This window comes from Thermobia domestica, chromosome 1 (genome assembly GCF_964235325.1).
Source record: "Thermobia domestica chromosome 1, izTheDome1.hap1.1, whole genome shotgun sequence".
Lineage (NCBI taxonomy): Eukaryota > Metazoa > Arthropoda > Insecta > Zygentoma > Lepismatidae > Thermobia > Thermobia domestica.
In genome coordinates, this window is record NC_137454.1 from 147233810 (window position 1) to 147305898 (window position 72089).

General features: G+C 35.6%; 1 protein-coding gene across 1 annotated transcript; it reads left to right on the forward strand.

Moving 5' to 3' along the window:
* The first annotated feature begins 8697 nt into the window (after positions 1–8697).
* LOC145689891 (ribosomal protein S6 kinase alpha-1-like) lies at positions 8698–51205 on the forward strand. Its single transcript, XM_081764201.1, has 4 exons — positions 8698–8768; positions 11343–12113; positions 37097–38035; positions 50200–51205. The coding sequence occupies exons 2-4, from the start codon at positions 11357–11359 to the stop codon at positions 51114–51116; spliced, it is 2613 nt and encodes an 870-aa protein (XP_081620327.1). The 5' UTR covers positions 8698–8768; positions 11343–11356; the 3' UTR covers positions 51117–51205.
* Positions 51206–72089: the final 20884 nt, after the last annotated feature.

Below are 72089 nucleotides of genomic sequence, written 5' to 3' on the forward strand. Positions count from 1 at the left end.
TCGAGTTCAAGGTCATTTGAAGGTCAAATCGAGAGGGAACGTTACAAAAATCTGAACAAAAAGTACGTAAATATTTTTGAGATGCTGGGTCCGATTATATCATTATCTAGACCCGACAAGGTCATTGCAGTGTCATTTCAAGCTCATACTTGAAAAACCGTCCAAAAAATCTGAAGAAGTTGTAGGTGGGTGGATAGATCAGTGGCGGATGTAGAAGATAAAAACAGGGAACAGCCAGAACCCAGACTATGATAGGTATATCATAAGTTTACTAGAAACTTTCAAAATTATATAAATAATAGCTTTATTTATTTTTGTCACTTAAAAATGGGGGTCCTAGGCCCCCGGCTCCGGGCTAGATCCGCCACTGGTTTAGGGTAGTTGATTACGAATCCGAGGTCGGTGCTAATCCAATTTACCAGTAATACTGTCCATTTACTTTTCCAGTCAGTCATTTACAGTGTCTTCTTCTTCAATAAAGATTTGTTCTGCGTCTCACATCTCATCATTCTTGAACTTCAACCTCCAGTATTTCACCTTCAGTTCCACCATCTTATATGTATTCCAGTTAACCTCGACTAGGGTATTTGATTTTTTTGTTGATGTCGAGCCCATCCTAAAAATCATAGGACACTGGCTTCATGTGCACAGCCTAATTTCCTAGCACCGGACTTACAAGTGAAATAAGACCCTAATATCGGACCATCTTCTACTTCTATGGTCGGCAATTCGTCATCATTATTGCAAAGCGTATCCAAAGTTGATATCGAGTAGCCTTTCTAAATCTTGAAAAGATTCTAAAACGTAACAATCCTGGCCAGTGTGCTAATTAAACTTCCGAACGAGAGGGGGATGTTTGTACAATGTCGGTATACAGTATATACAACAGGGAAATATTTATCCCAGGTAAAGGATGATATGTTATTTCTGTGATACGAACCGGGGATATTATTTTACGAGAGCGGGATTTCCCTCCCATCGCCCAGGTAATTCGAACACTGATCCTGGCTCACCCTAAAATCCGATCTATGATTTTTTTTTTTTTAGATTTTTCAAATGGTTTCTCGAGTTTGACCTTGAAATGACCTTGTAGGGTCAAGGAAATGATATGATCGAATCCAGCGTCTCAAAAACATTTACGTATTTTTTGTTCAGATTTTTGTGACGTTCCCTCTCGATTTGACCTTCAAGTGACCTTGAACCCGACGTGATGGAGGTTAACTGACTTCGGATTCGGAATCAGTGACCCCAAAAACCATAGTATACCCTAGTGGAACTCGTTCATACTTCATAGATAAAATGACGACTTAATTATTATTTGACGTTTACGATGGAGCATATGCCCTTAAGTTACCATAATAATCAGTGGATATCCCAAAAACGTGATGTTTTCTGGATTTGTGCAATTGCGACTTTTCATCAGGAGACCAAAATACACAACATACTAAAATATCAGCCAAATTAACGGAAACCGTATTTCCATAAGCTCTGAGCGGGGTCCTCTGGCAATACGCTGCCAAATAATGCTTGTCTTGCAAGTGAAAAAATCATTTTATCAATACGTAGCCCAGTATAAACGTCGTGTTAGCAAGGTTATTGATGTACTGCATCATGAGAATTAAACGAGTGCATCACTCATAGAAATTCAATAGGTGTTTGTTGACCATTATACCAACTTATGCTGCTCCTAACTCAAGTTACCTGGAATACATAAATATGTCTCTGCCTTAGATGCCCAACAGACAGTACTTAACTGCGCCCAAAACCCAAACAGAAATTCTTACTACCCTTTGTACTTGTAACAGTGTCTCTAGTTCTGGAAATGAGAGATTAACGTATGCCTTCTATCAATTGTATTGGGATATACAAGGATATAGGAGAAAATTCTCTCCTCGTATAATGAAGTACATGCAACTCCTAACTTTCTCCAAAATGAATCTAATTTCATATTTCATCCTGTATCTACTAGTACTAAGTATGTTACGCAACGGCCAATATCGTTGCTCAACACAGATATCAAGTTGTTTAATAAAATCTTAGTGCGACGTCTGCAAACTTTATTTCCAGACAAAATTAGTTCCTGTCGTTTTCACTGAGACACGCGATGTTGTCGGATATTTTGCTTTGCTTAAAAAAAAACTGCCTTTTCTTTGTCCGTTGATTTTGAAAATGCGACTGATCGTCTATTTCATGAATTCATATTTGCTGTACTCCATACGTATAACCTTCCGGAAACCTTTCTCCACTAACTTGCGTATATATATAGGCGGATCACTACTCGGCTATACTTTAATGGATTTCTGAGACATTTCCCTTCAGAGAAGATGTAACAAGACTGTCCCATGTCAATGTTTTATTTGGCATCGTATTTGAACCTCTATCATGTAAATTATCTCTATGTAAACAACCACGATTGCATAACCTACAAACTATCGGAGTCACAGTATTTGCAGATAATGTTACAATTAGCTATACCACCATCCAGCAATTTAAACATGTTGCATCGATCTTGAACAATTCTGTGCCATAAGCGATTAAGTCCTAAATTTCCATAAAAACAAAATTGTTACCTTTTCATGAGGGGCAAATCAATGGCCTACCCCTCCCTTTCTTTCAACTGAAATAGTTGATCAAGTGAAAATCTTAGGTATACACTTTTCCCAACATGATAATATAAACTATGAACTTATTAGGATCCCTTAATCAATAATTTGCGTTTTCTAAGCCTTGCTTACAAACTGCGCAAACTAAGCTTAATAAAACTTATCCGATATGCAAACATTTAATTATATGCAAAATTGTGTTATTATGCTCAAGTCTATTCTATCTCTGATTTGTATTTACACACAATTAATTCTGTAAGAGATTGGTTTATCTGAGTTGGCCACTACTTTCGTACTTTACAACCATAATGTTCTTACCTTAGTTACTACTTGCCGGAGATTAAATTTAATCTCAGTCAGTGCTAAATGTACTACCTTCTTTTTAACCAATAATTACTCTGTACAAACAATTTCAGGATAATTTCACACTAACACATCACATCTTCCGTGCTGGACTACTTCATTCCCTGCTACCAACTTCTCAAATATGGGTTACCTCAAACAAGCACCTATATATATCCAACACTACCTTCAAGATTGGTCTTACGTCCCTTTCACGGAGTGTACACAATGTTAATATATCAAACTGCTTACTAGATTCTTGCATGCATGCCTGTGTAGTACAATCTTTTCCAATATCCACCAAAAATTTCTAGCAAAATCTGGCTATTGATCCGGCGGAAAGCTAAGCTGTGGGTTCCTCATTTGCTGTCCGATGAAAACAAGCAACAACAGTTCAACTTCTGCTTGACGTTGCTGTCGCGCCATAATACAGCCTCGTTCCTACACTAAATCTTGACGTGTGATGAAAAATGAATCATGTATGATAAGCGGAAGAGGACACATCATTGATTGGCTTTTAGTTCGATCTCATTCATCGCTAAACCGGACATTCGCCGAAAGAAGATAATCCTGTGTACTTGGTGGACCAGCGCTGGCATAATTGACTATGAATATCTAGAAAGCGGAAAAACCATAACAGTCGAGAGCTACTCGTCAAAATTACCAAGAGTTTCAACTGCACTGCTCCAGAATCAGCCAGCACTAGTCAACAGAAGAGGAGTTCACCGTTTCAAATTTATGTTTTAAGACGAAAGAGGCATTTTCTATTATTTATTCCTCTACATTAAAAGCAATGCTGTCTATTTGTGATCACATCACGGAAAAATAGCTGAAAAGTTTGGAATTAATTTTGAATATTTTTATTATCTACCTCCAGCTAAGTTTCAATCACTATTTTGGTTAATGGACGTATTCTAAAGGGGTATGGAATTCAAAATTAATGAGATAAATGTAGTATCTCAAGTTAGGATGATAAAAAGAAATCTGTATTTTATTTCTTCATTACAACTAGGAGGATAAGTTGTTTAAAAAATTGCGGTTTTAAAGTGGTGGAAATTGCAATTTCGATGTTTTTTCGTAATCACGGAAAATGGCTTCCCTGTTTGAAATAAATCTAGGAACATAGGTCATACCTGAAAGTTTCTATCATCTCACTTTGATTAACGGATATGTCCCAATGGGATAAAAGAATTCAAAATATATTTCAAAAATAGAGAGTCTTATAGGTTTTTATAATTACACGTTCATTGAAATGTGTATCCTAAGAGGGAAAGGAATTCAAATATTTCCCATAAACCAATTATCACCTACAAAAGGGACATTTTACCTAGTTTCCTTATAAACTTTTAGAAACATAAGTGTGACTGTTACATAATAAGTAGATGTATTATTTATCATTTCATTTATAAGACAAGATATGATGTGTGTGAATATATATGTAATAACTTTAATACATTTTCTACTTTAAGTTTCATGTAATATATTTTTCAATCAATAAAATATTTTTAAAAATCATTAAGCAAATATAACTACAAAGTATAACAGAAGCCACAAAAACGTTTTTCGTCTTTCATGCAGACACTCTTTGTGATTTAGGATTTTTAACAACTAAATCTACAGCACCTTGTTATGTCTTCCCTCATTACAACTTAAAGCAATCAAACCTAGAAAGTAATCGAGTTCGTTGATTCCTGACGTAGATATTCTTTGGCATTAAACAGTTGCTTATTGTTGTTGGTTACGTCGTAAAGCAATTTCTGTCTTTTCCTTCAGCTTGTTTCCAAAAATATTACAGATTGTTGAGATTGTTTGAACCAACGCTCTCGGGTTTTATTATCTTCGCAATTTCACGCAACTTATTATTCGATTATGTTAACACTGACGTGAGTGTTTTTCTTTCCTTGCTAGTTCATGAAGTAAGAGCAGAGTGAAGTGTGCACTTCGCGTTTTCTAAAACAACTTTCGAAGGTTTGCCCCATATATTATGATAATTTATACGATTATGATTATGCAAATTTATGTTATGATATTGTTATTAAAATACTACAGCGTTGTGTAGATAATTTCATGGCAAAAAGGATGTTAAAGAATTTATGAAAGGATGTTTCAATGTTAAGTTTGATTACAAGTTTTGAAATTATATTTTGGATTCATACAGGAACAGCAATTGCATTAAGTTGTGCAACATAAAGAAAATATTATGTAGATACATCAGTCTGAGACAATTAAACAAACAAATATTTCTGTTAAGTTATATATGAATGCATCTGTGGAGTTTAATTTAACATTGGTCTCCATCAGAAAAACAAACGAACGAAAGGCAAAGTTGCAAAATTTCTTATTTGTTTTTATCGGCATGTGGGATCGTTGTTGAGTGCAAAATGATGTAAATATACATAAGCTACCGAAATTATGATAGAAAATGCTATTACGATAATCTCATCTGTCCTTCAGCCGTCGGATACTATTAATTCAACATGCGTAAGACTTATTTTAACATAATGAAACATCTGCAATACACATTCATTTAAAATTTCCGGTTTGATTTGATTTTTTGTGTTTAACGTCCGACTAAACTCAAAAAATCAAATCAAATCGATTATTTTAAACATATCTCTTCCTGGCAAAATATATAATTGCCATGAAGTTTAACTTAAAATAGTTTTTGATCTAATTTAAAAACAGAGAAGTATTTTTGTTTAATTTAACGTCCCACGATAACGCACCTAGGCTAAAGGAGACGATGATAATGAGATGGATGATAATATGAGGAAAGTAGGAGGAAACGAGAGAACTCCAAGGACACCCACCGTGATCGTGTTTGTCCATCCCAACGTATAGGTATACTATGCACCAGAGATTGAAATAACGAGCACTAAAATCATTATTTTTAATAAAGATTCATAATTTTAAAAATCATTCTTGTCGTATTTGAATACTAATTACACAGTTATTTGCTGAAGGACTGTACAGAGAATACATTCCAAGATCTGTATCTGTTTCCCGAAACAAAAATATTGCTTTAACGAGCGTAGCTTTAAAAAGGAAAAGAAACAAAATTAACTCGCCTTTAGCGCAGCAAAATTTATTCAGGTTGAGGCCTATTTTGTGCAGTTTATAATACTAACATTACAAGAAAATGTCATTTTACTTTGTTTATTGAAATCTCCAATTCTTTTAGAAACAAAGACCAGTTCCCTTTCAACCTCCATGCAATAGATGAGTCGGATGAATCACATGTTAAACCAGAAAATGGCAGAATATTTTCAAATATTCTTACCCTTGCCTTGCTGATTTCGATGGATTTTTTATATATATTTATCCTTTGTTTGCAAATCAAGGAAGGTAATATGACAATATATACCCACACAATACCAACCATACAACTCACAGACTCCTTTGATCTTCTACTAGAATATTAATGGTAGCTATTATAATCGTAGTTTCCCGAACTTTTAAAATTAACATAAGAATATCTACTGTACAAATCTAAAAGCAATTTCTCCCTTTATTATAATGCGTTTATTCTAACCGTAATTTCTTAGGTTTTCCAGGAAATCATTTCTTTTGTATATTAGTATTCCTTTTAAAGGTAACTATCTTAAGCGTAGTTTTTCTCAGTGTTCTATATATCATGATAATAGGTAGCATACATGACGGAAACCAATTTCCCCTTTTAAAAGTATTATTTTAAAGCTAGAGATCATAAAAACTTAATTTTTCAAGTTTCCACAGTAAGTAAATAATACCTAGCATTCAAGCCTCAAATTATTTTTTTCTTTCCTTCATTTTTTTTATCAGAGTCGCCATATTTGATGTTATGCCCTACACGATACATAAAACCAACAATTATCCATATGAATTTCCTGTATATTCTATGCTCCTTATTAAATTGCTGATCTTAACTTACACAATGTTCTATTTTAATCACAGTTCACTTGAAGTTTCCCTTTATTATAAATATTCATTGTTTGCGTGAGTTGTTTGAAGTTATTCCATTTATTCCAATCTACAGAGCAGCTATCCTCCGTTAACAGTTAATGTGCGCGGCTTTGCCAAGCGAGATTCGAATTTATTTTTCATTTTGAGATTCATATCCTTCAAATCCCAACGTTTAGCTACGTCTCCCCCCAAAAATTGTATGTTCACCTATTTGTAAACTGTATGATGCAATCTACGATTTATGATACCTCCTCCTATCCCTATCTTATGTTCCATTACTCATAAGAACATAAAATAAATTAAGGTTCACTTTTACATTTAGTAAGTCTATAAAAGATGAAAGAACTATTCAACCAGTAATTCGTTTCTTGCATTAAATTTTAAGTCCATTAATGGTATGTATATTCAATGTTAATTTTCCATAGCATAAATAGTTAACTAAAGTCTTTTTATTAGCTTACAACTTTTATTTTAAAGGTAAATATTAAAGTGAGTTACTTCTATAATTTGCCTAAATAAACTTCAAATTATGAATTAAATAAACAAATCTTATGTGTTTAAGATTCTCGGTTCATTCCCAACAAGCAAGTTTTCTGTTAAACAAACAACATGTTCTTCCTAAGTTTTTCCTATCATAGATCTCTCCTTTAATCACGATTCCCAGTAAGTCAGCTTGTTCCTAAACAAACTCCATGTGTTTTTCCTATTATAAACTTCCTGCTTTAGCCATCGTTCCCAGTAATTAAATTTTCTAAGTTTTTCCTATCATAAAGTCCCTGCTTCAATCACGGTTTCCAATATGTATACTTTTTCCTAAACAATCACCGTGCGTTTTTCCTAAGCTCTTTTGCTATCGTACAATCTCTGATTAAAAACATACATACACAATTCCTCAAATAGTCTGAAATATTCTAATAAAAACAATCATCTCATTGATCTCAAAGATTTTCCAAATGTTCATTATATTTCATATGATAATTCCCTATAAGTTTCCATACTGTATATATATATATATATATATATATATATATATATATATATATATATATATATATATATATCGAGAGAGAGAGAGAGAGAGAGAGTCCGTCGAAAAAGGGGGGACGATGTATGTACACACCCAGGGATACGTAGGGTGTGTCCAAAAATCTTTTCAGTCTTCGATCTTCATCTCTGAGTGTTTTAGAATGTTCTACCAACTATCCTATGTATTCTATAACTATCCTATCCTATAACTATCCTATGTTTTCGATTTTAAGTAATTTTTCTTTGATATACGAAAAGAGGTCAGCCAATGTAAGCCATGTACTTACATGGGCATCAATATACATATATAATCGTGCCCTGAGGGCATGCCACATCTAATTTACTTTAGGATATTTTCTTGTCTATCTCTGCACATTTCAGCCCATGTTTTGTCAAGAACATGTATGTTTCTATCTACCCGAAGGTTGAAGAGGCAACGTCAAAGGCTGTGTTCTCTGAATTTTAATTTTCCTTTGTTTTTTGGAGTTATTTTAAAAAGAAGCCAAAGTGAAGTGAATTCTATCTGAATAAACTCCGAGGAATTTAAGGTATATTATTAGAATTAAAAAACCATAAAGATCTATGATATAATTTGAAACTGTAGTGTGTAAAATAATAGCCATAAATGTTTATTTTAATGTACAGGTACAGTTATTTGAAAGTGTTAATTAAATTCACAGTACATTAATCGATTATTGTTATATGAATCTTATTTAATATTTGGTTAAAATCAATAAGAAGAGCTCACTTTAGAATCTTGTTCCAACAATTACCAAATTTGTCATGTATATCCATAGTTAAATCTAAAAAGTTCTATTTGTTACGGTCATTTTTGTTCCCTATTATGAAACCACAGTAAGTGTGTTATCATCTTTTACTACATTTTTTCGATTTTAAGTAATTTTTCTATCTAAAATTATTTTCACATAGCTGTAGCATAATCTATTTCGACGATTACTTGCTTCAGGTACAACGTGTCAATTTTGTCGCTGTCGAACCCGGGATCGCTAATACAAAGGAATGTGGATTTAGTCATTTAATAATTAATCAGGAAATCCTCACAAACGACTGTAGCAGCTGATGGAAGTCTAAACTCTATTCAAGGCCAGATAGATTTCCACTTTTCTGAATTCGTTTGAATCAGTGAGTCTGTACTACATTTCGAATAAATTTCTGGCACCTCGGGTTAGTGGTCTGACCAGGACACAGTGATAAGTATGGCTCTGTTTTCCATGTTTTGGTGCTTCTGTCTTGCATCAAGGTCTTTTCAATGAGACGAAATCTGTCACGATAGTTTGCTTAAGTCCACCCATCTTCCATCATTGATTCTTGAAGAGACGGACTCATCTCAAACAGGGAACTACTTCCTGTGGTTAGAACCCGGAAATGGAACCGAAAACCAAGGCTATATAGGGAGGTAAGTTGTCATTGAAGTAGGACGACCTCGACCTCCCTCTACCGTCGACAAGCGAAGCAATCATGTAAATCTTAGCTAACTTCGAGCTTCGCAGTGATGTACACATTTGGAATTTGAACTTAGAATTATTTTCATGTCATCGGATTTCAAAACTGAACTTATTTTCTAGCGCGTGTATTAACTTTCTGTCTTCTTAGTTTCTAGCATGTGTATTGACTTATACAAACAGTAACAGACCATCGAATGAGTATTCGTTTAATGACAGATGTAAGCAAAATGCACACTCTTCCATATTGGTAGATGGAAAAACGTCATCAATTACTGGTTATCCTTTGTATAATTATCTACCAACCGATTATTGCCAGTTTATTTCTACAGAAACAGTTAATTCCGTATTCTGAAAAATCTGTTTCTTCAATAATCTTCTGATCTAACAAGCTTTTGATCAAATTAATAAATATTTTCTGCTTTTGTTTAGAAATTGGAAACCGGATTTTCACGAAAAGGCTTATTTTCTTTTAAATAAATTTTATGTTCAGAACCAGTTATCACATCCGGATGAACTCCTCTTTAGCAATGAACTCAACAATATCGGCATCATAGTGTACCCAATCGTTAGATTATCTACAATTGAAATTTTCTTTCTCCAAATTATTTGGATTCACAGTCGACGCTGAATACAAACTAGCACTAATATTGAGCTTATTACTAACACTTTTAGACTGTTCACTAACATTAGGTAAAGTCTGGTTCGATCCCAGGCCAAGATAATGTGTGGTGAATAATATTTGTGTTCGTGGATTTTCTCCAGATTCTCCTGTTCCTTTTTACGATATTATTCCACCAATTGTTTTATTATCATTAAATTTCATTACTCATCCGTCTCCTTTGGCCTAAAGAGAATAATAGTTGACTTTAAACCAAAAATTTCATTTCATTTTGGGTGGATATATTCTCCTTGTTGAGATGTAAATCATTCCTATTACTCAGATAATAGATTCCAATAACTTATTATTATTATTATTATTATTATTATTATTATTAGTAGTAGTAGTAGTAGTAGTAGTAGTAGTAGTAGTAGGTATGGGCAATATTTTGCGTTCTTCCTTCCGCACTTTTCGTGTTAAAATTTGTCTCAACTCGAAGTCTCGCACAAAAATCGAACGTCTCCTATGGGCATCTTAGGAAAACACCTTCATACCTTTTTCTTCTATTCTTTATCAAACATCTAAAAACTCTTAAACACGTTAATTATTTTAGATGAAAAGGCCAAATACCAAATGTTATGTCTCTAACCGATATATGGACATCTTATTATAATAATTGCAATCCCACCCTTTTCTCTTCTCATACTTTTCTTCCCTCCCAGGTCAAATATTATATAAAATACGAAAAAACTTATATAAATGAAAAGTCTGTTCACCAAATTTCATGTCTGTTACCTTCAGAGGTTCCCTAATATGAGCATTTTAATATGATAGTTGCCACCCTTATTTCTCCATTCCTTACCGAATTTTCCAAAATCTTGCCTTAGTGGTACCTTACGTCACAAATTCTATGGAGGTTCAAATTTCAAGTTTCTAGCTTAAGCGGTTTGACCTTGGCGAGGCGAGTCATTCGAAACTTCCTTCATATTGAGATTGTTTCCGAACGTTTTAATTGAAATTCTAAACATTTAATTTTAAATGAAAATGATGCAAATGGCAACCAATTAAACTGTAAGCTCATATTTTATACAGTATCAGAGCTGGAAAAGTACGTTAAATTTCAAACGCTGAACAGAATTTATTTGAAAAGTTCTGTAATTTATCCTCATGCATCTTGTCCTCGAAAAACAAGAGGTCATCAAATGTGGTTCTTCAAAATATATAAAGTGATGAGCAGTTGTATTTCGTATGATTCACTGTATCTCAATTGTCATTTTTCGTATGTAACAGTTAACATAATCAGTGTATTCTTTGTATTAATACAACTGAAGTTAACAGTTCTCATGTTTTTTTTAACACATTTAGCAAAATTGAGAGACATGAACGCCGGAAGAAAAAAGAAGTGGTTAAATCTTGGGTGGTTAAAGAAACTGAGAAAACGAAGTAATGTTTTATCAGAAGATGGTCCTTCGTCATCGTATCAGGCAGAAGAAGCAGAAGGGCCTTTGCCGACAGAAAAAACATGGAATAATATTTCTTCCACTTCAATATCGAAGAAAGATGAAAGCCATGGGATCAAAGTCGACTTTAAAAGTCCTTTTGTATCGTCATTTGTTTCTCGTGCCAACGGTATGTTTCTGCCTGTTGCAAAATCTGTTACTTTCAAAGAAACCGCTGAAAACCCAAAAGAGACAGATCGTATTACTAATACTGTTAGTTACGATCAACAGAATGAATTTGGCATAAGGACTTCTGAAAGTACAACAGACAGCATTGTAATTCCATCCTCAGAAGGACACTTAGCAGAGTCTTCTAGTTTTATTGCTGATGATGAAGCTATGGATGAAATAGAAACATATTCCACATCAATTATTGATGAAAAATTGCAATTAGAATGTGATGCAACGCAGACTAACGCAAATGATAATATAAAAGATAAACAAACAAACAAAAATAAGAAACGTTGGCCAATTAAAAAGATACGCCAAGATTTTTTCAAGGACATATTTGGACGGAAAAAGGCAGTGGAGAAGAGTGAAACTCAACAAAATATTCGGAAAACAGGTTCTGTAACAAATCTTGCATGTATGAAATCAAGCTGCATGATTGCTGGATTTCCATCCTTGGATTCAATAGGTAAGCATCCCATTAATATTTAATTCAAAATGCATAGATTATAATTACGTATGGTAGCAAACCGATTATGATTACGTACTAGGTTATTTATAATGATTTATCTCCATGACTCATCCGAAGTTTTTAAAACATCTATTTAAATCACATCTCATCTTTGTTGGAAAATAAATTACATCTATTATTCGGATAGTAGATTTCGATAACTTATCTTTTTGCTATTCGAAGCTTTTTATTGATTCCAAAGATTTGGAAATGGGTTCTGTAATGATGGGAAATGACACATACCGGTACTTATTCTTCATTTGAGTTGTCCTTGAAATGATTTTCACTGACAGCTAATGCAGAATTTATGAACAAACCTTAACCTTGAAATCAAATAGAAAAAGGTTTGTAACCAGTGATGGAACATAAGTAGGCCATGGTCTATCCTGGCAAACCTAAAGGCCCATCCTGGAAAACATCCATCGGGTAGAAAAGATTGTGATAGTGCAAAGAAACTATGAACAATGCTGCATGAAAATCGAATAGTTCTCTATAAAAATTATCCTGGAATATTTTCTCTAATCAAAGAAGATATTATATTTACCTTTCACTCTTGACATATTTAAGCTCATGCATTGAAGGTGATTGGGAAGACAGTGCTAAATAAAATATGCACTACATTGTATCAAAGTAAGACAAACGTACACACACACACACACACACACACACATATATATATATATATATATATATATATATATATATATATATATATATATATATATATATATATATATATATATATATATATATATATTAGGGTGGTCCATAAATATCAATTTTCAGATTGGGCTGGTCTCACCCCCTAAAATGGTTGCATATGGGACTAAATTAAGCCAGGAGAAAAATTAGCTTCATTGAATAATATTAAATGGTGCCCCAAGCGACCTAAAATTTTGATTCCGATTACAGTACATAGTATATGGGAAAAATCTGGAATAAACTCATGTAATTTAGAAACGGCTGAAGGTAATGCAAAGATACCCTGTATAACAGAAATAGACAAAAAAACATATCTAATTTTGTATAGTACTGCCATTGCGGCCATCTTGAAATCTGCCATCTTGGATTCAGGTCAAAATTTTTAAATAGAAAGAGGGTCATGTGACATATCGTTTTGAGGTATCGTTTTACCAGAAGCACAAATCTGGCACTATTTTAAAGATAGCTTTAGTCATGGAAGAATTATTACCTGTGAAAAGATTTCTCCTTTTCAGATTAATAATTCTTACACGACTAAAAGCAAAGACAAGAGTTTGGCGTGAAAAGAACGAAAGGGATATGCATGGCTTCAAACGAAAGAGGAACGCGAAAGAAAATGCAATTCTGAAAATGATTTGTTTGAACTTTATATTCCAAAAGACGTGGAGCAGTTCAAGTAATGAAGAGGAAAATCCAGTTGAGAATGTTAGAGAAAATGTAAATACGAATGCGTATGTGCCCGGACCGTCCAAGAGATGTAAAAGGGGGAAAAACTAATTTTACTACTCAAAGACTGGTGTTGCTCTTAATCGATAAAAGACACTCATAGAGCAGCAATACATATTCTGACAGCGACGGCAGAGGCATTAGGCCATAATGTAGAGGAACTAGCAATAAATGGGTCTTCCATTCACCGATGCTGAGAGAAAACCTGTAGTGAAGTTGCACAGAACTACAAGAAACAATTTCAGAGTGCATCAAGTGCGTTACTTGCGCATTGGAACGGAAATCTACTGCTGAATTTGACTGGCAGAGAGACTGCCGGCAGGTTATCAATAATTATTACAGGAGATGGTCATCAGTGGCTAATTCGTGTTCACATTTTGTCGTCATCAAGAGAAGAACATATTGGTTCTACTATAGTACATTCGCTTGAAGAATGGAACTTGGTAAAGTTCGTGCAGGCAGTTTATTGTGATACTACTCCTTGCAATATGGATCTTGTCAACGGTGCTTGCATTTTGCTAGAGCAGTAGCTCCAAAATAACCTTATATACCTTCCTTGTAGCACCACATTTATGAATTAGTTTTAAAATGTGTATTTGATAACTGTTGTGTTTCGTTTGCATCTGGACCGGACGCTCTCCTATTGAAGTTTTTTCAGAACGAGTGGTCCAGAATAGATTGCACTAACTTTATTCCAGGAATTGATGATGATGTAACAAACAATATTTCCGATGTAAGAAATGAAGTGTTGAAGTTTGCTATCAAACTTGTGAAGCAGGACATTGCAGAGAAGATTACAGGGAATTTTTAGAACTAACCATCATATTCTTGGGTGGCATATCTCCTTGAGGAGTTTTCTTTCGTTTGCCTGGAGCAATTCACCATGTAAGGTGGATGGGAAAAGCAAGCTACTATTTAAAATATTTCTCTTTCGCCAACAATTTCGTTTAACGAAGCAAATAGTCTTCGGAGAGTATGCACTTTCTGATCCGACTATATGTTCACAGTTGGCTTAAGTGTGATCAAACATCCCATTCACCATTACAAGATCTACAATTTTTAAAAAAATTGTAAAGTTAAAGACAAATAGGTGCTGAATTATCTGAAGTGGCTCTTTCTAAATTTTCACGCCGACTCTGGTACTTGACGAAGGAACACGTAGCATTGGGGTTTTTTGATGATGCAGTTACCAAAATGGAAAAGCAAAAAATGGTTGAAAGAATTAAAACTATAAGGGGAAACTGTGAAGCAGCAAAGAGGCTTGACGCAAGAGATGATACCATAAAAATTCTTGTGAAAAGAGAAATCAGTGATTTTGTTACAACAAACAAATTTTCCTCTAGAGATTTAAAATACCCAAAGGGTTTCTTAAGTGAGATCCGACTTCATGGCCAAATAACAATGACTATCTTCAAGGAAAGACAATAGTTTAATTCATCCACGTAACAAACGGTGTGCAGAAAGGGGAGTGTAACTAATAGAAGATTACAACGTTCTTACGAAAAATGAGGAGCACAAACAGTTTCTTTTGCAGATAATAAAGGCCCACAGACAATCTTTTCCTATACGACAAAGTGAACTATGTAGCAAATAAGATTCATAACTTACCAAGAAGATACTACATAAATAAGGGATATTTCAATTTCTTCCAAGTTTTAATTTTTCTTTTTCCTCATAATCGTCTATGAATCATCTTGATGGAAAAAACTTATCTGTAGTTCAAAGTGAAACAAGCAGTTTGTTTCAGTTTATGTAAAAGACTTCCAAAATTCTTACATATCTGTGTTCTATAACTGCAATAAAATAACATTACATGAAGCATTTTGATTTTCACACAAAATAACTCTTACATGAATATAGGTAACTTGAAAATAATACCAGATTTGTGCATCTTGTGAAATGCTACCTCAAAAAGATATGTGACATGACCCTCTTCCTATTTAAAAATTTTGACCTGAATTCAAGATGGCGGACTTCAAGACGGCCGCCATGATAAGGTATACAAGATTAGGTTGGTCTCGTCTTCTAGTTCCATTATCCAAGATATCTTTTCATTCCCTTGAGCCGTTTCTAAATTACGAGAGTTTATTCCGGTTTTTCCCCATACACTATGTATTGTAAACGCATTCAAAATTTTAGGTCGTTTGGGGCACCATTTAAAATTATTCAATGGATCTAATTTTTCTCCTGGCTTAATTTGGTTCCATATGAAACCATTTTAGGGGGTGAGTCCAAAGAAATTCCTAAATTTATTTTTCCCCATATAAATTTGGACCACCCTAATATATATATATATATATATATATATATATATATATATATATATATATATATATATATATATGGTTAGAGCAGCGTTTCCCAACCTTTTTCAACTTGCGGCACATTACGGGTGTTACTTGAATTCTCGCGGCACACTTATAGATATTATTTGTAAATATAAAACACAGTGGCATTTTTCTGTGATTATTGATCTTCTCACAGAGAAGAAAGCTCGAACACTGGTTTTCCCCCGTGGTAAATCATTATGCTTATTTTTCATTCTAATTTAAAAATAGAAAACAACTGCAATGAAATATTGGACTCAAGCTTTTAAAAATATGCTTTCTTTTTAAAAACTATCCAACCTTTTACTAAGAAGGAAGATTACTAAATAACGAACGAACAAACAAATCTCATTTACTTTTAAAACACAAATGTAGGTAATTTGTCGAAAGGATTAAATGATATTTTAAATTTTCAAGTTACGAAATAGTCTGCAGCAACAAATAAGCAATAATGGTCATAACAATGACAACAAATACTTTTTCAACATTAGAGATGTACAGAACAGTAACACGGTATGAAACTTAAAATTATAGATTCATAGTAGAGGTTCATAGTAATGTGAAATACAAATATATATTTTTCCCTACGTTTTACAATTTGATTCCTCTAAAAATTAATAATTTTATTTCGATTCCTCGCGGCACACCAGCGGCTCATTCACGGCACACCAATGTGCCGCGGCACACCGGTTGGGAAACGCTGGGTTAGAGGATAGTCCATACGAAGTTTCATTAAAAAAACTGTTAAATTTTACAAGAGCTGTCTTGGAAAATACACATACTCAATGCCGGGATTGAATCGAATGGTACAAGTCGGTTCAATTGTATCGATTATTTTATAATATTCGGCAAGGGGGACATTTTTATACATGCAGTGCTTTTTATCCTCTACTTATTAATCATCTAACATTAACCAATTACGAAGGGAGAAAGTTAATAATTGCCAAAAGTCGTCAATTACAGCATAGGGGTACATTTTTTACGCACGAGTGTACAACTAACAGAGATTGTCACCTTTGGGTCGTGTAAGAAAAAGCAAAGCTAAAAGAGGCTCCTAACGAGTAGAGTGAATAATTTTCTGGACTTCTCTCTCTCCATACGCGCGCGCGTGAGAGAGAGAGAAGTCCAGAAAATGTACTCACTGTTTGTAATTATATAATTTCTAAACATAAAGACTTACACTTACTAAGATAATGCTTAGTGTAGTGTAAGATATTAAACACTACACTACGTGTTGTGGCGGGGCTGGCAATTTATGCCTTGCATGGTTTTTGGTGATGGAACTAGCCAGTACAGCAGAAGACAGTCCAGTAGCAATAATGGCTGAGGTTCGCTTATCGTTTGTTGAACGCAACACTCTACTGAAATGGTACTGGAAGTACGAGAACATTCACGAGGTATAAACGCATTGACAGAGAGAGTTTGGAACACAGACACCAACACGTCGAACAATTGCGCGCATTCATGATAAATACGAAGCGACGGAACAGTTAAAGATGTGCACAAAAAAATAAGTCGGGTGTCCAGTGCTTCGGTGTTGCAACTTTTCACCCGATCAGCGCAAAAGTAAGTGAATCAGGGAGCATGGGAAAGTGAGATGATCTGGTGGTATGACGCATTCTGAAGAGGGCAAAGTGGACAATGGAAATTACAAGATTGCTACACGCAATTAATGAGGATGACCCCAGATCGAAGGATAGAGTACTGGGAATGGTTTCAGCACATGGTTGGCAAGGATGAGGAATTTGGAAGTTTGTGTGGACTGACGAGGCGCAATTCAAACTTAACAGTATGGTGAACCGCCACAATTGTGTCTACTGGACTCCTGAAAATCTTCACGCTTATATGGACAAAGCAGTGAATCTACCGAGGGTTGCTGTGTGGTGTGGTCTACAAGTGAGTCATACGATCAGGGAGTAATCTACACCCCTCCAACACCCCCTTAACACCCCTCCAAATTTCTTTACATACACCCCTGGATGGAAAAGGAATACTCCCCAAATCCAATTGTATCAATCAGTATCATATAGGTTATTTATTACATCAAGTTAAAAAAAGGTTTAGCGTTTAGGAAGGAAGGCAATATTCTTATTTATTTATTTCACTTCAAAATACGAAGCGACCTCTTTCTCATGTATGGCTTCGAGAACCACATGACCTCATTGTTTCAGGAGGTGTTTCGATTGAAACAATTGACAAAACAGACCGCTGATACCTACCCTTCTGGGCTCCGCGGTCGTTTCTGAGAATTGATGGACAGATGCAGATGACTGAAATTGGCAACGTCTTGAGCGGTCATTCACCCACCTCCTCCTCAATAAGGAAAAATGTGACAATATAGTAATAAGCCTATACCAGATTCAGTTGATAAGTGCTACTCTGCAACAGGCTCGCAACCAGAGGGGAGCTAGGGAAGGCCTGGCCCTCCCTAAATTTTTCATGTTCCCTCCAGACCTCAATACAAAATGCATAATTTAGATATTTGTAAGAGAATTTTTAATGACTTGGCACCTCCTAACATATTCATTCTCGCCCCCCCCCCCAAAGCTCTGTGCCTGGTTTCGAGCCTGCTCTGCAAGTGGTGTATTAACGGACGGACGTTAGAAGGGTGTAGTCAAAACGTTTTTAGAAATGAAGAGATCGGTCGAATTAAGAATTATATATATATTTTAGACTGAGTCTAGTGATATGCAGGAACGCATTTGGCACTAGCTTAATTTTTTGTAAAGTATATTTTTATTCACGTAAATTTATTGAGTGGAACAGGGTTCATAGCGAGTCACTTTTTTCAAATTTGTCACTAAAAGTTACTTTTTTGAGAGATAAAGTGACTTTTTCGTGTGAATTATGTTTTACATTGGCAGTTTTCTAAGAAAAATATAAAAAAACAAATGGAAAAAGGCAGAAAGTTGTTACTCATTACTCTTCTGAAAGCTTCAGTAGGCCTACTTGCTGCCACATGTGAAACCATCGCCGGCTACGATCCCTTAGCGCCTTACCATATCCCTCTCGTAACATGAGATTTAGCGTACAGGGCATAGTTGACCTTTCGGCCGTTGTGGCGCTACTAACGTGCACTAAACAGAAGGACAGGTTGTCTGTTCACGTAAGTCTGAGTGGATTTAGACAAGTGTAGTGTGGTCAGGATTGCCAAATAAAAATAGTCTAAATAAGGGATGGGTTGACGAGTTTCAATGAGTATTAACGGGAAGGTTTTAATAATCATGATCTAGTGGTAGAAAATGAACCATGCATCACATAAAAAAGTAATCATTTTAGACTGAAAGAAATACAAAAGTATAAACTAATACAAAGAGTTAATATAGATCTAAGAAAAAATAGGTAAATCTTACTTTTAAAACATTGGATTTACGTCATCTAAACTATTTCAAAAATCCTACTTCACGCTTGACTTAACTGTATTTCTAATCTTTTTCAAGTTTGGATTTTTCTTTAGGCTGTCGAAAAACTCAGCTGTCATCAACTGGACAGAAACACATATTTCTGTGTCAGTCCATTTCAAATTCATATGTGCGAAAACTTAATAATTTGACGGTGCGATCCTTAGGCAAAAGGAGACGACTTTAAATAAATTTGGCAACTCGAAGCTTTTCTGAAATAGCATTTGTCATTTACCGGCCACACTCATGACGACTCATTAAAAATTGCGGGCTTTAAAGTCGTTGTCTGAGGTAAATTTGTCATTTGGGCAAAATATGGGACTTTTGCTGCCCCGTATCGAAGCTCCCCGGGACGCGAGACAAAATCACAAAATGAGGGACTGTCTCTTAAAATCCGGGACATTTGGGAACCCTGAGTGTGGTGTTTTACGTGATTTTTCTCCTTGCTAAAAGAAAAAGTCACGTGGCGTGTGTAGGCACTATAATTGCATAATACTTGCAGTACCTTTATGTGGTAAAATTAACAACACAAAAATGTTTTTTTTTTTATTGTTTTAATTATGGTATATTGTTATGGTATGTATTTTGTCTGGGAGCAACGATATATTGTTAGCAGAGCCATTGTATATACAATAAATCGAATTTTGAAAACTGGATTACAATCGCTGCCTTCCACTGCAAATTCTACTACTATTTCAAAGGAAAATATTCCCGATCACTTTCCTGATTCTGAAGCATATATTTCCATACCAGATACAGTTACATAATTGTTAACTGGTCTTCATACTGATCCTAGTAAGTGTTGTTTTTTGCTTGTGTAATTAATTTTATTTATTTATGTTTCTGATTAGTAATGGGATCTATGCGTAGGTTAGTACTTTTCTTAAAAAAAAAAAAGAAAAAAAGAAAAGAAAAGAAAAAAAACAGACATAAAACCTTTAACTTATGTCCAAGAGTGCCGATTTCTGTGTAACTTTGGGGGAGCCCTATGGGAGATACGCTTTAGTAGAACAGGGAAAGGAATTACCATGTACTGTAGAAATTGAAGAACCTACTTCAACTTAGCATTCCCCCCCCCCCTTAGGGGAGCCAATTTCAACTTCGAGGGGCCCGGCCTACAAACTTCCCAAAATTGATGCCCTTGCTAATGGGATAGAAGAAGAACCCAGAGCCTATATTTCAGATACTATCCCAGTATTTGGTGTGCCAGTGGTAACCCCAAATTTCCCTAATATTTATCTACAATAGATAAAATGATTTTATTTATTTTGTGAAATGTCGTAGTAATATATTAGTAGAGTCCTATTTACATCTTGCTAAAACAGATAATAATAATATACAAAGATCCCATGTTTTAGGAAGATATTTATGTTTTTCTGACAATCTACCATATGAAACCTACTAATATGATAATGCCAGGAAAAAAATATAACCATTTTGCACTAGGAGAAAAATAGTCACATTCATTAAAGTGTAAACTAAAAGTGAAATTCAGTTAAATCATAACGCAAATGAAATCCAATCCTTAACAATTCAGTCTGTACACACTATATGCACAATAAGAAATAAGTCAACTCATAACATGTTTAAGAAATTAGTCAATTCATAACATTTTAGCCTATTGTTTACTACTATTGTCACAATTTGTATAGTACTTTAATGTTCCCATTTATGGTTTTCTTTTCAGACATTTTATTAGGAACAGTGAAATTAGCTTCTACTGCTTTCTTAGGAAGTTTTGTAGATCGGAAAATTATTCAAAGTATAGATTGTGCCTCATGTCACAAACTTATCAGTCAGGACAAATGCAATTCCGCGCTTATGAACTTGATATATAAACAAGACAGTAGAAACGTAATGCGCTATCCTACAAAAGAACTAGTATGGGTGATTCACGTTGTTGAAAAGGCCCATCGGTTTGTGAACATCCGAATTTCGGAAACTCTTTCCGCCTATATTGTTTCCTTTCTGCAACACGTTTAGTATTTGCAGTGCCTCTTTTCGGACAATCATTCATTCAAATTAAATGTAAAAAATTGCGATGTAATAGTTCCAGTGTTGCTGAAGAACATAGCAGATGTTAAAACAGGATGTTTTGAACATGCAAAATTTCTAAATGCCAAGCCATTATCTGGGGAAGTATTTCGTTTGTAATTTGTAAAGGATTTCTTCCCGGTGTGTTTGTATTATCTTTTATTCTTAATTAATCGATACTAATTGTATTCAATTTTAAAAACAGTTTAGTTTTTTTGATACTATGTGAGGGGGGGGGAGGAACTTTTACTGTTATAGCTAGCTATTTCATTTCCCTGCTACACAGAGAAAATATTGGTGCACGTAACTAGCGCCACAGCGGCTCCTATAGGAACTAGGCCATGTTCGCTTCTCTGAGCTATTTGGGAAGGCGCTAAGAGATCGTAGCCGGCGATGTGTGAAACAGTCAGCTTTATTCTCACTTCAGCTTTTATTCTTTCTAAAGCACAGTGGACGGTTGGTGGGTGCTTAAGCTCTCAAGGTGGGGTTGAGAATTATTCTGTGTCTATTCTTTCTTCTATAATAATAGTCTTTTAGTTTTCTCTATAATAATAGTAATAGTTAACGCTCCGCTCAACGGTGTGTGTGTGTGTGTGTGTTTGTGTGGTTCATCATGTTCGTCTTGTGTTATGTTTCTTGTATGTTCTTCTTCAGAGTAGGTGATGAATTTGAATATTTCACGTTTTTGAGAACTCTTAATGTTAAGTTAAATATAATGTCTGGGATGAAGAAATTCGGAAATAGGCCAGAACTGGTTCCACTTACTCAGAAGCTTTTTACATCTACTAAATCTGCTTACCGTAACTACAAAGCATACCTTGAAAACCTAAGAAAGGAGGAAGCTCAAAAAGAAGAAGTAAAGAAGAAACAAAACAACAAACAAAGAGAGAGGTGATGGAGAAATTGACAAAGGAAAAAAGGGTCATGATGAGATTTTGGTCATTTTTTCGTGTGCTTTTGGCCATTTTTGGTCACTTTTCAACTATTTACAAGAGGCCAAAGACCACTATGAGCCCTGGGATTATTAAAATTAGGGTATATTAAAGAAGACAAAGCAGAAAGATACAAAATATTTGTAAATTGAAAAACTGGATTTCTTGAAAACAACTAAATCAATGAATAATTTTCTTATGAAATATATTCAGAGCGAATAACGTACCCAGGAAGGGGCAGGAACGGAGATTAAGAGATCAAATAATATTACAACAATTAACGTTAACAACAGGGTTAGGATATTAAAATAATGAAATTGGAACTATGTACAGTATTAATTACTAAACGAATGTGATTTCAGCATGGGACGAGGGAATTTTTTCCCAATTAATATTTTGGAAAAAATCACCCACTAAAACTTGCTGGGGGTGAATAAATTGAAATAATAGCAGAATTTTGCAAAATAATTACAATAATTCGTATATAGTCAATTCACATGTAATTACGGGGGAAAATAGTTTACGTTAATTCCTAATACAGTGAAATCTCTCTTAACGGGCATCTCTCAATAGTGGACATTTTCATAAGAGGACCAACTTTCTTATTCTTCCATGCCATAAATACGTGTGGTGTGGTGTTATGAGAAAGAACCCTTCCTATTAGGGATACCTCTCATTTACGGAGAAATAATCGGTTCCACCGATGTCCATTTTGAGAGGTTTCACTGTATTACTTAGTTTATTAATAATAATAAATGCCCAAATGTGTGAATTACTTTATTGAACCTACCACTCCAAAGAGCTGATATTATTGTTAGTAGTAGTATTGCAATAGTATAACAAAATATACTGTTTTCTTGTTTGAGTTTGTTTAAAAATTATATCACTATTCTGAGAGCACACCCCCTCTTTTATTTTGAACACCCCCCCCAAGTAAAAATTTCTGGCGTACTTACTGCATACGATTGTCTCTCCTCCAAATGTACCGTAACTAGTGAGACGTATCTTGATATGCTTCAGACAAGGATTTTGCCTGCCACTCAAAACCTATATGAAAATGAACTCTTGTACGTGCAACAAGACAGAGTTCCACCTCACTACTATCGAAATGTCGGGTTATTCCTCTATAAAACTCTACCGGACGATGGGTTGGTCGAAGAGGAGCTGCTGAGTACCCACCTCGGTCTCCTGATTTGATACTTTTAAACTTCTACCTCTGGGGGACCGCAAAGAATGACGAGTATTGATTTAAAAAAAAAAAAAAAAAACAATGAACGAGCTACGTGAAAAATCGTAGAGCATGTGATGTCATTACGTCAGATACACTAACAGCCGTAGTTCGGTGTGCATTTCGGCGCCATATATGTTGTATAGATGCTGCTGATGCTCAACCACATTTCAAACACATATCAACCTTCCCTCAGTGTCAAAAATTATACGTCTAAGAAGAACCAATACAAACTTTCAGTATACTAACTCCCTTCTGTCATCCTCTTGATCCTGAACCTCTAAAGTCAAATTTGTTTTCTCGGGTATCGAACGTGTTTTGCTTATTGCATACGAAAAATGTCATATAGAACAATATCATGGTGATGGGGCAAACTGTTTAGCCCTGTATCTCAGTTACATGAGTTACACGTTATTTGCCTACATAAATAAATTCTTCGTTTCTGAATTAACAGATTTTACACGTAAATTTTCCAATAAATAAATAAATAAAGTGGTACTCCATTCTTGTTCTGCACTTTTATCTAATTAAATTATATGATGAGCGAACTGTGAAGATCTCTCTTCGACGCAAGTGTTATATTAATAAGCCGGGAACTAACTGCTTAAATATCTTTCCTTTCCTCTTTCAAAATTAATAAAATCACTTATTGTGTTCTGCCTTGTCATTTATTTATTATAAATATTATTATTTTCCAAGTATATAGTGAATATTTTAGAGGATAACTGGGAAAGGATATCACAAAGTTTGTCCTCTAAAAGTTGCATGACATTTAATGTCCTTTCGAACGATTCCAACAGTTATACCACTTTCTATTTCAAATTTTGAAGTTGCCCCTGTTGAAGGTCTTCACGAGACGCCACTGGTCTCGCTACTATTCTTATTGCATTCTACACATACGATTTTGTAATTCAATTTTTTATTTGAAGGCTCTACGTGCAGTATTAGCTGCGATATAGGCCTGGTACGTTCTTATTGAATCACACTATATATATATAATTGAAGAGTTCGGGGGAAAACAATGATAACACTCATATGAGCGTCGAAAGAGTTCAAGTTTGAAACAACAGCATAGGGCCTATTCAGTATGCTTTTTTTTTTAAAAAAAAATCGTGAATTCTTTAGCAATTCAGCTCACATCAGTGTTATTATTGTTTTCTGTAACCCTGTAATCAACTCACGCGATTTTAAAATTAGAGTTATCGTTGTTTCACCCCGAACTTTTCAATCGATTCTGTAAATAAAGTTTTCAGTCAAAATCAAGTGAAAAAATATTTCACTTGCTTATCCTTGGAACGCCAATGTCGGTTCCAAATGATCTAGATCGGCAGAAATATTGTAATATTTATTTATTTATTTTGTATATTACTATTAGACACACGCCTGAAATTCCATGATTTGTTCTTTCATGTTTCCAGATATTTCTTTTAAAGTTATAAGTTTTATTTTTTAAAGTTACAATCCTTATTTTGGAAAGCAAAATATTGATAACAATGCTTTTAGTTTTGGGTTTCCTCTGTTGTGTCATCGTTTTCACCGCGCAAAAATCAAGACAAATGATCGAAAAATGAAAATAGAGAAAGTGCATCCTGTTTGACAAGGCTTGTTATAAAATACAAGTAAAAAGATGTGTAGGCAGATAAGATTGTCTCATTTGTGACAGCAGCCAGTCTTGTCTTCCGCAACCCTTTCTTCTTCCGAAGCATATGATCAGATTGTCAACTAACATAACTTCGAAGATATACACTCTCCACATTATTAGATGAACATTCTTTTCTCATTTCGTAACTTGTTATTCTCTTCTACCAACTTTTTGAAGATCAGTGAGGAACAATGGTGTGAATGAATCAGGGGAGATTGTATCTGCAACTTCACGAGCAGGAAAAGAAACTTTGGCGATTCTCCAATACCTGAATTTGTGTTTATTTTTATATTACTTCCAGCGTTGTCACATTTATTTTTAAAATGTAATATTAATGAACTATAAGAGCTAGATTAAAAATAAAAAGTGAACATGTAATATTGGGGTAGGTTAACACCTGGAGAAAGTTTGAACTGCATAAGACAAATAGTTTTCATAATATTTTGGAAAGAAGTTCACCATGTTATTATATAGGGATTAATGATCTCAGCTCAAAACGTTAGACACGGCCTTAATTAAGGAAGGTGAGAATGCAGTGCCAGAGTAGGTAGTGCTAGTGACAATTCCACATAGATAGATCACAAAAAAAAATTATTACAGTAGATCACTGAATGAAGAAGTTTGGCCACCCTTGGTATATAATACTGTATACAGGCACGTAGCCAAGGGGTGGATCCGGGGAGTCCGGACCCCCCTTCGGATCCAGAAATTGAAAATATCAAGGAAAGATGAAACAAAAAAGAAACGAGAAAAAGATGAATCAGCGTCAAAAATATAAAGCTACAGCAACGTTTGGTTATTCTTTCTTATGAGGAACTTTGCATGAAGGAAATGGGGGAAGGGGGTCAAGTTGAAACTTAATATTATTGTAAAGAAGCTTTCCGAATTCCATCTATCTCCATGCTAATCCTATGGACTACAAATGATCCTATGGATCGATAAACCGGTTCGAAAAGATAGACTGACAGGTAAAACTTAAGGAACGCCCAGAATCACCAATAATATGAGCCATTTTGAATTTTGCGGCAACTCTAATCCATTTTATAGGATGTCTTTACTCCCGAAAGAGATCTCGTTGCTATCCTTGACGGCATTAAACGAAGATAAGAAAAAGAGGAACCGAGTTCGAATGACCTCGGAAGACTATATCTTTTAAAATACTTTTTTATATTCTTTTACTCAAGATTTCTTCTTAGTTTTTTTATTAAAATACTTACAAACATATCCTCATTTTATTTTCCTAACAAACCAATATGGGTATGTTGCCAGTAAAATAATTGAGATTGATCAATCCCCTGGTGTGTAACCACTGTATTTTAAGTCACGCTCCCCGTATTACGAAATCCTGGCTAAACGAATGAATATATGTTGCCAGTAAAATAGTTCAGAACGATCGAGTCCCTGGTGTGATAACCACAGTATTTCGTCACGGATCCCCCCCCCCCCGTATTGCGAAATCTTGGCAACGTGCCTACTGTATATATACTAAAAACTTGGAATAAGTGTACCGGTAAAAATCAAAATAAATTAATAAATGACAATTTTCATTTTATTTGTTCTTAATCCTTACAAGAATCTCAATGTTAAATCATTGTTATAACAAGAGTGAAGTGTTGGAATTCCAAAACTGACTTACAAATACTATTGATTGAACATGATTAGAAACATAGCGGAAATAGCAAGTCAAGCTCTATTTTCCGTCACTGTTTAACCTAACTCTTCTTGGTCAAGTGCCAAAAATGAGAATGGTATTAAATTGTAAATAACTCGCAAAATGTAATTGTAATAATTGTAAATCAATGAAAATAGCAGTATAATTTGTTAATCAAAGTTGTTTGTAGGCTCAAATTAAAGAGCAAGAAATTTAGTTTTTTTCGTATGCATGCTAACACATATAAATTTTCTTGTTCCCACTTGGCAGCAACAGTTGGCCTAACAAAGATAGCGAATCCTTACAAGAAGGCATTTTGTGTTTCGCAGTCTGCTTGTTGTAAATTGGTTATCACAGTTCAACGTGCGCTTCGTAGGAAATTTAATCGTAATCCCCCAAACGTCAACAGCTTTCGATGGCATAATCAGTTTTAAACGACCGGCTGTCTGTGTCAGAGTAAAAGTACGGAACGACCAAGAGTGTGTGAGGAGATTGTTGAGCGTATTATGGAGGCTTTCTTACGAAGTCCTAGAAAGTGTTAGAAAGGCCAGTCGTGAACTTGCAATGCAAGTGATGACAGTATGGAAGGTCTTAAGAAGACGCTTACATATGCGTCCCTGATTACAAATGATATAGGCTTTACATCCTGCTGACTACGCTGTGCTCTCCAACTTCTCAATTAAAATATTGCAGTAGGAAAAGAATGACTTTCTTGATGAAGTTGTGCTCAGTAATGAATCAATATTTCGTCTTAGTTGTAAGGTTAATACGCACAATGTCAGAATCCAAGGATCTGAAAATCCTCATGAACTCTTACAATGTGAATAAGACTCCCCAAATGTTAGCGTGTTCTGCGCTGTTTTCCGATGAAAAGTTACGGGCCGTACTTTTTCGCTGAAGATAACGTAACTGAAATGATTTAATTGGATATGCTCCGAGAATGATAAGATGAACAAATAACTTCCTTTGACAAAAAAAAAAAGGCGCACCTACACATTGGTATCACTGACGAGACTATACGAGATTGGTTGAACGATGTTATCATTGACAGCTGGATTGGCTGTCGTGGATCCCATGGCAGGGCTTATCTTTAGTGACTTCCAAGATCACCAGATCTCACCCTATATGACTTCTCCTTTGGGGTTTTGTAAAGGACCAAGTGAACATGCCTCCACTGCCTTCTAACTTGTTTGAGTTGAGAGGAGCTGTTGCTACCGTTACTCCAAACTTACTTATTGAAATATTGGAGGAACTAGCCTACTGGTTAGATGTATGTCGTGTAAAAAACGGGGCTCACACTGAACACTTGTAGCAAACTAAAATTGTTACTCCTTCACTTAACAGGAATTTTATTATCGCTAGTTAAAGTTAGTGTAGTTAAAGACCTTTAAACAGCTATATTCATTTATGTACACCCTGTATATTCCTTTGTTTTTATGTAATATAGCAATATTTTTATTACTGATTTCCAACCTGGAGTCATGAAGAGAGAAAAAGGGGGCGCAAATTAATGAGAAGAATAAACCGTGGAATTATGAATAAAGCACTACTTGTAATGAAATTTATAAACTTCACAAACACTACATGTTTGACATTTTGCCTTTCCTATTCCTGCTCAAGATTTCAGCATTATTGAAAACTAGCTAATGTAAATTAAAATCTATATTATAAAAGAGAACGTACAAAACCTTTGTTCCCTCATCACGCTAATACGGCTGAACCAATTTCTTTTATTTTTGGGGGGTTATTAGGATTTGGACCCTAGATGGTTTTTATCATATCACTTTAATTTTTAATTACCAGTGTCTTGAGATAATTGACCATTCAAGTGTCCATACGTACAAATCCTTTGTTATTAGTTCATCATAGGTATAAAAATAAACGTATTTATATGCAACCCGCATGACCGTGTCACTCGGCGGGTTAACATAAATGACAGGCGTTTTAATGTTAACATTTACTGCAATTTGAAAGCGAAAAAGTAAAAATTATCTAAGTAACAAAGTTTATTGCGTTCCGGGGTGACCGCAGCGAAGCGGGTCACTCGGCGGGTTAACATAAATGACAGGCGCTATAATGTTAACATTTACTGCAATTTGAAAGCGAAAAAGTAAAAATTATCTAAGTAACAAAGTTTATTGCGTTCCGGGGTGACCGCAGCGAAGCGGGGTGAACGCTGCTAGTAATTTTATAAAATCATCAAAATAAGTACAATATGCTGTTTCAGTGTACTAACGGACTTAAACTCATCAATAAGACTAATTTATTATTATTATTATTATTATTATTATTATTATTATTATTATTATTATTATTATTACTATTATTATTATTATTATTATTATTATTATTATTACTGAAGATTTCAGAATTCATTGCTGATTCTGAAATCTCAAAAGGACTCAGACAAAAAGCACTATGACCGAGAAGTGAGAAAGAAAAGGACGGAAATATGCAAGGTTTACGAAGGAAGATGCTAAGGAAAAAAGGTTGGGATAATCTCTGAAATAGAATAACGGAACAAAGCATAGAATCAAAATCTCATAATTATTCGAGCAGTCTTGGGAAGTAACGTATCGCAAGTAAAGCCTGCTATACAGTACGAGATCAATCCTAAGAAATATCTTAAAATTTATCTTCGGAAAAATGTTTTCACATATCTTGTAGGAAATTCTACACTTTTTGTGCCATACACGTGAAGAGTTTTCCTATCTGACCGAATGACGTTTATCAACATTGTGAAATAGTTCTATTTAATAAAAGTACAAACGAAGAATTACTATGCTAACCACACTGCACATACCACTGATATTAATACCAGGCTCTATATTGTTAAATTGGATACCTCTAAATAAAAAGAAAAAGAAAAAAGCATAAAAGTCAGAGGGTTCTAGTATACTTTTGGCGCATCACATTTTAGAAGATTTACAAGTAAAATTTAATACTTTGCATGGAAAGACATATTTATAAGGAACAAATTTCTGCAAGCAACAGAATTAACCCGTTAAGGACCAAGTATATACATTTTTAAAAATGTTTCGAATTTTTTCAATTTCCCTTCTAAGTACCGATAAGCTCATGCAATTTCACAGAATTTCTAAGAAGTAAGAGGAAACGGGGGCATCTGGGGCCCGTCCTCATTTGATGACAGTGTGTTTATATGATATACCTTTATATAATTTTTTAGCGTAGTCCTTCATTGATCATTTCTAACAAAACACTTAGGTTTCTACATTTCTTCAAATGAAACGTAAGTTCGTTTTCGGAAACCTTATGCTATTTTAACCTCTTTGGTTCTTTTTTGAACATTTTAAATATATAAAAAAACCTGAAAAGTCAGTACATTTTATGAAATCATAGGTTAAATACACTGTCCTCATTTCAGGACAGTGGGATCAAACGGGTTAAATACAAAGTAATACACCTGTATTTTATGTTTACAACTGTAGGGTCACTAGTGTAAAATCATTATAAATGTTTTAACGACGGATAAAATAGGTGAGAGACAATGTTTAGCAGAAAGGGTCAAGCTATTTTTTCTAAGAAATGTTACAATTTCGGTAGTTTCTATTCACATTAGTTTAGCTTAAGTTGGTTCACGTTAGTTATGGTTATATTACGTTAGATTATATTAGTATATGGGACCAGCACAATTTTCAAAAAGTGATAGCATTTTGCTTACTTCTATTAATATTAGGTTAGTTTAAGTTAGTTAATTTCATAAGGTTAGATTTGGTTAGGTTGTGTTAGGTCTAAGTACTTGCATCTTCCATTTCTCCTGTAAATTTTGCATGTTTTGCCTACTTCTGGACCCCTTCTGCGAAATATTTACCTAAGTGAGTGCATATGAAAGATGACCGGTGATACTATTTTCTACCACCGGTGTATTTCTGCATAGTTTAGAGAAGCTATAATTTATGTTTTCAAGTGCAGCGCTACTACCACGATACCATGACAAGTGCTATTCAAACTCGTATCATTGCCAAAACTCACTCGTTTTCACTACATTCACTGACGCGCCTGTTTCCTTCGCTTGCACCACCTGGCTGAGGCTCGGCCTCCCGCTTCGCCCTGCCTGACTCGGTCAGATAGCATTCGTACTTTCCAGAGGCCACCTAGCACAACCTGGTTTGCGTTTTTTGCACTATAGTTTTTATGCTATATATCCGGCCGCCGTATTTGTACGCAAATCGTAAAAGAATTGTAGTTTACCAACAATTGCTTTTGATGGTCCCCTTGAGGGATTTTATCTATGCTATGTGAGATATTTTCATGTCGGTCAACGCAAATCATTTAGGAGACATTGACAAATTATAATTTTTCAACAATCATTTCGAGTGGCACACCTAAAGTATACCTGCACGATCAGAAAATACCTCATCAGTTGTGTTTTCACTTTCTCTCACCTGATGTCGCTTAAATCGAAATGCTACGTATTTCTTTCCGAAATAGAGCATGCTCTAAACAAGAGAAATCTCATAGGATCGTTCAGAACACAGGAAATGACATGCGATCTGATGCCATACACGTTGAGATTTTGACTCTAGGACAAGTCGTAAAAGATTTCCTAGGATCTATCCTATAATGTATAGTTAGCCTAACGCGTGACATTTTAAGTACCGTTTCCTAGTTACACTATAGAAAGAAGCAGGCGCGTCAGCGAAGGTAGTGAAAACGAGTGGGTTTTGGGATTGATAGGAGTTTGAATAGCACTGTTCATGGTATCACGCTAATAGCGCTCCCCTTGTAAACATAAATTACAGCTTCTGTAAACTGTGCAGAAATACGCCGGTGGTGGAAAATAGTGTCATCGATCATATTTCATATGCACTCACTTAGGTAAACATATTACAGAAGAGGTCCAGAAGTACAAAAAAATATAAAAATTACAGGAGAAATGGAAGATGCAAGTACTTAGACCTAACACAATCTAACCAAATGTAACCTAATGAGACTAAACTAATTTAAACCAACCTAATATTAATAGAAATAAGCGAAATTCTATCATTTTTTTGAAAATTGTGCTGGACCCCTATACTAATATAATTAACCTAACCTAACCTAACCTAACCGTAGCCAACTTGAACTAACCTAAACTAAACTAATGTGAACACAAACTACCGAAATTGTAAAATTTCTTAGAAAAAATAGTTGGATCCCTTCTGCTAAATATTGTCCCTCCTTCGTAAAACACTTATAATGATTTTACACTAGTAACCCTACACTTTTAAACTTAAAATACATGTGTATTAGTTAATTCTATTGCTTGCAGAAATTTGGTCTTTATAAATATGTCTTTTCATGCAAAGTACTGAATTTTGCCTGTAAATCTTCTAAAATGTGGCTGCGCCAAATGTACACCAGCACTTTTCTGATTTTTTTCCTTTTTAAGAGGTATCCAATTTAACAATTTAGCGCCTGGTATTAATATCAGCATATCGTAGTTAGCATAGGAATTCATTAATTTTGTACTTTTAATAAATAGAACCCTTTCATAATATTGAAAAACATCATTCGATCAGACAAGAAAACTCTTCACGTGCATGGCACAAAAGGATAGGATTTCCTACGAGGTATGTCGTAACATTTTTCCGAAGATAAATCCTAAGATATTTCCTTGGATTTATCTCTTAGTGTACAGCAAGTCTAACACGTTATTTTTTTCCAAAGTAACTGCAACGGTAACGCGTTACAAATTTTTAAGTACCGTACCTAGTTTGCGTACTTTTTTCGCGTTACATTTCGGATGAGTAACTACAATACACGTATATTTTTTCGGAAACAAATATTTCTTTCCTGTAAGTGAATTTTTCAGAATGGAACAATGGGGCATGAACTACGTATGTCAGAAAGGATGTTATAAAATAGAGGATCTGCCCTTATGTATCCTATTAAATCAATTAAGCCAATAAACAACCGAGCACACTTGATTGGCTACTATCGTTTCCGCCACCGTCTGATTGGCTACTTTTGTTTCCGCCATGATTGTTGGCTCAAAACATTGCGATCTTATTGGGCGGAGTGGGCAGAGTAGAGATGGCGAAACTGTGTCGTATGGATTCAAGATTTTGTTGTAAGGGCAGATCCTTTATTTTATAACATCCTTGTATATCAGTGACTGATAGTCACGGACACATAGAGGAATAGATAAGATCTTAGTGCCACTTGCTGTTTTTGGAAGATGAGAACCAGGGGTGGACTGACCATAGTGGTGTTGTAGAGCTTTTCACAGGGGCCGGTAGATCTAAAAGACTTTCAGACAGTATAGTAAGACCAAATCAAAAAATGTAGGCTATATCTGTAAAATGTTGTAAAAATGTATGCCTATTGAACAGTCAAAATAATTAATTTCTTAATTCCCAATTAAAAAAATGGATTCCTTTCCTGAGGTAATATGCCTCCACTTTCAAAATACAACAATGTTGTTTATTTTGCATAACGCTCAGGCAAGGGCTGAAATGTCAAAAATAAAGAAAAAAAGAATCATGTATCTATACCGATATTTTATCTTAAGTCAGTGGAAAGAAAGTAAACGTGGAATGGAAACGATGAAGCCCTTAGAACATAGAGTTTCGGAGAAGAGCGACTCGGAAAAAACAGTCGTTTATAAATTTGTGTACAAGTTTCTTTTGCAAGCGTTACCGAAATGTTCAGCGTAGATTTTGGATTAACATTGTGAAGATTGCAGTTACAAGAAAGAAGATAGGTATTTTCTTGTATAATTAAAAAGAAAAAAGCATCATCCGGTGCGTTTAAATATTTTTCATCATTCAAAATACTGGGAGTAGACTCCAGACGAAATTGTGTTTCGTAATCCAAAACAGAAGCACGTGTGATGTTATGCACATATCCTGAATTTTGTGATGGCAGAAACTACCAGTGCCACTCTCCAATGTGCAACTCTATTTGAACTTTTAAGTGGTGTTGAAGTTTATATATATATACGAGATTCTTACTCACGAAAACGCAAATGAAGGGGCTGAGCATTGAAAACGACTAAACCTCATTGGAGAAACAAGATGGTGTGCAAAGGGTAGCGCTCTGAAGAAAGTTTTCGGATCAAAGGCCAACAAGGAATCACTCTCTTTATTACTCTGTTTGTAACCCTTAAAACAATCTAATGCCACCAGACACTACACGAAAAGCAGCATCACATAAAGAGTCCCTACTCAAATTTGAAAATATTTTGACGGCGTTTACATTTTTGTACATTTTTGACCGCACATGAACTCTGTCTAAATATTTACAAACAAATAGTTTGGATATAATGAAAACATTCACCATGGTAAAAGTAACTTCCAAAAAGTTACAGGAACTTAGAGAATGTTTTGAAACAATCAAGGATGAAGTGAAAGAATTCATTGAATGCGTAAATATAAATTAGTTGAAGAAGATGATCTAATCATTGCTGTTACTACTACTCTTCCACATAAAAGACGAAGGAAAATAAAAATGATGCCTGGAGATTAGCATCTGATGAACTTGTATCCGATCCAGAAGACACCTATAAATATCAAGTTTTGATGTTATTCTAGACACAGTAAACACAAGCTTGTCAAAACGATTTGATATGAACAATATTGCTTTCTTTGCTGACCTAGCTAATCTTGATCCAAAATGTTTCCAAGGTATTAGAAGCAGAGGACTTCAACTACCTGTACTTGAACATTTAGCTAAGACATTGGCATATTTTAAGTCGCATATCACAGCAGATCGATTAAGAACGGAACTGACCAGTTTAGCTAAGCATTAGGAGAGGCTGAAACAGTCCTCTTTAGATGAGTATGATGTAATGGAATTAGAGGAGGAAGTTGAAACCACACATATCTCTCCAGATGACTTCACCCTGAAGAAAAAGTGTATTCGTTCATGTCAGGACTGTTGTGTTTCTTGGTACAGACTTTTATGTATGTATAATCTTTTGACAGGAACTTATTTTAACATAGTATTTGCCTACAATTACATGCTCATACTTTCTTTTACACAGGTAGCATGTGAGAGAAGCTTTCCTGTGTTAAAGTTCATAAAAGACAGACTGAGAACGACTCTATCACAGGATAAGTTGGAATCCTTTATGCTTATGTCAGTGGTGTGCAAATATTTCAATATATTGATGTAGATGTATTCATAGATAGTGTTGCACAGAAACGTGATATCCCAAAAATTTACTCATAACTTGAAAATGTAATCTGAAAGATATGTACGTATGTATCAATGTTTGACTGTAGCTATATGCTCATATTTATAATTCACTTCACAACTTCATAAAACTTGCTAAACTACAGAACAGCCAGCCAACTCCCAAAATTTTGTTTTGTGTGAAGTTGAAAATAAAACGCTAAGTACACAAAAATCTTTCTCTTAAAACAGTAGAATACCTATACTATTGTGACGATTGTGTGCTAAAGGGACATTGAGAATATTAAGCACAAAGTAGACCTATCTCGAATTTAATATAGTTTCATTTACAAGAGCGTATATTCCTTCATTTATAAGGGACCAATTTAAAAATATAAAATTATAAAAATTAATATTGGAAAACAAAAAATAGGGGCTACTTTTTTTTGAAAGGGACCGGTTGGTGGAATTGTTCCACAGTGAAATTTTCATCTCAGTCCACCCCTGATGAGGACAGCCTCAGAGAAATCACGTGTACGAGATTGCAAGCACCTGGATTTGTCACAGTTTGTCGTAGCCATTTTTCTAACGCATACAGATGGGCACGAGTCGAGCTAAAACTCGACTTGACTCGAATTCAAGTCGAGAGCTCCTCCGTGGCTAAGCGGTTAGCGTACGCGCCTTTGGCGTGGGAGACCCGGGTTCGATTCCCGGCGGGAGCTCATGTGGTTCGGATTCCACGTTAATCAGTAGGCCCACGTCTCATATAGCCTCGCTGCTGAACGGGACGTTAAACACAACAACAACAATTCAAGTCGAGTTTCGACTTGAGTTGAAGATAGTTTTCTTGGGTCGAGTTCCGAGCCGATTTACTGTTTCTGACTTCGAGTTTCGAGTCGAGTCGAGTTTGATAAATGACTCGCTCCTTCAGCTCGTTTTAACTCGTTTTGAAATCAGCCTAATTACACTGGAGAACCAAAGTCATGAGAAGTGTAAGCAGTAATATGAAATGCTTTTAGTGTTGCTCACTAGAGGGGACACTACTCACATCTCGTCTCGTCTCGATAACGAGACCACAATATATTTTTATAACGAGTTCAGTTCGGCTCGACTCAACTGAGCCGATGGCTCGAGCCGGCTCGCTTGGGGTGGACCATAGGTTCGAGCCGGCTTGGTTGCTATGAGCCATCTGCTCGGTTCGGCTCAAAGTTGGCTCGGCTTACTTTTCGGTTCGGCTCGATAGTGAATGAGCTGCGAGCCAAGCTGCTAGAATCTTTGACATTCTAAACCCGGGCCGAGCAGTTTTGAACATATCTGTCCAGCGCCCTATAACTTACAACAATGTTTAGCATTAGCTCGAGCCCGAATACTCAAAACCTAGACCCTCAACCCAAATTCAGAAGCTCATGAACAATGTCCTTGTGTTCTAGACTTCACGGCTACCGAGGTTGACAATCAACTTTTTTTTTTTTTTTTTTTTTTTTTTTTTTTTTTTTTTTTTAGTATTCAGATACATACCATCTATCTAGGATATTTGGAGAGATTACTTGAAACTACACACAGGGTTTGGCTCGATTTAACTCGTCTCGACTCGAAACTTGACCCGAATTTGAGTCAAGTTGGAGGAAATTTTTCGAGCCGAGCTCAAAATTGTCTGTTTCGAGTCGAGCGAGTTCGCAACAACTCACTCGTGCCCATTCCTACGAGTAACTCAGTATGGCATCTTAGTGTTACATTCGTCTTTCTCATGAGACAAAATTTTACAATATGAAAATGTTCATATAGCTATCAAGTAAGAATTTGTTCTTTCATCTACATAAAGCGATTCAGAACGTGTAATAATAATAATAATAATAATAATAATAATAATAATAATAATAATAATAATAATAATAATAATAATAATAATAATAATACGGAAAATTCAAGTAATAAGATTTTTTCACATATTCAAAGTTTCGGACCTTAAGTAACACGTTACATTTTGAGGAAAAGTACAGTAACTTGTAATGCGTTACATATTTACAAATAACTTACCCAACATTGTATTCGAGTATGTTGTCGTATTTAATGTACCACATGGTTTTCTAGGGTAGTTTTAGTTGTTACCCGGGAAAATTGCCATGTTTTGATTCAGCACCTCAGGTATGCTATATTGTTACTGTTATTATTATTTTCAGGGAGTGAATCTTTCTCGAAACAAACGCTGGAAGAAGTTTCAAGTGAGATTAGTATATATTCTTCAGAAGATGAATTAAAAGTCAACGTATTTCCATTTGGGATGGACTACTATTGGACAGGAGAATCAATTAAATCAGACATCCGAATAATTAGGCATATACCAACTAGTAAGGAGTATTGTGTTCAGATAGTCCCATTCAAACTTCCTTGTTACCGACAGGTTGTTCTTCATGAAATTGCAGTGTTACAAAAAGTAAAAGGTTGTCGAAATGTTTTGCAAATCATTCAATCAACGGAAGTCGACTTCACAATGTATATAATGTTTGACATTTGGAAAGGAACAACGCTGTGGGAGCGATGTAAGAATAAAGGTATGCACATAGAAGAATCAGAAGCAAGATTCGTTGTAAAAGAGATCAGTTTAGCTCTCATAGACATGCACAAACGTGGAGTGATTCATGGAGATATAAAGCCACAGAATATTCTCTGCAATGAAGATGAACATATTACTCGAGTTGTGTTATGCAATTTTGGTGCGTCGGTGTTCAGTAAACAACAGTTGCAGTTCATGATGGGTGCTCCAGCGTACCAAGCTCCAGAACTGATCAAACATCGTAATGACAATGAAATAGTATTTACTGAAGCCACAGACAGTTGGGCGCTAGGTGTAACTTTATATTGTATTCTCTCCGGAGTTTTGCCCTTCCGAGGAGACTGTGGTAGAGCTAACTGTTACAAGAAGAAAGAGCCCAAGAGATGCGGATCTTGTTTGGAAAATCTCTTTGAAAACATTGAAACCAATGAATGGAGTATGAAAGGTGAAGTGTGGAACAATATTTCCACGTCTTGCAAGTCATTTTTATGTCGATTACTTGAAGAAGATCCTAAAAATAGAATGACTCCTGACCAAATCAGACATCATCCATGGATGAATATAAGTAAGTTATTGTTATTATTTATTTTAATTCTTACTTTTAGGACTCTCGCTCGAAGTTTCAATCTGTCTTCAACGAGAAAAAGTCTTCAATGCGAATACATTAGACTTGCAAGCTGTTTGCTTATTAGATAGTAATAATCCGATAGTGAATGATTGTCATAAAATAAACTCGTTGTATTTTATAAAAATATAATAAACGTTCCTAAAGGCCTTTCTTGGTTACAAAATTGTACAAAATTGTATTACTGACAGCATTTTAGGTAAACGTGTATGCGGTTTTCGACATTGCACAACTAGATCCAAATTTATTTGCCCGATATCTACGTCGATGGCAAAAATAATACCTCTTTCCTACATATACATCGTACAAATAACTTTGAAACAATGAACCCAATAAGTACAATTTTCGCTGACCCATTCTTATCTGAATGTTATGCATACAAACAGGTTCTAGCCAGTCTAAGCGAGCTACTAAATCAATATAAGGCGTTGAGTAATCAGTTGCTTTCTCCTCTTGTTCAAGAGGACATAAATACCTATCTAGAAAGTATCGGATTTTTAACTGGGAAAGATACAACTATGCATCTGATGTATGAAATTAAACAGCCTTCTGTGTACTAGATACATATCTTCCAGTAGCATCACCGTTGTACTACTGGATTTCTACAGCGTGTGTTTGGAAATGAAAAATAGCTGTTGTTCTTAATGTCTAAACTGACTCAAACCCTTTTCCTTTCACAGATGAAACAGAAAAAAAGAGCTATGTCAGATGAGTATAAAGAGAGTCTGACAGAATTCAGGAATATTATGTTTATCCATGAAACTTGAATCAAATATGAAGAATGAGCGGAAGCATTATCGTGGATGCAGCTGCTAAGCCTTTGCTTTTTATAGCACCATGAGAAAGACGAAAAGCTTTTGTCCTTGCAATCTCATCCACCATCCTACCGGAAGTCAAGATCTACTCAACTCTGGGTTTGCAGCTCCTTCTGCGGAATTATGTTTCCACTGTTACGGCGTAGTTGACTTTCGAGTCGTACCCGTATACTTAAAACTCACAAGTGATTGCATACGTCAATCAACAAATTGGGATAGACGTGTGCACCTTCCTGCAAATTTTCGAAGGTTTCCAATGGAATTATTTTTGTATTATTATTAATGAGTTCAAACACTCTCCATATGGTTAAATCCTCTCTCAAAGTGGTTGTCCGCGCCTGGCTCTTAAACTCTTTGACGGTAACGTATTTCATGGTATCCTTGTCATTTCGAGTTGTTGCATTGACGTAACTAGGAATTTTCCTAAGGGGGGAGTCATGGCCCCTTAGTTCTGAAAATTGGAAGAATCTTTTAGAAGACATTGACTCATTTTAATCTTCCCACGGAAATATCTCGAAAACGGTTGAAATAAACGCATTGAACAAAAACTCAAATAGGAAATACCATGGGGCAAATCGAATGGTGATGTCGCGGTGCCCTACAGGGCCGCTCTTCAAGGGGGACCGACTTTAAAATTTTAAACGAAAATATGGGTCAAGTGATACTTCGTTCGATAGATCTTCATACACTAAACAGCGTTGTGGCAAAAGATTGTTCATATGAATCACCGTTTTCAAAATAGTAGCCAAGACATGGTGCCGGTATCAGATAAAACGTCCAGTACCATTAATGTGAAAACGGTTGAAGATAATAACGGATGAACAGAGTAAAACTCCTATAGGAAATCATAGAGGGTATTTGTCATTCCACGCCTCGAAAATGGTGCAACAGAGGAGAAAATGATTAGAGTAAAAGTGCCATAATGCAAAGGAGGAAATCTAATTCCTAGAAAATCATCGTTCCAACGTCCTCCGTAGGTGGGTGAAGTTGGACGGGAAGGAACGATGAAATTGCAAATGTTAACCTTAGTGTTTGCAAATTGTATCTACACAACAAAATTATCTGAAATGTGTTTTTATAAAAGATAGATGTATGTAATGGAAAAAGGTAGGTAAAATACTTGTTAAATGCTACCATCCATTTTGATTGCGGGCAATGATTTGTGGAAAAATGAATCAACTGAAGTGCGAAACCAATTTGTTGAACATGCAATTTTAGAACAATGTGTACAAACGTTGGTTTTGCTCAAAAGTCGTCTGCACAATATTGGTTCATTACAGTACCAGTCACTTGTAGACCCAAGTGTTTCAGACGAATCATACATATTGCAAGTAAAAGTGAGGTTCTCATTGAAGATTTTACCATTCATTCCCGCTTCACCCACTTACGGAGGGAAATCGGTAAGATAATTTTGTAAGAATTAAGTTCCTCTTTAGCATTGTCACTTATACTTTAATAACACAGGGATACAAATGAAAACCATCTGAATGTTTTTGATAGCTGAATTTAATAATTCTGACTCGCTGATTCCGAAAATGAAGTCCGGTTTTTCTCATCACCCTAGGTTTTTCCGCAAATTAACTTTGAAAATCCAACCCAATACCACAAAATTTGTATGTATATATTATATGTATATGGGAACAGAAATACGAAGGAACTACACAGATGTCTGTTCCTTCGTATTTCTGTTCCCTTTATATATAAGAATGAAAATATTTTTGTAGGTGAATACAATTATATTCATTTAGATTTATATTTCAGTACAGACATCTGTATAGTTCCTTCGTATTTCTGTTTTCATATACATATACACAACCCTACATCTGATGAATATGTAAGACAAACAAATACTTTTCAGTTATTTTTCAAAAGCTTTGTTCTGTAAGTTTTGGTGAGTTTCTTATACTTTTCTTCCGCTGTTTGTCTGTTTATGATCCAGCAACACTCCGCTATCATGCTAATACTCCACCTACCCTGGTATCTATGCTCTATATCTCTCATATCCTAGTAAAATCTCTCATCTTGCTTCTCACCAACTTGATCAAGATTTTCTGGAATGTAATCCAGATGTTAATGTAAGACATGTGTCTTGATACTCATATCGCACCCAAGTTCTTAAAATTTCAACAACATAGTTTCTACAATGTTCTTATAATCTAGACTTTTTTCAGGTTAAATTATAGGATAAACAGGAACACCAGGCAGAAGATATACAATCAATACAAGCAAAGAAAATAACATAGAAAGTTAAGTAACATACCAAATCACCATTCACAATTATTACGTAATTTCCTAAAGTAGAAGTAGTTAAATGGAAAGAAATTCTGATTCGTAAATTCAATCGTAAGTTATATCAATTTAGTTGTATTAGTTAGTGGACTTTTGTAGTTATTGAGAAAATTCTGTTGTGCTTTTGAATGCTACCCAGACATCTCTCTCAGCTGAATTCATTGTTGCTTTAAAATCTCTGTTTTTCGTAAGTTTTCGTATATCGGGGCCAATAAATATGCCTTCTTTCATTTTTCTATAGGAAAAGGATGGAAATATATATAAACTTGAAAAATTGTCCCTCTTTGTCAAATGCTTTCACAAATTGTTTAGTGAGTTCCAACTTAATGTCAAGGAGTGGAAATAACATTTTGTCCTAACGAACTAAACGTTCATGTGCAATATTTTTAGATCCTGGATTTCAAAATACCTATAATAGCCATTTCCTTCTTACGCAATGCTCACTTCTTGCCCTACTATCCCACTCACAAATGAAACATGGCATCTTCGTATATAGATTGCTGTCCTAGTAAAATGCCCAAAATCTTGAAATCACCACACACTTCCCACCCATGTTCTTGATATTTAATTTTCTTTAGAATTAATTTCATCGTTTCTTTCATTGAAATCGAATGGGCAGTACGTACAGATGGGTACTTACTTTCATTGTGTAAAAGGACACATTTCAAACTTGTTTTGTTAGAATCAACAAACAGTCTCCAAGTAGTGGAAAGTAGAGGAAAACAACTTATTAAGCAAATCCAACACATCACAACACTACACAAGAGATTCTTGTACAAAGTAGGGTCAAAATTGTCTTTGTCTGTACCGGGCAAATGTCGTTCCAGATGCCAGAAGGTTCCTTTTGTGAAGCCTAGAACTAAAAACTTCTGTTGTCTCCTCCGACAGATTTAAGTTCGGAACCAAATCATTAAGATCATTTTGTGAAAAAGTATAGGCTGAGATGAACCACTAGGAGTTCAAAGTTGTCATCTTCTATGTCACTTTTCTGGCTTGTCGAACTAGAATCACTAAGACACTGTAGCAGTGACGAAGGTTTTGGGATATGAATGTCTATACTATGACCCACAGGCGCTATAGCTGATTAAATATTTGGGCAAACTACATTCTTCTTATTTCTAGCATCGAGGCCAACGGTTTCACAACAGCAGAAGTAACAATGGTCAGTATGATTCTTCGGTCCCTGCAAACCACAGAAATTCCAAACGGCATAGACACATGTTTTTCCTTACTCTAGTTTCTTAAAGATTCAACAAAAGAACGGCGCACTTTATGTGGAGCCTATGGTTTTGATTGATCATCAAGTTTTATATGAAAATAAGCGTAATATGCTTTTTAACGAAATTCCGAAGAGCATTGCCGTTGTCTCTTAGGAACAAATTTACTACAAATATAACAAAACACATTCAGACTATATTTACAACCACAACGTGCCATTTTTTCTTTGTCTACAGCACTGGAGCAAAGGATCACAGAAGCAAATCCAACTAAAATTCGAATGTTACGTTTTTTTTTGTTTTTTTTTAAAGGGTAAAAGGGTCAGGGAGTTGTAGGTTGTACTTTATTCATCAATTTTTTCATTTCTTATTTTCAAAATTAGATGATTTGGTGTATGACTTCTAACCCTAGCCATTAGATGGTTACGCCCTCTCTTTGCCACTAATGTTACGCGCAAGTTGATTTGTTCCTACACAAACTGAAAACGTAATCAATCTATGACCTACAAAAGAATTTATACCAGAGGTTGTCTGAGTCATTGTTATGCACGTTATTGAATGTATTTTGTAGATAAAAATAAATGCCAATTATATGGACTAAATTTACAACTAATTTTCTTTCCTTATACCTACATCAGCTGCATAATTTCTTGCAGACGCACTACTGCTATCTAGCGAGCGTTTGATGAACTACAGAACAAACATACTATTAGGTTCGAGCGTAATTAGTGAATTGCTAGTAATTCTAGGGTGATATATTAAAAAAACGTGTAATCCACGTAAAATTTTCAAAACAACAATACCCATGCGGACCAGTGTAATCTTTTTCTCCGTTGGATTATTCTCGAGCCGTGGAATGATAAATACCCTCTGTAATTTCATATACGAGTTTTATCCCGTTAATTTATATCCAACCGTTTTCATATTAGTGGTACTGGACGTTTTATCTGATACAGGCACCATGTCTTGGCTACCATTTTGAAAACGGTGACCCATATAAACAATCTTTTCCCACAACGCTGGTTAGGCAAAATCACGGAGGACACATCGACATTGGATATTCGACACAAGGTTTAGAAAAGTGCAGGAACGTCGTGAGAGGCACGTCGCTCCATTGGAGAACAACCAAGTCCATGTATTGGGAGTACCATTCTGTCGGTTCATCACCGCAGATTCAATAGAGTCCAATATCTGAAGACTAGAGTCCAATAGTGGAATGAAGGTGTAGGAGAACATCATTGGAAACGCATCAAGACGAGAGAACTCGAGGCCCCTGGCAGACCAGCAGGATTGAGTTCCAGTTGTTGGCTGACTCCAGTACATCTAGGCTCCTCCAGGGAAAACCATTCATCTTCCAGATGACCAGGACGACACCAGTCACATCGGAATGTCAGGCTAGTGCTCAACCCTTTATCTCTTAATCATAACCTATCTCTCTCTCACCTTTTCCTCAACTAGTCATTTTCAAAATTAAAACATTTGGATTTTATTTAAATTCAACCATAATGTTGCAGTTAAGCACCGTGTTGTGCATTAGTTTCATCCCCAAATGTTACGTTTATTCAATGAATATTTTAGAAATTATTCTGAGCTACAACTGATGGCACAGCACCAGCAGAGTATGAAGATCTATCGAACGAGGTATCACTTGACCCATATTTTCGTTTAAAATTTCTAAGTTAGGCCTGGTCTCCCATGAAAGGCGGAGCTGGGGGACACCGCGACATCATTCGATTTGCCCCAAGGCTTTCCTATTTGAGTTTTTGTTGAGGGGCCGCGGTGGCTCAGTGGTAGAGCGTTCACCTCTGGTGCTTGGGGTCCCGGGTTCGATCCCAGCCCCCGCCAAGTGAACTTTGTGGTGGACAAACACCGTGTGCGTGGGTTTTCTCGGGGTTCTCCCGTTTCCTCCCACTTTCTTCATTCCACCATTTCATTCATTACTCATCATCACCGTCTCCTTTAGCCTAACCGGCATAACCGTGGGACGTAAAACTTAAAGATTTCATTTCATTTCATTTGAGTTTTTGTTTGGTTCATTTATGTTCAACCGTTTTCATATGAGTGGTACTGGACGTTTATCTGATACGTAGCTAACGTATGTTGGCGGCCATTTTGAATACGGTGACCGATATGAAAAATCTTTTGACACACCGCTTTTTAGTCTTTAAAGATCTATCGAACGAGGTGTCACTCGTCCCATTTTTCATTTAAATTTTTAAAGTTGGGCCTCGGTCCCCCTTGAAGAGTTGCCCTGGAGGGCACCGCGACGTCACCATTCGATTTGCCCCGTGGTATTTCCTATTTGAGTTTTTGTTCAATTCACTTATGTTCAACCGTACTTGAGATATTCTCGTGGAAAGATTAAAATGGGCCACTCTGTATGTATATATATATATATATATATATATATATATATATATATATATATATATATATATATATATATATATATATATATATATGTATATATATAATTCTGAGTCCCCCTTTCCCCCGCACTCATTATAAGCCCTTCAAATTATTCAAGACTGTCATGTAACACTTCAGTAAAAATATATTACATCATAAATTTGCTTAAAATTGTATATTTCCTATATTCAGTTGCTACTAAATAACTACCTAAAATCTACTCTAATTATGAAAACTCAATTGAGTGTTTGAGTGTTCTGTGTTTCTATTACTGTTTTACCAGGCCCGTAGCCAGCCCAAAAATGTAGGGGGGCCGGCTGAAGTTAGGGGGGGCCTGATCCAACCATATGATAGTTCATCACCATATTATAGTTCTTTTGCAAGTTTACTGTAAAACTTTAAGGAGGCCAGCGAAAATTTAGGGGGGGCCGGCCCCCCTAGACCCGTGCCCTTGGATACGGGCCTGTGTTTTACTCGTGCAATTCTGAGCGAAAGTATATTATTCGTAAACGTTGACTATCATGTTCTCACAAGGAAGGAACATGAACCTATCATCCAGACTTCAGAATCAAACGTAGTCCATTCGATAAACATAACAAAGATATGTTCATGCACAAAAAGTTAGGTCCCATGGACAACGAAGTAAGTCCCTGGGGACCGTTAACCCTGTGAGTATAAAGAAAATCGTAGACTCGCAGTGAAATAGTTACTGCATCACCACTATTCATTGGAGAGTCAAGATTAATAGCTCATTCTTTTCAGCATGAAACAAGGTTTCCAGAGGTGCTATGCAGTAGGGTCCATAAGTACTTTAATAGGGAAAATTTGGATAATATCAGGAAAATTCCCACCGAAAATCCCTCCCATCAACGTTGGACCCCTCTGGAGTGGCCCCGGATAAAAGCACTCAATTCAAATGTATCTCGAAAAATACTATAGGGAATAAGGAATGGCTGTACCAAGTTTTATATTCATAGACGGGATAGGTATGAGGAAAAACCTTGTATGCCATACCTACTCCTTCCAACTTTCGACACTGCACAAAAATTTCTGGGTGCGCGCCTAAGCAGAAACTTCAGTTCATGCTTACTTTGCATGTTGCGAAAATCCGCATAGGTGCCATACAGATTACAATAACACTTTCTTCTTCTTAGTAGTTTTACATTCGCTCTGTTAATGTAACGGTGGCTCAAAAGTAGGTATACAGTCCCGTACTGATTAAGTCATTACTTTTTATATTATTTCTTATTATTATCCATCAGGTAGACTTAGTTCTTTATTAATTGTTCTCAATGTCTTTTTACTTGTATCTTAAGCCCGGAACAGCCAAAGCAAATAAACCTATAAGTTTAGAATGCTATATATACTTGATCAATGCAGGGATGTATACCTACTTTTGGGCCACCCTGTAGATGTAACAGAAAGTAAAAAAACAAAGGGAACCAATCACATTGTCCTTAAAGACTCCTATTACAGTTGGATAATAATAATAATAATAATAATAATAATAATAATAATAATAATAATAATAATAATAATAATAATAATAATAATAATAATAATAATAATAATAATAATAATGAAAAGCAACAAACGATATTGAATAGAGACTTTTGAATGGGTAACAATCGCTTGAGTTTAGCAGTTGAAGAATTCGGCTTCTTCTTTCCTTCCTTCCTTTTTTTTTATTTATTTATTTATTTTTTTTTATTTATTTTTTTTTTTAGTGTGCTTAATAATTTATCCTGAGAATCTTAACTATTCAAACATTACTATGCTGTAAATAAAATAATAACAATATATGCTATAAATAAAATAATAAAAATGAAAAATATATTTCTTTTCGAAAATAATCAAAAACTGGATGAGGTGTTTATACTCTGAGAAGAATTGTCTTTGTAGAAGAACGTAATCAGAATCTAATTGCTTGATATTGTAAAGATTTTAAATATATTTGAGATGACAGGAAAAGGTCATTATATGGTGCTAAACGCAATTTCCTGTTGGTTGGTTTATATGACGTCCTTATACCCATCTGTGTAAAGGTTATTGAACGTTCTTTATATTTAGTTAAATAAACTAACATCAAAGTTTGGGATCAAATAAATACTACACCAAATAATAACAATAGGGCTGATTTAGCATACATATATAAAAAAGAAAATAATTACTACGTCAATAACTGAATTACTTGAAACAATACAAAAATAATTTACATTAATGAAACTATGAAATAAAAAAATTGCATACATCGCAAGTCGAGAAGTCGCTATACTGCCCACTATCATATTGGTCTAGGGATTTTATTACATCCAGGCACCAGACCATACTATTTTTAAAAAAATCGACGAGCGGACGAGTATAGACACTGTTACATATGTCGAATGCAAGAATCACTAAAACTGTTATGCGTAAATTGAGATAAATTAATAACATTATTTTCGTCCAGTAAAAAAATTCTGGGGAGGGCCAGCTTTGCTTCTAGGGGGGCGGCCATCGCTGTCCCCCTCTAATTTCGCCTATGAGTTGTTAAGATCCTACTCGAATATAGTTCACTTCCCACCGACGTATAGCTATTTTTCAAGCAGTTCAAGTATTCCTTAATTTACTTTATGCCCATGGCATCATCGTCGATAACTTGGTAAAAAAAATTCGATGCAAAACCGTTTCCGAGTTGTTCTCTGAATTCGCAGCAGATGAGAATACGATGGTTGTCCATTACTTTCAACCATTGATAGGCTTACTTCTATAGCTTACTCTTACATTGACAACCTTTTACCGGCGAGCAGGAAAATGTTCTTGAAGATTTTCTGACCTCCCCACCGAAAGGACACTTTCCATGCTCAATTTATACCCTTAGTACCGTATTTACGCGTGTATGCCGCGCACCCCCAATTTCTGGAACGTTAAAATTGAAACAAAAATTAAAAAAAAAAAACTCGTGCAAGCAGCGCACATCAATTTTCTAAAAAAAAAAAAAAAAAAAAAAAAAAAAAAAAAAAAAAAAAAAAAAAAACGGTACAATGTATTTTTCATCCTGCTTTTAATCATTAAAATCGTTATACACAGAGACAATCCAACAATACTGTGATTGTTAACAGAAATCACTCCCGTGCCTAGCTTTCTTCATCGCTGTCGTCTCCCGAGGAGCTGGAGCACGTATCACCATCAGACTGAATAAAGTCTTCGCTCCCATTGCTGGCATTGGAAATGCAGCATTTTTTTTAAAGCTGCGGACGACAAGATCCTCTGGAATTGAATTCCATGCTTCAATAATCCATTCGCACAAAAGACGAAGTGCAGGTTTCTTAATTCGGCCAGTTGGCGTAGTTTCGTGTACTGCAGTCGTCATCCATTCAGTGTACAGTCGCCGCAAGTGGTTCCTGAAAGGCCGGTTGATGCAAAGAGGAAAGATGATCTAACTTGTCATTTTATATTAAAACTTTTCTACTATTGTAAAATTACTCATAATATTCCAGTATTAGGTTAATAAAAACTCCCCGTTATTTTAAATGCTTGGTGGCTCAGTCAATTCTACATTTCCTCGTGTATGCCGCGCACCCTGTTTTTTTGACTTCGTTTTTGTACAGAAAAGGTGCGCGGCATACACAGATAAATACGGTATATAATAGAGTTGGACCTTCTTCGGAGGGAAAGGCATGGAGCACATGCTTAGCAAGCTAAATCGATTCCAAAAGGAATAAATACAACCTCCTAGCACAGGTTTATACGTGTTTACCACATGAATAATAGTTTTTTTTTTTTTATGGCATATCAATTTGCAAGCCTGTTATCATTCTGTATACAATACTTTGCAAATGCACAAAGAAAAGGACACTGTAGAATACTTTAAGCTATTATTTAAAGTAATAAAAGTGATGTGAAAGAATTTTATATAAAGTGGTCGTCGTATTCTTGAAGGAACAATTTCCTTATATCGAAATTAAATCATTTGTAAAATACAAGTTCATATACTGTATAGGTCTCATTTTTGAAGGTAAGGTAATAATAATTAAAGAAGTCTGATATCTCCAATGCGACACCATATAATGCACCACCAGAACATCAGGAAAGATCTACCCCCAAGAACTGAGCGAAATGATGGAAGAGCGAAATGAAAGAGTGAAGTCGGTGGGAGAGATATCCGGAAATTACGGTGGATGAGGAAGAGTTCCATGTTATTCATGGAGTTCATGGACAGCCTGCTTCATGTCACTTGCGATACATATGGGCCACAATTGTCATTTAACATGAAGACGCTGTGAGTGTTGACCTTCTCTGGATTTTGGGGACACGTCTGCAGTGCATTTCATGGAGTTCAGCACTTCTGGATTGGTTTTATTACCTCGCTTGAGAAAGACATAATGGCTCACTTTTATCATAGGTCACCACACCATCAATAACACTTGCTGTAGGGGAAGAGGTAGTTTATGAAATCGTCCTGGATGTTCATGATGCAACCATTGTCCCGACCTTTACGATTGTCTTAGCAGATTCATTTTTCATCTGAAGTAACAATCCTACGAAGAAAACTTTCCCGGTTATTCTTTACATACTCAGAGAAATGCACACGTCCATATGGTGATTCTTATTGGTCGGTGCCAGCTCATATGACAGTCATAAGTCCAACTCTTCAGCTTTACGATTCCGTGGAGGTTCCAAAGGACAGTGTCATGGTGTATGCCACATTCGCCTGCAATGGCACACACACTTTTCTGAGGGTCTGCTTCCTTGGTGTTCCTGTGGAGCTCATCCGAACATGATGTTGGTCGATGCTTAAAAATGCTCATTTTGCAATGCTGTCACCGGAAAGAAATTTGAGGTATCAATGGCGAATAGTATGTTCATTCACCATTCCTGGTCCAAGTGCACTGTTAATGTTTCTTGCGACTTGCTGAGAAGAATGAATATCCCAGTTTGAATTTGTAAAGAAAAATCATTAGCAATTGTGTATTGGTGCACCTTGTTGCGACTCTGAATTCTCTTGACTGTCTCGGTAACACTGTCTGCCTTCTGGTCGTGTACAGAGTTTGAGACGTTACACGAGGGACCTTAGTCAATACTTGTGTTGGGTTGCTGAAGTGAGTTTCCTACCAGATGTCAAAGAAGACATTTCTTTCTCACCAACCTACTATATGTGTAACCGTATGTTGATTGGTGGTCAAACCTAAAAAAAGAAGTCAAATGTAGATAATTAAAGTTTTTAACTAAGCATGATTTTAACCTATAGTGTACAACGGGCCAAAGGCTCATGCAAAACAACTAGTTACGTTAATGAACCTATATCTATGTATTTTAATTGTTATGATCATTATTACTATTGAATATGTGTAGTTTATTAAATAGTTTGTTTAAACATTCTCTTGTTTTGCAGTTAAAAAAAGTTCATTACCAGAAGCTGCACATGAGGAAGATATGGACTACCACAAACAACCTTTTGGACGGAAATACATATTTTTAAAAGACACCATAATAGACGACGACTCAGCTTCAATTTGCAAAATTGCAGTGGATAAATCCAGCCGAAGAGCCAACGCTGTAAAAATAATACCTATGAAGTCGATTCAAGCACGCAAGATGGCCCACCACGAGATAAAAGTTCTTAAGAGACTGCTCGGTTGTAAAAATGTTGCTCAACTTAATCGACACACTGAAGATAATTTCTTTATGTATATAATGCTGGAGTTCTCTCGTTGGAATACGCTTTGGAAAAGGTTTCTAGATCATGGTGGTAAGATCGACGAAATGGAGGCAAAATTCGTTGTTCGGGAGGTCTGTCGAGGTCTAGTCGATATCCATGAACGTGGAGTAATATACGCTGATTTACAACCAAAAAACATCATATGTCTGGGATCTACAGTTTTGAAACGTATCCTCATATGTAACTTTATGAATTCTATTTTTAAAGATAACCAATCTGGACAAATTCTAGGATCACCTGGATTTGTTCCACCGGAAGTAGTGAGACAAAAGCACGTTAGAGTTCACTACAACGAAAGAGCGGATGTTTGGGCTTTGGGAGTGACTCTCTACTGTATTCTCTCTGGAGCGCCTCCATTTCGCGGTGAATGCAAAAGAAGTGACTGCGCAGGGGCACAAGGGAAAAAGTGTGAGTTTTGTGTGGAGGATCTTTACAATAACATTTTAAACACTGATCTGAGCTTTAGTTCTGAACCTTGGAACAATATCTCGAAAGAAGCAAAAGATCTTGTTTCCCTTATGTTACAGAAAGATCCTGCAAATAGAGCAAAAGTTGACAAAATTTTAAACAGCAAATGGCTATATCAATAATCATAGCTATAATCAAGAATAAAATTCATATTTCTGTTATTTTAAAAATATTTAAGCTTATATTTATGTAAACATTAATTGAATGCGTATACCTATAGAATGAAGTCTTATTCTTGAAACGACGCTGGATTGTTGATTTTATTATCTATATTTTTTTTTTAAGTTCTACTGCATGCAAGCCCAAAGGAAATATAAAGAAAAGTAGTGCAATCCTGGCTACATTTACGCCGATCCCAAGTTTCAGTATTCGCGCACTACCCTAGCTAGCTGTTTGAAGTTGGTCATGTAAAATGTACAGAAAAATTTGAGCAAGAGAACAGAACCTAGCCAACCCCTGCGGGGCTTCTAACCCGTTCCTATTATTATTATTATTATTATTATTATTATTATTATTATTATTATTATTATTATTATTATTATTATTATTACTTCTACTACTACTGCTACTACTACCTTTACTATGGATCCGTATAGTAAAACTGCAAGCTTATTTTAATGGAAAAAAGTGCTATAAAATCAGAAGAAATACTTGGCAGAGTTTGGACCCATGCCAACAACGATTTTGTTTTACCAGCATGTTGAGTTGGCACGCTAGGCTACGAGGGCCGACAGCAGTTAGCCTTTACTATATGTAGGTCATGGCTCTTAATGTCCTATCCGTATCGGCCAATAAGATCAGAGGATATCTGAAACTCTTGGGATCCGCGAAAATGCGTCGTGGCTAAATGGAGAAAAATTGTTGTGCGCGGAAATTCCCTGTTGATGTAGGATTTGGATTGACTACGCCTCATAAGGCCGACGCGACTCTTCGAAAGAGGCTCAAATGAAATGAAATGGATGAGAATATAGACCACAGAACGTGTACGGATTAGACGACATCTCTTGTTGATGGCGCACGATTTCTGCAGTGCTATATTGGAAACAGTTTACATCATGTACTGTGACACGTGTCTATACATGTAACTGTGAGAAGTGCCTTACTTGTATTATTGTGACTAACAGTCCAAACAATTTTAAGAGGACAAAAAGTATTCACCTTTTTGCCTTTTCTTAAGATTCTATTATTCAACAAGAGCGGATGGAAAGTGGGAGAGACAGGTCAACTCAAATCTGAAAACTTTTAAGATGTGTTCAATTCATTTCAAAGACAGTAATTGTATGAAAAGTTTGAAAGCCGAGTTGTTAAATTTAAATACAATTTGGAGCCCCCAATTCCAAATGGGAACTCCAAATTATATCGTCTTAATTTTAGAAACTACCCATCATTTTCTTGACTCATAGATTTCAGCAAAGTCAGTATAATCTTTCTCCCCAAAATAAATAGTGCTTCTGACTTGGTGAAATTCCTAATTCGGTTCCTTACGCAATTTTAAGATGAATGATTTTAAAATATCACCTCTTAATCACAGCTTGCGTTTTCCTCTCTAATTTTCTTCCCTAAGTACTATGCTTGCATTTGTGTTCAAGCTTTCCGATGTTTTTCCTGAGAGGGGAAGGGGGAATTTAAAATGTGAGGGTTCTGTACCAAGTCATTATTTGTTAAAAACGTGTCCTAGAGAGGGCCGACAAGTAATCGCATACTTCAAAGGGCGGTTGGATAAGCAAAGGAATTGAGGAGGGGAGCAAATTCCTACCTTTCAAGAAGTGTGATTGGAAGAAACACTGTATTTTTCCGTGACTAGCAAGATTTGACTACTAGATCTGATCTACTCCTACTTTTCCTTTTCATATCCTTTTTAATTTTTTGTTGGATAACATTCAATATATATATATATATATATATATATATATATATATATATATATATATATATATATATATATATATATATATATATATATATATATATATATATATATATATATATATATATAAAATGATAAGGTCTTTCTACAAGAAGATAGATATATCAGGAATTTGAGATTTCCGTCCTTTATTATTATTTAGCTCGTGAACAATTTTCACAATGGAAACAAATTATATGACGTATAAACAGGTGTGTATAATGCAATTTTAGCGCTTCTAGAAAACATTGAGAATAGGGTTGCTAACTTCACCTATCCATCAAACAACATCTTAGCTTTTATTGATGGACCATATGTTCTGAAATTATTAAGGAACCATTTCTTTGATCAAGTATTTCTTCCAATCTCACATAATTCAACCTATTTTAGGTAAAAATTAGGGTGAACTGCACTTGACTCTCTTCACATTAGACATATTTTAGTTACATTCTAAAGGTAACTAGTTTTATATGCAACATAATTGTTTTTTTTTAGAGAAACAACTGCAGACTTAGAATAGTTTCTAGCAGTCGAGAAAATTTCAAACTAACAAATACTCGTAACTGATTTGATGTAATGAACTTGCATGTAACAGATAATTGTGTTGATAAATTTAAAAAGTGTTTCCAATGTAAATACAAGACATCTCGAATCTCGTAGAAGATCTCTTTGCAGCTGGCCTCAGAAACCTAGTGCCATTCCAACAAAGTATCATTACAATCATCAAATGTAGATCTTGGTCTATATGATGAGATGTGTAAGGAGATGAAATATATATATATCCTTATCCTTATATATCCTTATACCGTTAGGGTATGTTGATCTGTGTCCTTATAACAGATAAGTCGAACCAATAAAAAAAAACTTGGCTTCGTGACTTGGGAAGATTCTACGATTATCAATTACCCATGGAATTTAAAAATAGAGTACGCCTATTTAATAATGATGTAAATGTTAACAATTTACGCCTGGAAATACCAGAGGAATGCAGCGAGTCAGCAATAAACAATCATGTTTAGAGACTGAACGAGGAGAATCCTTTCGTTAAACATGTTCTCTGGTTAAGGTCCGAAGTAAGACGGACGTGAGTCAGATAAAATACCGTTCCTGAAACTTCGAACATGTACCAAATATCAACCACGAGACAAGTAGTCTCGCCTTGAAAACGAGAAGAGAAGAGTACTTTTCAAATTTAAGGCAAGACGAAAAACATTACAATTGTCGTCTTGTTTTCGATACAAAACGAGAAATTTATTGTCTCATGCGCAACACTAGTTCTACGAAGTCTTAGGTCTCAAACATTTTATAGTATTACATGATTCATTGTAGAAAATTATAAATTGATAAAATGATTATAAGTTCACAATAAAGGACATTTTTCAACGTTTAAAGATATGCAAGTCATTGCACAATGTGTTTCAATAATAAATATGGTTTAAATGTTATTGTATTACATCCTTCGTGATTTTCTCGTCACGCAGAGCGACCCTGATAATCTCTAGATCAAATTGAGAAAAAGATGGACATAAATTTACGAAACGAGATGAGAAAAAAATTATAGACGAGACGAGAATAACTTTCCGAGAATCGAGACAAGATGATAAAGAATTCTTCAAGAACCTAGACGATACGAGAATTTGACTAAATTTTAAGAGATGAGATGAGAAAACCTTAGTCTTACAGTCTATCTCAGACAAGCTGATAGGAACTTATATCCTCACCAGTGTTGCCACAGTCCTAGCCCTGGAGTGGGCTGAAAAATAGTACCAAATTGAAACAAAAAGGGCTGAATTCATTACTCTATACCAGTTGTAATATAAGCAGAGCCCTAGCTACGGGCGGGGCGGGGGCGAGCGGGGCAGTTGCCCCGGACGTGGTAGTAGGGGTGTTCGATAAGGCTGAGGACCTATCGAACTTCGGGAGTGAAAATTATCGAGTTGTCATCGGTTACTCGAAACCGTTCGAGTATTTGATATTATCGAAATTTCGAGTATTATCGAAGTTTCGGGTATTATCGATATTTCGAGTATTATCGAAGTTTCGGGTATTATCGACATTTCGAGTATTATCGAAGTTTCGGGTATTATTGAAATTTCGAGTATTATCGAAGTTTCGGGTATTATCGAAAGTTCGAGTATTATCAAAGGTTCGGGTATTATCGTCATTTCGAGTATTATCGAAGTTTTGGGTGTTATCAAAAGTAGTGATGGACACTTCGGTTCCTTCACCTCTCCAATGATTTCTTCTTGCAGCCAAACTAATCAAACAACTTTTTTCATCTGATAAGTTATTGCAAAGTTGTATTTGTCGAAATCATATGTAAAATTATTTTTCTGCCTGACCCGTTATTGGCGCAATCGGCAAAGTGACTATTAGTAGACTAATGGTAACTTGGGTTCCATTCCATTCGGGTGTTGCATGTTTTCTCTTCCTCTTTCTTTCTTCTGACAGACTGCTTAAACCTTGTACAGATCTGTGGGGAAAAAAACTTTTTCTTCACTTCATTGCTAAGGAGATGTTTTAATATGAACACCCTGCATATATGTAATACCCAGTGGCGTATTTAGGGGGGTGGCTTCCGGGCTTAAGCCCCCTCCCCCGAAATCTTACTTAGTATAGTAAAGTAAATGAAATATCTTGCAGAATTTTCACATTTCCAGGCAAAGCCCCCCCCCCCCGAAAGTTAGCAAAGCCCCTCCCGAAACAAAATCGTAAATACGCCACTGGTAATACATATTATATACAACTATGATAACCTCGAATGCATTGTTTCTTCCGAACACTCCGATAACCCCGAACTTTTCAAAATATTCAAGCGACTCGACAAATGCAATCATATTGATATATTTCTGTATTTGCTGCTTTCAAACAATTCGAGACTCTCGAACAGTTCGAGTGTCTCGAAGTTGTCTAATGTTTCTTACATTTCGAGTGCCTCAAACACTTCAAGAGTCCCGAACATTTCGGGAGTCTCGAGCATTTCGGAAGTCTCGATCATTTCGAGAGTCCCGAACATTTCGGGAGTCTCGAGCATTTCGGAAGTCTCGATCATTTCGAGAGTCTCGAACGTTTCAAGAGTCTCGAACATTTCGAGAGTCTCAATCATTTCGGGAGTCTCGCAAGTTAAAATTAAAATTCTTTATCGATGAAACGGTTTTGAAATTTTATCGAATTGTTATCGATTATTCGATTATCGGAACAGCCCTACGTGGTAGGAAGGGGACGCCGAACAATCAAGAAGAAAGAAAAGGTATCGGAAAAAGTAAACGATGCGACTCCCCGTAAAAGAATTGGGGCCTTATTAAATCAATATTGTCGATTTACAAAGAAATACATTTGTTAAAATTTTTCTTGCTCGCTCCGCTCGCAACCCGAAATTTTCGATAACAGTCACAACAAGTTTTTACTTATTACTTAAAAGAAGTTATTATATAGAATACGATTTGTTAATGATTATGTGATACACAAGGTGTTGAGTAATGACATAGTGTGCGCAGAAGCCGTTTCAAAATCGGAAACGATCAAAGTCTGAAATACGTGTTCAGCGTTGTGATGGTGATGGTTTGTTTAGTTAATCACGTTTTTCTACCCAATCGAACTAATCACGATGCACAGTGGTTCAGAACGAACAAAAACCTGGCCAAAACCTATAACCGTTTATAACAATGTACAAAATGCTTCTAATGCCTCAAATATGTGAAAATTGTATATTTATAATACTAAGAATTAACGAACACGTTCATCATTCGGTTGTACTAGCCTTATGTGCAGGAGAGAGTTACTAGGAAATGTTTGTAAATACTGATAAAGTACTGCGTATTAGGATGCATTACGTCAGTACACTCACACATAAAAATCTGCACTACACTCATACGTACATACAAATCTTCATTACACTAACACACATAAATGAAAAACGAGAATTGATTTTGTAAACCACATTTGTACGTCAATCATCACTGTCACTGTCAATATCGCTGAATAAAAATGAAATGCCTTCATTCTTTTGTTTGCTGGACGCCGCGTTGGCTCCTTCTGATCCACGCTCCGACGTCTTGAACAGCAATCATCCTTCATGTGACAAGCAACGTCTTTTCTTCCCGGTAGCCATGTGCCTAATACGCGAAAAAAGGGATCAGAAGTAATAAGGAGCATATGCAGCATATCCTGATTCGTAATAGTGCGAGGGAATTTGCGTGAGTTATCTTCCCGAAATATTCGTAAGTCTTTATTCCGTGCTTCAGAAAGTTGACCTATTGGTAAAATGGCATTCTGTAGCCGATCCATGAACAAGAATTTTATGGACACTAGCAGATACATAGAACCAACTGTAAAGATGAACAAAGAGTTTGTCTGTCTCCAGTGCATAACTGTCAAAAGCGTTGGGATCAATATCAAGTCCAGAATTGATTACAGATAGTATCACCGAAAAACGTGTAATCAGTTGTTCAGAAATCCCCATTATTCGCGAAGATCGGTGTGAGTCCGCAAAACATCTTCTAGCAGTGTTCCCATCCTTGCTTGTTCCACTGTCTTCTGCTTTAAGTCTATCACATTAAGGTCTATTTTTGCTCTAAACTGCTTCCGAATCTCATGTTTTCGTGATTTCAATAGTTCCTTGTGCTTCTTTCGAACTTGCCATATCTTGAAATCGAGTCTATATGCAATATAAGGAGGCACTCAAAAAATTGTATGTACGCATGTAACATTGACAATCCAAAGAGAAATGTGGATGCGTCTATGTCTTTCATAGAAACTCTCTCTAAATCGTTAATTTCTTTGAGAGATACTTTGGAAATATAACACTTTTGAAGAAATTTGTTGTTCAGGAGTGCATTACAACTTTTCCATCTACCATAGTGAGAATGAGCTCGTGATGCACAGTACATTGGAATCCACTGACATTCACAGTGGATAGGTGATCTTGAATCTGCTGTACGATGCACTGGACTCGTTCACTTTTTTCTACAGTTAAGCTTGCGATTTAATTTCTGCACTGACATATGAAACAGTAACACTGTCATCTGGCGGGTAACAAATTTCTTAGCCTCGAGTAATTGGTGATAACTTGGATAAATATCTGCTTTGCGCGTGTTTTGGCACGAAGACGTAGACAGTTGTATTGGCTTTTGGTTAACTTACGATCGAGAAGCAATGCAAGCGCCTCTTCTTTGGTGCACGGTTTGAGTAAAATGCTCTGGTTCTTTGTTCTCATAAACGCTTGTCTCATCTTACGAACCTTTCGAAGTTGTTTCTGTCATCTCACGAAGTACTCTTTCTGCATCTTGTTCTGATACCCGAAGCCTCATTTCGGCAGCAAAGGCCAGTTCCGACGTACTTCCAGATGTACGTAAATCTTCCGCTTTCCTCCGTTTAGTTCTGTCAATAGATTCTCTGAAATCCTTCGGTAGACAACCGCCAGGATTTGATCGACGTTTCATCTGTCTCCGGAATTTAAAGTCAGTTCTTCATCAAGCCATTCTGTATGTGTCTTTAGGAAATGTCATGATTTCTGCCACTCTTATACAGTTTTTGTACACTTGGTTGCAAAACCTGGAAACAATTCGTCGAATGTCTTCACTAACGTGGGTTGGGTGATCACCAAGGTCCAATTACGTCAAAACTCAGGTCTGGACATGCTGTGTTTGTTCCCTTTGACAACGTCCTTACATTTCTCCCATTTTCGCATTGACCTGAATGCGTCTCAGCATCATTATGAAGTATAGATGTCCTGCACGTAAAAAGTAGGGATAATTAATTTCAGTATCTTGTCACCACACACAACCACAAAGGAACACGTATATCACGAATTCGCACATATTCGCACCTAAACTTCCTGAAAAACAATTCATCATAGATTATTCTTTCAGGCCATTTCAATAACTCTGCTGGGGAACGCTGGGCACTATACTAAATCTCTGTACTTTTGTGGACCTTTTGCTAAAACAAATTAGATTTTGTCATATTAACATATTTTTGTTCGAGGAAACGTACATATGGAAGATACTGTATAGCCACTTTGGATAGTTGCAGTACTTGAGAGGTATGTTGATACCATATACAACACATGTTTCTTGTGACGACATATTCTCAGATACCAAGCCATGAACTTGAATGACAAATACTCTATTTGGCAGCTATTTCACAGATATGTCCACAATGGTTAACTTTCACCCTTTCTAACTCACACGTTACATGTTACTCGTGTTCATTATTTGTATATAATAAACTATGGATATTTCGTAACCCATACACTAAACCAGTCTCCTTCTAACGCAATTTTCAAAAATTGGGTTTTGGCCAGCTTTTTGCTCGTCCTGAACCACTGTGCGATGGTGAGAATGAAAGTTTATAAAATGAGAGAAGTGAAGAGACACACGCAAGCTGCTGTTTGCGCTGGAATATTAAAAATGAAGGTAAACAATCGGAATAATAGCATATTCGAAGTCTTAGAGTAGGGGCTAAAAGGGTCAAAGCTTAACCCAACGAATTTCGTCTTTTTCAATTACTACCTGTGATTTTTTAATTCCATTGACATGAAATGCTTCCAATTTAAAGGAATTTATTGAGATCATTTCTCCATGAACTAGTTGTATCGCCAGGATATGTTTTCTATGCATACGTATCAGTTGTTTTCTGTTTTATCTATCTACATACAGACATAGCATAGACCTTCTGAATTTCCGTTATATATCACAAAATATTTTTACTGTAAAAGAACTGACTCTCTCTATGCCACGTTCATAAAACCTCTTCAATCACTTTTGTCCTTACCCAATTGAATCCAGTTTCTACTTTGTATCCCTATTTCTGCGACATTCGTCTTAATATTATCCTCCCATCTGCGTCTAGGTCTTCCTAATGGACGTTTTCCGATTGGATTTCCAGTCAAAATTTTGAAAGCGTTTCTACTTTCTTTCATTCTCGCTATTTGACCTGCCCACCTGAGCCTCCTAGATTTGATGAATCTAACAATGTTTGGTAAAGGGTGTAAATTATGCAGTTCCTTGTTATGAAGTCTCCATCATTCGTGATTGCCGTTCCTCTCGGGTCCGAATATTCGTCTCAGAAATTTATTCTCAAATGCTTTCAGTTTGCGTTCTTCCCTTAAAGTAAGCGACTATGTTTCGCAACAATACAGAACAACAGGCATGATTATCGTTCTATATATTTTGAGCTTCAAATCCCTCGATAGAATCCGCGGCAACAAAAAATTTTGAACTGAATAATAACGAATCTTGCTTTCAGCCGACATTTAATTTCTTCGTGCATATGATTTTGGTCTGTTAATACTGATCCTTGATACTTGAAAGTAACCTCTTTATCGCAAATGTTATTTGATACTTTGGCGCATCCGTAATTTGCAGTATTACAATCTCAATGATCTTCCATTTATTTAGTTTATGTCTATTGTTCTATCATCTATCAGATTTACATCATCAGCATACGCCATAACCTGGTGAATACTATTCAGATCTAGGCCCTGGTTGCTATCTTTGATTTTCCTTATAGCGTACTCCAGAACAAAGTTGAATAATAATGCCGACAACACATCTCCTTGTTTCAGGCCATTCTCGACCAGGAAGCTCGTGGACAAGAATTTTCCTACTCGGACTTTACTTTGGGATTCGTTTAAATACATCTTAATTAATCTAACTAGCCTTTCGATATTCCAAGTTCTGCAAGGATGTTGTATATTTATCTCCTAAGCAAGTCGTAAGCCTTTCGGAGTATTGTATTCCCATTTCTTTCCGAGTATTTTTCGAATGGTAAATATCTGGTCCATAGTTGATTGATTTCGTCTAAATCCACACTGATAATCTCCAGTAATTTCATCCGCGTATGGGATCAATCTTGCTAATAATATGTTTGAGAGGATTTTATAGGATGTTGACACAAGACAAATGACTCGATAATTATTACAATTCACTTTGTCAACTTTCTTGTGAAATGGAACAATAATTCATTCTTTCCACTCTTGTGGCAAGTCTTCCTTATTCCAGATAAGGAGATTGAGTTTGTGTATCTTGTTCCACAATTTTCCCCTCTAGCTAAAAGTAACTCAGCCGGAATTTCGTCTACACCCAGAGATTTGTATTTCTTTAATTTCTTTATAGCAATTTCTACTTCTGTTCAGGTAGGCTCTGAAATTTATGGTTCTGCTGTGCATTTCCCTTTCCCCACGAAGATTAGTTCTGGTTGCGTGTTAAGCAAATCGTCAAATATGTAAGGACCGTTTTTTCAAAAATCATTAGAGCAAATTTTGAGAAACGGGGGTATATATGGGATAGGTATGCTATTTATGCTATCAATCGAGCTGTGAAGTCAGAACTGGCAAATCTCGAAATGTTCCATGTTTATAGAATACTAAATTATGAGAATTTTCTCAGAACTCGTTAGAGATTATGTACTCCCATGCGCAAAAAAAATTGCGCGTATACTGTAACTCACAATTTTTCGCAATTATTTCATTTTCCATATGTTTACGGGTAAAATTTAGTTATTAGTAAGTGGAGATAATAGAAAGCAATCCATCTAAGGAGATACTTCCAAAAAATATAATAAAATAATAAAAATATAAGCAAAAAACAAAATTATGTTCGGTTTTGTGTATACTGGCAATAATGTTTTCGAGGGAATTTTTGGATAGCACAGCACGATTGCAGAGGGAATAACAAGATTGGTAGGAGAAGAATTAAATGAAGGAACTGGATATTGGAGTAAAATATTGCATTTGTTGGCTTAAATCTAGGGTGTAAATTGTCTGCCAAATATAAATTAGCTTCTGTAAGCAAGATGTTATAAGGAAATACATAAACAAAGAGAAAAACTGTTGTCTTAAGTTTGGAAGTGACATGCTCTATAGCCATGAGCATTTATTTCTTAAGAAAAAGATAGGCAACAAAAGAAAATCTGTGTGGTCAAGTGGTTAGAGTGACGGACTAGTAATTCTTATACTGTTTTGACACCAGATCGAATCCCATCCGGTCCTGTTCAATTTTTTTTCTTTACAAAACATTGTAGAAAGTGTATAATTTTTATGTTAATAAAACTGAAACAATACAATTAGGAAATAACTTTTTGTTTCCTCTGATGACGTATTTATTTAGAATTAGTGTACTATTAGTAATACCGATTGCTTTCAGTTTATGGTGTTGTATAGCTTCCTTAATCATCCTCTTTTCTTGAAAAAAAAATTGTCTCCAATAAAGTATGAAAAATATATATAGTCAGAAACAGACATCTTAGTATCAAACGTGATTTATCGTGATGAAATAAACAAGTTTCCCGTTATTAAAAAAGAAAACTATAGAAAATCATTGAATTTGGTCTTAAGGTTTTTATTATGCTATATATATTCTTTATAAGACTATACTTTATAAGACAAGATGAGCGATCATACCCTCAAATTTAGCTAGTGAGTGAAAGATGTTTTCGGCACAAATATTTTACAGGTTTAGGTGCATGAAACACCAATACGCCATGGTCTTGACCTTCGTTTATTTCACATTATTATCCGATATATCATAGCAGGTAAAAAGCAGCATCAATCGGCAAGAAGAACTGCAAGTTGTGGTCTTAGTCTGTTTTTGATGCTCCGGACTCGATCGCCTAGCACGCTCGTCTATACCTTGACTCATACGTCTATCATTCAGTGCAGGCACATATCCAGCTTTTCTTTTCGGAGGGGGCCCAACACGAATCCTCGTAAGCACGTAATTCTAATGTTTCAAAAATATCAATAATAATAATAATAATAATAATAATAATAATAATAATAATAATAATAATAATAATAATAATAATAATAATAATAATAATAATAATGCAACAGTTCTGTATTTCTCTTAAACGTTTCTTACTTGTCATTTATGAACCGGTCAACCTTAATTCTAACTCACATGAAATCAAAAAATATTTTCTAGAGACATGTAAGGAAAACTTTCTGCTACGTATATCACATAACAAAAATAGCAAATGCCAATTAGTGTATCGTTCTAATACAGTAATGTTATAAACAGACCGGAAACGAAATTGTAATCCCTTTTAAAAGTGTTCTTTAATTCCACCTGGTATCAATGGCATTACGGTATATTCTTACAAGTAACACTTCCCAAGTGTAACACTCCGATTTTGATAAAATTTGACAGGCAGATACTACATATAAAATAAACGAATACATGTTTTTTATTTTCTGCGGTAAAACTGTTTTACGGGGGCAAAAGCACTCATCCAAAATTTTGAAAGTTGACGCCCGAAAGACAAAAACAAGTGGACCAAAGTGTACGAAATTGTGCACAGATATGGCAGACGTAAAATGAAGGAATACGTGTTTTGTATTTTCCTGGAAAAAACGGTTAGGTGGGACGCAGACCCCTCCAAACCTTTGATCATGAAATATCAAAAGTGCTAGTAACAATATGAATGATGTGTGTAAAGGACAAAGAATTCCGATGACACTTTGTGTATGGACAATACGCAAAAACTAAACGAATGCCTGTTTTAGGATACAAAATCCCCCATCCAAAATGATGAAAGTTGACGCCCGAAAGGCAAGAAGAAGTGAACCGAAATGAATGAAATTGTGCACAGATATTGTAGACGAAAAATGAGGGAATATGGGTTCCGTATTTTCCTGAAAAAAAGAAAAACGTTTCGGTGGGACACAGACCCCTACAAAACTTTGTTCGTGAAATATCAAAAGTGCTAATAACAGTATGTCAAAAGTGCTTAAAGGACATGAATAATTGGAACGACACATTGTGTAGGGACAATACGCAAAAAAAAAAAAAAAAAAAAAAAAAAAAAAAAAAAAACCGGGTTTATTTTCTGCGAAAAATTGGTTTTAGGGGGCAGAATTCCAAACCCAAAATTTTGAAATCGTGCACAGATATTCTAGACGTAAATTGAGGTAATTGTGTTTCGTATTTTCCTGGAAAAAAGCGATTGAGTGGGACACGGACCTTCTAAGCTGTTGATTACGAAATATCAAAAATGCAAATAAGTATGTATACGTCAGAAGTTCCTAAAGAGTATGGAGAATTGCAACGAAACTTCGTATAGGGACAATTTGCAAAACAATAAATGAAATGCATTTTAATTTGTATGAAAAAACAGTGTTGGGGCCTAGAGCTCCTCCAAAAAAAAAAAAAGTTAATATTACCGTAAAAGTGCAGGAAGGAGTGGACCGAAGCAAATGAAATTGTGTGTAGATATTGTATAGACTGTATGTAAAATAAGAACTTTCGTGTTTTAAAGATGTCCCTATCAATTTTGGCACATCAACAGCAAAAAGGAAATTAATCGGCACGTGTTTTTGTTTATGAGGAAAAACATTGTAAGGGTTAAAGTTGCCTCGTGAAATACTACAAAATACGCTATACTGTTTGTGCTTGTTGTTGATCTGCCTTGGTCTTGGAAGAAATCTGATGGCGACACTTGTGAAACACGAGAGGCTTTATTTTTCATATCCAATATTTACAGACAATTTCATTCGCTTCGGTCCAATCCTTCCGACACTCAACGCCTCGGTCCACTCAAAAGGTTTTTTTCTCTTTTCAGGAAAATACGAAGCACGTATTTCCTCATCTTACCTCTACAACATTTGTGAACAATTTCATTCAGTTCGGTACATTTTTTCTTGCCTTTCTTGCGTCAAATTTCAAAATTCATGGGGGGGCCTTTTGTCCTCTAAAACCGTTTTTTCGCAGGAAATAAAAAAGGCGAATTTGTTTATTTTTTGCTTATTGTCCTAACACAAAGTTTTGTTCCAATTCTTCATGTAAATTTAGGCACTTCTGACATACTGTTATTAGCACTTTTGATATTTCATGATCAAAGGTTTGGAGGGATCTGTGCCCCACCTAACCGTTTTTTCCAGGAAAATACAAAACACGTATTCCCTAATTTTATGTCCGCAATATCTGTTCACAATTTCGTTCACTTTGGTCCACTTGTTTTTGCCTTTCGAGCGTCAACTTTCAAATTTTGGGTGAGGGCTTTTGCCCCTTAAAACCGTTTTTCAACAAAAAAAAAAAAAAATAAATAAAAAAGCACTTATTTGTTTATTTTATGTATAGTATCTACCTGCCAAATTTTATCAAAATCGGAGTGTTACACTTGGGAAGTGTTACTTGTTAGAATTATAACAACAACGCATTGTCCACAGTTTGGACACTGACTCAAAGTAATCTGACATAAAAAAAACCTCAAAAGGGAAAAAGTAGGTTTATTAAAAAAGTGCTTGAGGTTTGGTAAGGAACAGCTTCCAGGACCTCACGCTGGATACGTCACTGAGTCAATGCATTATATTTGTTTCTTGCAAAGATGATAATTAGATGCGTAATGTGTAAAATTATATCATAGTTTGTCTTTTTATAGGTCTTTCCTTAACACATCCATATTATCCGGCGTTCTGCCTGCCTGTTTTATGTCTGATAAGCGAAACTCTACTGTATTTTCAGATAGCATATACACAGGAGCTAGAGGTCGTCACGGGCCGGAATTTTTAGAACGGACCCGGCCCGTCCCCTTTAATTTATAATCTATAGGCATTAGCGGATTAAGGGCGGAGCCAATGGAGCCCAGGGCCCCCAGCTCAGCGGGCTCTTTAAAATCCCTCTGTTTAATACTTACGCTCGCGGTATCGCTAGATTTAAGTCTTTGCATCAGCAGCATTTAACTGTTAATAATGAATGCAATTATTTAATTGTTAATAATGAATTTAACTAAACTAATTATTGTAAACTTGGAACACATTCAAATATTACAGCATAGTTCTCGGTAGTTCCATAAGTAATTTCAGAGACCACGGTGTTTCAGTGGTAGAGCGTTCACCTTTGGTGCATGGAGTCCTTGGTTCGATCTATGCTCGCGCCAAGTGAACCTTGTGCTGGACAAACACTGTGTGCGTGGGTTTTCTCGAGGTTCTCCCGTTTTATCCCACTTTTTTCATTCCACCATTTCATTCATTTCTTATCATCACTGTCTCCTTTAGCCTATCCGGCATAATCGTGGGACGTAAAACTTAAAAATTTCATTTCAAATCATTTCAATCAAAAAACAGTTGCAGGAAGTATGTAATTTCGAATAAAACAAACTACTATATACAATTCTGAGTATATTATTCTTTTATGAAATTCTCGCGAACCTTATTTCTAAATTGAAGGGTAAGAAGACTAAATTCATTCTCTTATTATTATAGATCCATTTCAATTGAAGCAGTTGGAATAGTTGGAAAAAAATTTAAAAAAAAAAAAAACTATACTCCAGTGTGCCACAATCGGTATAACGCGCCACACTGGTGTGTCCAGCAAAGTGAGCAGTGTGGCGCAAACTTTTTCCTATTATTTGCAAGAATATTTGTCGAGTTCCTGTTATTTATTATTATTATTATTATTATTATTATTATTATTATTATTATTATTATTATTATTATTATTATTATTATTATTATTATTAACGATTTTTCCATGGATCAGCTGTCTGTATACGGTTAAGCAACCACAAGTATCATATTGAAGGAATGAGTGAAATTATTTACTTTAATAGTAATACAAAAGTCTAGTTGCTTGTATATTCTACCGGTAATAACTGCATCCGTCTAGAAAGCTAGGACTAACAACAAAGGGATACCAAGTTGTGACCACACACCGCCCCAAATCGTGGGTGCCACAAGTTCTCTTCTACGCCTTAGAACAATAAGGGCTGTAGCGTTCAGGGAGAGAGAGAGAAACAACTTAATTCCATTGCAGTTATATGCTTATTAAATGTTAACTTATATTTATCAATTATGTAAGTGATCGTATCGTTTTCTGTTTATTATTATTATTATTATACATTTCTTAATACGTTGATTGCCATGTGTATGGAATTCCATACACACGGCTGTCCTGTACAGTAGAGCGTGATTATTTTCCATACGCAAACAATGTAGATATTCCAAGTTTGTTGTGTTCGTTCTATAGGTGTGTATGTAATTAGATACATATGGCGTAGAAATCAAAATTTAATGTCCATGCCACGTATATGCAAAACCATAGACAAAGACATTTATGAACAAAGACATTGAGTTTGAGTTTAACGTCTCGTTCAGCAACGAAGCTATATGAGACGTCGGCCTACTGATTAACGTGGACTCCGAACCACGTGAGCTCTCGCCGGGAATCGAAGCCGGGTCTTCCACGCCAAAGGCGCGTACGCTAACCACTAAGGAGCTTATGAACAGAGACATTTATGAGCTAAAACAAAGGCGAAAACAAAGATGTGTGATGTGATTTTGAATTTATCGTCCCTTTCAGCAGCGAGGCTATATGAGACGTGGGCCTACTGATTAACGTGAAATCTGAACCACATGAGCTCCCGCCGGACGAAAACAAAGACCTTTGGAATTGACAATTGTTTGGACATTCCAGTCGAACCTACGTAATATAAACAACGTTTCTACGATAATTTCGTAACATTGTATTATTTCTTTTGTTGGTTAGCTTGGTTAGGCTTATTTAAACACTTTCTTCTTTGGATTCCCGGCGGGAGCTCATGTGGTTCGGATTCCACGTTAATCAGTAGGTCCACGTCTCATATAGCCTCGCTGCTGAACGGGACGATAAACTCAAAATCTACTCTACTCTCTACTTTCTTCTTTGCACCGACGTGTCGCATCTCTTGGATGAAGATACACTAGCTCTCACAGGAAATCTAATCCAGAACCAATGCACTTGAACCATTTGACCACAACAAGGCACATTTAAAAAGAAGTTTCGATTTTGTTCGGAAAATTGTGATTAGGTGTAACATTTAAAAATATATTTAAGAAAGGTTACGGAGTAAATGCACTGTACTTTCTCGCTCGAATTTTTTACAGTGACTTATGTTAGGCTGCAACTGTTATTGAAACTTTTATTTGGGAAATTGCGAATAAAATAATGTTTTGGAAAACTTTGCTAGAAGAAACTTCAGGCCCAAAAGTAAAGTACCCATTGGTCATATTTCCGTTAGAAATAACTTGATCCATATATTAGAATTATAAAGGATATAATTGTATGTGAACTATAAGCAAAAGCGTCTGAGTAATTTCTGAGAAAATTATGCAAAAAGTCACCCCCAAGAATAAATTATCCCTTGTGGATCTTTTCAGTACAAACGAGCTATGCTATATTGTTAGTGTTTTCATAAAACATTTATTTATGAAATACGAACACAATCGCCTGAGTCGTTCTTGAGAAAATCGCAGGGTAAAACTTACTGTCAAAAATAATATACCAGTTCTAGATTTTCCGGATGAGGGAATTATACCATATAGCTAGGTTATTTATGTAACACGTATTTATAAAATATGAACAACAAACATCTCCTGAGTTGATTTTAGGAAGGTCATCGGGAAAAGCTTACCCCCAAAGGTAAACTCTTCTATCTGTAATTTTGACAGTATATCGAGTAATTTTTACGCAAATCGTCGGGGAAAATTTCACTGTCAAAGTAAACTATTTCTTTTGGATTTTTCTTTTCGGAACAAGCGAGTTATACCATATTGTAAGATTATTACAGAAAATATTTTTACTGAAATTAGAACAAATTTGTCTCAGTTATTACTGAGACAATTGTCCAAAAAAAATCAACCCTTGAGAAAACCACTTCTTCTGTATGTTATCGGAATAAACTACTTATGCTCTATGTTAGTTTATTAATGAAATATTTCTTTACGAAATATGAACAAAATTGCCTGAGGCGTTAATGGGAAAACCATCTGGGGAAAGCTCACCCTAAAATTAAGCTACTCCTTCCAACGAGTTGTCATATTGTTAGGTAATTAATGATACATTTATTTATGAAATGTGGTTGAGAAAATTGTGCAAAAAGAACGCATACCATACAGTAAATTACACCATATATATTTTTTCAGAAAAATTATTCATATGTGGTTTAGATTTGTTAATAAAATATATATTTATCAAAAGTAAATAAAATCGTCACAGCTTTTTTTATTTGAGAAAATTGAATTATTTTAAATTTTAATCCTTCAGTAAATTACCATTGCTTTTAGGTGTCGAAGGACATAAAATTCGAAAGATATTATGTTATTAAAACGTTATGTCTAGAATTCGGTGCAGATACGTTGAACAGTATGGCCTCTATTTGAGTGCGTGTAAAAGCGTGACGAACCGAGAGACAAAAAGATGGACAGACATCGAAAAATCATTTTTTTCGATATGTAGGAGCCATGTAACTTGAATTTATTGAAATCTGGTATTCGGTTTTCATAACTATCACCACACTTTCTTCTTTCGTCGCTCGAATGTGAAAACGAATAGGCCTACACCGACACGTAATGTGATAATTTGTAATCCCAAAAATTTAATTTGTTATGTTTAATGTGTGGTTACTCTAGGAAAAAAAGCTTATGCATGTTACATCATTTTATTATCAGTTTTTCACGCTACTGTATAGTTCGGTACGATTATAGTTAATATTCATGGCATCTTTTGGAAGCTTTCGCGTTCCTCACAAAGAGAGCTGTAAAATTTAGTTTTGTTTAAAGAAAGCACTCTTGATTTTTTTTTCATACAGACTTGCATTTGCTGCAGTTGTGGATATGAAACAAAAGGAGAGAGAGAGAGAGTCAGAGAGAGAGTCAAAGAAACACACACACAGAAACACTAGAACAGTTTTTTTTTCTTCATGACAACGAGCTATCGCTGTGACTGTGTTCCTCACGCTGTGTGTAAAGCTGCAGGTTGCTCTTGTTTTGTTTTTTCCAGTTCCTGACTCACAGACACTCGCAGTGAGTTGAAGCTGTGTAAAAACGGAGAGGGAACGGTTAAGCATACCATACCATGAACTAAAAACAATCACTATTAGTAATAAATAGTAAGCTAATTCTGAATAAATACGTCATCAGAAAAACAAAAAGTTATTTCATTATTATATTATTTCGTTTCTTATTAACATAAAAATTATACACTTTCTACAATGTTTTGTAAAGAAAAAAAATTGAACAGGACAGGATGGGATTCGATCTGGTGTCAAAACAGTATAAGAATTACTAGTCCGTCACTCTAACCACTTGACCACACAGATTTTCTTTTGTTGACTATCTTTTTCTTAAGAAATAAATGCTCATGGCTATAGAGCATGTCACTTCCGAACTTAAGACAACAGTTTTTCTCTTTGTTTATATATTTCCTTATAACATCTTGCTTACAGAAGCTAATTTATATTTGGCAGACAATTTACACCCTAGATTTAAGCCAACAAATGCAATATTTTACTCCAATATCCAGTTCCTTCATTTAATTCTTCTCCTACCAATCTTGTTATTCCCTCTGCAATCGTGCTGTGCTACTCCAAAAATTCCCTCGAAAACATTATTGCCAGTATACACAAAACCGAACATAATTTTGTTTTTTGCTTAAATTTTTATTATTTTATTATATTTTTTGGAAGTATCTCCTTAGATGGATTGCTTTCTATTATCTCCACGTACTAATAACTGAATTTTACCAATAAACATATGGAAAATGGAATAATTGCGAAAAATTGTGAGTTACAGTATACGCGCAATATTTTTTGCGCATGGGAGTACAATAACAAAAATTCAATGCATGTAAAAAAGATGTTTTGTACTCTATCGTGTTTTGAAAAAACGTTCCTCACATCTTTCCATCTATTCAAGATGCTACATGTATCAGTAAGAATTGTTCCGTCGTCTGTCTTTAATATATACGCGCTAGATTGATACCCTTCCTTAAATTCGTTAATGCCCTTGAACATGTCTCGATTTTTTTTACTTCATTAATTCATACTTTACTTCATCTTCAAGTTAATTAATTTCAGTTTTCAAACAATCGCGTTTCTCTCTTCTAAACATTTTGGAAGTTTCACGTTTGATATCAACGAAATTTAGTGTGGTTATATTGTTCGGATTTTGTAGAAAACGCAGTTTCGCCTATTTTCCCTTCTCTGTTAGTTTGGCGCATTTCGGGTCGAATCATGATTTGTTCCTACATATTTCCGCGTGCCCGCTGAAATTTTAATGCTATCCTTAATTTAAACTCAAGTATCCTCAACATTAGTGCTCTCAAAACCTAAGAATGGAAATCTATTACACTTCAACCTAGTATTCCCCTCTCGCCTTGTTCTTCTCTAGTTTCTTTAAACTAACTCTCTTCTTTTTCAGATGTTGAATATTCTCTTTATTCAACTATAATCTCTCTCTCTCTCTCGCTCTCTTACTATTGATGCTACCAGATAGTGATCAGTATCACAGTCTTGTCCTCTGAACGAGCAAACATCTATTATGCTAGACTATCTTCTTCTATAAAAGAACACCTACGGATAGACAATTGAGTGGGGTGCGTCATAGACACGAGGGGGGTGGGCACCACTGTAATTATTATAATTATCATTGATAATTATTTCCTTGTTCAATTATAGATACTTTTCAGTAGAAAAAAGAATAAAATTTGAAAGTCACAAATCAAACGAACTTAAAATTTCCATGTAATTAATAGGGATGCGCACGAGTCGAGTCGACTCGAGATTTAATCCTGTCTCGACTCGTCTCGAGAAAATGTTATCTTGACTCGTGTCTTGACTCGAAAATATGTTTCTGTCTCGACTCGTGTCTCGACTCGAGACGTCTCGAAATTCGAGTCAAGACAAAATATAGAGTTAAAATATACTCACACGCACATCAGCCAGACCATTATACTACCTACCTAATTGTCAGTATGTCGACCTTTGGCACGGATAACAACGGCGACACGGCATGGACGCAATGATCCTTGGTAGGTCGCTGGAGAGAGTTGACACCACATATGCAAACACAGGTCACCTAATTCCCGTAAATTCCGGGGAGGGGGGAGATACGCCCTGACGTCATGTTCAATCACATCCCAGATGTGTTCGATTGGGTACAGATCCGGCGAGTTAAAGGGCCAGAACATCACTTGGAACTCGCTTCTGCACTCCTCGAACCACCCCATCACACTCCTGGCCTAGTGACATGGTGCATTATCTTGTCGAAAAATGCAATTACCGTTGGGAAACATGGTCGTCATGAACGGGTGTGCGTAGTCTGCAAGCAGCGTGCGATACGCCTCGGCCATCATGGTGCCTTGCTCGAGCTCCACTAGACACATGGATGCTCACGTGAATGTTCCCCAGATAATAATTAAGCCGCAGCCAGCTT

Bases quoted from the DNA above. Each gene is read 5' to 3' on its own strand.
- LOC145689891 (XM_081764201.1), top strand. From the start codon at position 11,357: ATGAACGCCGGAAGAAAAAAGAAGTGGTTAAATCTTGGGTGGTTAAAG. The intron at 12,114-37,096 runs GTAAGCATCCCA...TATTATTTTCAG, and splicing joins TCCATCCTTGGATTCAATAG to GGAGTGAATCTTTCTCGAAA. The intron at 38,036-50,199 runs GTAAGTTATTGT...CTTGTTTTGCAG, and splicing joins TCATCCATGGATGAATATAA to TTAAAAAAAGTTCATTACCA.